Here is a 72,089-nt window from a genome sequence, read left to right on the forward strand (position 1 = left end):
TGTGTGTGTCTGTGTGTCTACATGTATGTCCACGTGTGTGTGTGTGTGTGTCTGTGCATATGTGTGTCTGTGTCTGGGGGTAAGTGTGTGTGTTTGTGTGTGTCTATGTGTGTGTCTGTTTGTCTGTATGTGTATGCGTGTATCTAGGTGTCTCTGTGTGTGTCTATGTGTTTGTGTGTGTGTGTGTCTGGGTCTTTATGTCTGTGCGTGTGTGTCTATATGCACGTGTCTATGTGTCTGAATGTGTCTGAGTGTGTAAGTGTGTGTGTGTTGAAAGGGAAGAGAACAAAAACCTGGATGAGGGAGACACCTGGCTGCCTTCTCACACTCAGTCAGGGCAAAGGTGTGACTGATTTCTCACCTCACCCATGATGAAGTCCTTTAATCAAAGTCAGGTTAGTGAGAGGCATGGTGCCTGCAGGTAGCGTAGGACATAGGAACCTCAGAAATGGAAACCTGAAGAGTCAGAGAAATTTGAGGCTTGGATTTGTTGAAGAATGAACAGGTCAAAGTGATTAACAAAGACACTAGTGTCCTGGCCACAGACTGGGTGGGTACCAGCGGGACCTGTCTGCCTAGATTCTGTTTAGCATTCTTTCCTCCCAGGCCTGGGGCAGGACCCCTCTGGAATGAGCGTCTTCAGGGACAAAGGGGAAGGGGAGAGTGTGGACCAGGTGGTTCTGGTTTCTACGACTCACTCCAGGGGAAAAGATATTCTGTTTTCTATGTGGGGGGAGGGGGGAAGAAACAAGAAACAAAGATCTTAAACCACTATAATGAAAAAGGAAAAAAATTTCAGAAAGCTAAAAGCCATACAAATGTTGTTTGATCCAATCTAATGTTTAATGAATTTAAGCCAATAATAACAACAGAATTAAACACATGAAAGGGAGAAGTAATTTGAAGATAGTATCTAAAATTCAAAGACAATTAAACATTTAATCATTTTGCTGGCTTTCTGTAAACAGTTTTGCCCTTATATAATACGCTTCAACTTTCTAGGGTTCTCTTCTCAACTCACACACTTAGGCATGCTATATGGACAGAGGATGGCCCACAAAAATCCTGAAGCCTGAGACAGGAGTCAGCTCTATTAGGCTGTAAGAGTAGGGTCCGTAGTTGATCACTAGTCACGTGGCACACACGTGATGACTACTCTGGCTGGATGAGTAACACAAGAGTCTTGTCCTGTTGGGCTGAGGGAACTTGTATAGAGTACATGGGCTCCCTATTGGCTGGGTCTATTATACACTCAAAAATAATGAATTCCAACAGATACTACCTCAGTCTCCATCAGAGCCCTGCCATAAAACCCATAAAAGGCCATTGGGCAGGCGGCATGTTGGTATTTCTCCCTTTGGTTGGTGTTCCCACTCTTGGAAGTTCTTTCTCACTTTTCCTTAATAAATCTATATTTTCGTTTCTTGTTCTTCTTGGCTGTGAGACAACAAACTCAAAGTCACTGGCTGAAGTTGGCTTTGGTGACTGCTCTAGTTTCTGATCAAAATGTTCTGATCAAAAGCAACTTAGGGGAGGAAAGGGTTTGTCTCACACTTCCAGATCATAATCTGCTTCAAGCAAGAACTTGAACAGAAATGGTAGAGGAAGGCTGCACGGGGCAGACTTAGGCTTAGCTAGCTTTCATATAGCGGCCAAGAGCTACATGCCAATGGAATCATGTTGCCCACAGTGGGCTGGATTCTCCTGTATCAATTAACAACCAAAGCAATTTGCTATAGATGTGCCACATCCAATCTTGGCAATTCCTCAATTGAGACTTCTCAAATGACTCTAGATCAGCGGTCCTCAACCTTCCTAATTCTGCAGCCCTTTAATACAGTTCCTCACGTTGTGGTGACCCCCAAGCATAGAATTACTTTTGTTGCTACTTCATAACTGTAATTTTGCTACTGTTATGATCATAATGTAAATATGTGATGCACAGGATATTTGGTATGTGACCCCTGTGAAAGGTTTGTTTGACACTCCCCCCCAAAGGGGGCTGTGACACAGGCTGAGACCACGGCTGTAGGCTGTGTCAGGTTGACATTTAACACTAACTAGTGACTGCTGGCCACTGGGCACCCTAGCTCCAAAGTTAGCTTATCAAGAGCTGCGAAAAGTCAGAAAAAAAATACTAAAAATTAAACCCAGGCCTCAGCCCTGCTATTGACAAGTGCTCTGGCCCTGAACAGCATCTAGCCCAGAAAACCCTAATGGTGACTAAGTGTCAACTTACTTCTAGTCCTTCTGAAATGCCATAGAAGTCCACTGTGTTGTTACAAAAAAAAAAAAAATCACCCTTAGGAGCAAAGAGCAAGAGGAGGCAGAGGACTGCCTTGGAACAGGATTTCTCAGAGAGAAAAGCTGAGAGGAAGCTGTCCAGAAAGGAAGGGGTGAGAGGTTGGAAAGCAGGAGCAGCTCAGACCAGGGCTCTCCAGGCTGCTGCAACATTCCTAATGAACTGAACTGACTTTGCAAAGCCCCATTCACGGTAATGAGTCAAGGAGAGTGAGGAGTGTTTTCTTGAGTTAAATAAATCTAGAGATCAAAGCTCAGATAGAAGAACAGAGAGGCGGCTGGGGTGCTGGCTGACCTTGAGAAGGGAACAAGGCCAGAATCCCAGAGGGGGTGCAGTGTAGTGCCCCCAGAGAGGCACCAAGTTCTCCGTACTGGGTACAAGGGTCCTGGCATAGAAGCAAAGCCGATGAACCTCTGGGCCACATTCTAGCCAGAGGTCTTCCATGTGGCTGTCGCTGCCCTGTATGCCCACGGTCAGGCAGGATCAGAACCCGATTTTATCATAGGGAAGGAAAACAAACTCTAGGGCCCACAGTTTGCATTTTTGTTTCGGTTTTTCGAGACAGGGTTTCTCTGCTGTCCTGGAACTTGCTCTGTAGACCAGGCTGACCTTGAACTCAGAGAGATCCACCTGCCTCTACCTCCTGAGTGTTGGGATTAAAGGCATGTGGCGCTACAAACAGCAAGAGTTTGGACGTTAAGAGAGGGTACTGCAGCTGCAAAGTACTTGGGTAATAGTAATTTTGATCATTCTACTAAACCCGTAGGAGAGGTTTTCTATTTACTCATTTGCTTTTGTCAAAGGGATCTTTTGAGGGGTAAAGTGAAAGGAACTGGGCCCTGCTAGCATGACTCCCAGGGACCTTCCCTCATCCTGAGGCTGCCGGGTATAGAGCCATCTCCAGACTCTCGGATTCTCCCTGCCATCAACCTAACAGTCTGTCAACCCTTGGCATTTAAACAGAGACTCTCCCAGCCTATCCTCAAAGCCGCAGGATCGTGGGGAGGGAAGGGCTAGGTGGACAGGGTTTCCCTCCCTCCAACCCAAAACAGTTAGCTTTGATCTGTTTTATATTTGAGATTTTCACCCAGACAAAGACATCATAAGGCAGGAAAGGGGATTTGAAAATGTGTTGGGTTAGATGACCTATGACCTATGAGGTCCCTTGAAACTCACATTTTATACCCCAAACAAGTCTTTTACAGTGCATAACTGGGCAGAACCCAATAACAAAATGAAAGTGCATGGTAGCATGCACTATAATTATGGCTTGGAGGCAGAGGAAGGAGGATTACATCAAATTCAAGGCCAGTTTGCTCTAATAGGTCAGCTAGGGCTACACAGTGTGACTCTTTCTCAAGAAAAGGAGGAGGAAGAGGAGGAGGAGGAGGAGGAGGAGGAGGAGGAAGGAGGAAGGAGGAAGGAGGAAGGAGGAAGGAGGAAGGAGAAGAAGAAGAAGAAGAAGAAGAAGAAGAAGAAGAAGAAGAAGAAGAAGAAGAAGAAGAAGAAGAAGAAGAAGAAAGAAGTCCTAAAACATAGACCCATACTTCTTCTTGGTGGTGTATAACTGTAATCCAATTCTTGGAAGGCAGAGGCAGGAAGAGCTCCATAAGTTCAGGACCAACCTGGACTATATAAGACTCTGTCTTTTAAAAAGGAGGGAGGGGACACATCATCAAGAATGCTCAGGAGTAAAGGCGAATGCTGTTAAGACTGACAACCTGAGTTTGATCTCAGAACTCAGATGGCAGAAGGAAAGAGAGGACTGAATTTTGGCAAACTGTCTTCTCACCTTCACATGTGGTACACACACGTACACATACACAAATCAGTGAAACAGAAAGCAAAACTCCACATGTGGTGCACACACGTGCACATACACAAATTAATGAAACAGAAAGCAGAATGAACTAAAAAGTCACTCAAGAGTGACTCTTCCATCTCCTGTCTTTGAACTTGTCACAGTGTTCCCATTTGCTATTTAATGGCATTTGAAGTAAAGGGGAAGCAAAATTTCAAGCCTTCATCTTTCTGTTGTGCAATATCAGCTTCAGATGCAAACACTAACTCATGCAGAATCACTAAGGTAATGTAGTTCATATTCCATAGCGTGTATAGGCATGTGTATTTCACTATTAATCAGACAGTGGAAATTGCAGAAGAAGAAGAAGGAGAAGGAGAAGGAGAAGGAGAAGGAGAAGGAGAAGGAGAAGGAGAAGAAGAAGAAGAAGAAGAAGAAGAAGAAGAAGAAGAAGAAGAAGAAGAAGAAGAAGAAGAAGAAGAAGAAAACCCCAAACCTCCAGTGCTTTTATCTCAGATCTTTCTTGACTTATAGAGTCAGGCTCCACATAAGAAAGGACTCACAGAAAAGGGAAGGTGGCTACCTTTAGTCTCTTTCCAGCATACCTGGCTAACATAGGAAAGAGCTGGCTTACTGGGCAAAGGCTGCTGCAAGCCAGATGTCCTGAATTTGATTCCTGGGACTCACCTGGTAGAAGGTAAACATTCAACTGTTGCAAGTTGTCCTCTGATCTCCACACATGCCCCATAACACAGACTCCCCCACTCCACCCCAAACCGCCCGCCCCCCCACCACAAACAAACAAATATGTACATAAAGGTTTTTATTTAATTTAGAAAGAAAAGACTCCATTGTATCCCTTGGTCATAGTATCCCTTGATGTTTTGGAGACAGTCATTATCTTTTTTCTGGGTTGACGGCAGGAAGTTTCCACTGTGGGTCCAGCAGTAGAAATACCACATTTACCCTGTACTTGCTTTCTTGCTGAGTGCCCAGATACTGCAGATGCACTTGGGTTTTGTGTATGCCAACGGGGCAGGTGAGAGGAGAGGGCAAGCCTGTGGGCAGTTTCTCCTCGGCCCATGGACAGCTCCATTGTCTCACCGGCCTTCCTTCACAGAGTATAAGTCAAGGATATGATTGTTGAAAGTTCAAAGCACTGAGCCCTAGTGGTGGGGCCCTGCGCACAGGCTATGTACGCTGAAGCAGGACCTGTGGGTGGATAGAGCAATGACTTCCCTAGGATGTGCCAATGCTTCAAAACGGTGAAAGGCCTAATGGAAAACAGAGGATGGGAAACGGCTTAGTGGGAAAAGTCCCTGCCAAACAACCATGAAGATGGGAGTTTGGATCCCCAGGTGGGTGGGTGTAATGACCTCCCTGTGAACCCAGCACTAGGAGACAGGGGATTGTTGGGGTCCAGCCCCAACATAAATTGTCTCTTGGACCAGTGTGGAGGTGTGGGAATAATTGAGACACAGTTTACAATGTAGGGCCTGTATAATATTGCCCCACAGGGGATCCTGTGCTATCCTGGATAGCTGGACTAGCAGAGTCAGTGAGCTCTGGGTTCAAGTGGGGACCCCTGCCTCAATATACAAGGTGAGGTGATTATGGAAGACACTTGACTTAGGCCTCTGTCCCCCATGGACACCCACAAACATGTGCTCTCAACCAAACAGGAACATATAGCACACGCATGTGAAAATAAATGAGTGAATGGATGAATGAATGGATGAATGAACGAATCATCATATTAGGTATTACTGCTGCTCCTTGGTGTTTAGACTTCTTCTGTTTTCAGGTTCAGACCATCCTGAAGAATGGAAAATGTGTCTGGCTAATCAAACGTGGGTGAAGTATATATTTCTTTTTGGCAGAAGCATTTAGAACTGGTGTGTGCTGGTTATCTCCCACAGAAACCAACACCAGCCAGATGGTGCAACATGATTTGGCTATGAATGTGACCCATGAGCTCGTGGATCAAATGCTTGATTCCCAGCTCATGGCACTGTTCTGGGAGATGGAAATTTTAGAAGTTGGAGCTTAACTGAACAGAGCTGTTGAAGTTATACGTGGCCCTAAACCCCTTCCCATCTGTTCTGAAGTGAGCAGCTCCTGTGTGCGCTCCTGTTGCCACGGAGTGCAGCCTCACCCCAACTCAGAGTCAAGAGAGCCAGGACCACAGACTGAAATGCCAGAAAGAGTGAGCCTACCTTACATCATCCGTATCGGGTATTTTGTTGCAGTAATGAAAAATCTAGCATACAGGGCTTCATCAGAGTGAAAATCAGAAAGAGACACCCAGCATGTAGCATCCACTTTGACATTGTGGACCTGTAATAGGCAAAACACAGACCTCTGCCTTGACCCTTTGGGTCCTAAGTCAGTACAGTAACTGCTTTTATGTCTAAGATTGCAGCATACCTAATACCACTACAGATAAAAACTATATTACACACACACACACATGCACACGCATACACATACACCTAATACCACCATAGCTGAAAACTATAATATATAAACACACATACACAAGCATGCACATGCACACACACAGAGACACACACCTAATACCACTACAACTGAAAACTATAGCACACACACATGCACATGCATGCATACACACACACACCTAATACCACCTCCCCCCAAAACTTTAACACACACACACACACACACCTAATACCATCACAGCTGAAAACTATAGCATATGCACACATGCATGCACACATACCCCTAATGCTACCATAGATGAAAACTATAACATACACACACACACACACACACACACACACCTAATACCACCACAGAAAAAGCTATAACACACACACAGACACAACCTAATCTGTAGCTTTGTTTAAAAGGTAACTCAAAATTTCTTGAACCAGTAAAAATACCTTTGGTGAATTTTGTGGGCGTTTATTAAAGTTGAATCATCATGAGTTTCCAGGTGTGTTATCTGAAGGTAAAAGGAAGAAGTTATAAAGGTTGAACCTATCTTCAGTTGTTCCCAGCCGAGGTACCATCATGACAGGGCTGCAAGTCATGTCACTAGACAAGCCTTTCCTTTCTGCTGACTTGGTTGACAGAGCAGGCTACAATTCAGCTCAGCCTTTGCCCTTACCTCTACAGAGAAGAAGTCAGAGAGAACACTTGTCTCAAAGGAGACAAAGAAAATCAAGGAACCTAGATGCACAGCACCTAAATAACCATTTAACTCCTAAAATTTTTCCAACAGTGGCTCACTTGTGGTCCTTTTACAACCTGTATGGAACTCTGTCACTTCTCTGGTCTCTGGGAGGAAACGAAACTCCACCAATGAGAAGAGGAGACAGTCAGAGAGGGGACCAATGATAAGAGGAGACAGTCAGAAAAGGAACTAGGGTGGGGCCTCAGTTGGTGTTGTAGTTAGGGTTTTATTGCTGTGAAGAGACACCATGACCACTACAGCTCTTATAAAAAGAGAGCATCTAATTGGGCTGGCTTCCAGTTTCAGAGATTTAAGCCATTATTGTCATGGTGAGAAGAATGATGGCACACAGGCAGACATGGCACTGCAGAGGTGACTGAGAGTTCTACATCTTGATTCACAACAGTGGAAGTGAATGTCACACTAGACCTAGCTGGAGCATATGAGACCTCAAAGTCTGCTCCCACAGGGACACACTTTCTCAAACAAGACCACACCTACTCCAAAGAGGACACACTTCCTAATAGTGCCACCCCCTATGGCCAAGCATCCAAACACATGAGTCTATGGGGCCATTCCTATTCAAACCACCACACATGGCAAAGTGCTTGTCTAGGCTGTAGAAATCCAAGGGTTCCACCCCCAGCACTGCATAAACCATATAAAGGGACATACCTGAGATCCCAGCACAAGGCAGGTAGAAGCAGGAGAACTGGGATGTTAAGGCCATCCTATACTACATAGTGAGTTCAAGGCTAGCCTGGGCTACATGAGACCCTGCCTCAAAAAAGAAAAAGAAGAGAAAGAAAAGCAGAAGTAGGGAGGAAAGGAAATGAAAACCATGTTTTTAAGACAGCCATACAATCTAGCCCTGGAACTCTTTGGTAGATCCCTTTTTATGTAGAATTGTTCCCCTGAGAAAAGCCGATGTGTGCAAAGTTCTGTGCAGTAAATTAGCATTTCTCATGGTTGGTCTTGATATTTGATGTCAGTAACTTTCAGCGAACTAAGTCTCTGATTTCTTTTTGAGAGCAAATAGAAAATCTGTTCCCTATAGACTTTAATGGAAGCAAAAGAAACTGGCAGCATTCTACCAGTGCTCCACAATCCAGATGGAATTAGAAGTGAACGCCCCAGGATTTGCAATGCCTGGTCCTGAGGTTTCTTGGTTTGACTCTCTGCAGATGATCTTCAAGTTTCATTCCAGGAAGAACCTTCTTGGCTTGGGAGAGCATGGATTTGAATAGACGGACCCTGCTTTGGGGGATCCAAGTCACTGCAATGATTCAGTAGGTGGAGGTGTGCCTACTGCCTTGCGTTCCATCCAGGTAGCCTTGCTTTCTCCAACAACTGGACCTGAAGACCGTCCCAAGAAATCTAGAAGTCCTCCTCTGTTTCTTGAAGAGTCTCATAGAAGGATGGCACCTAGAGGTGGGGGATCCTAGTCGGTGCTTTTGTGGTGTGCAGGAAGGCCTGGGTTCAATCCCCTATAGGCTATAAAGCAGGTATGGTTAATGAGCACCTACAGTCCTCGTCCTTAGGAAATGGAAACAAGAAGATCAGAATTCTGTGTCACTTGACATTTGTCTTTATTCAGATCACTTCTGAACAAATGCATCAACTGATGCCTAGATTATATGTCACAGTTCACGTGAATAGATGATGTCACTCCAGGAATTATATAACAAAGGGCAGGCTGACAGCTTGTTTAGCTTCTCTGGATCTTTAGAAATCAAGAAATACTTGAGATTTTGGTGTTCCGTTTTATTGAGACAGGGTCACACGTAACCCAAAGTAACCTCAAATTTCTGATCCCCCGTCTCCACCTCCTGAGTGATGCAATTACAGGCATGTGTACCATTTAGTTATTAACAAATTCGTGACTTTAGGGATCCATATGTGTGGGGTGGGGCTCAATGTTTTCTGCTTATGCAATTAACTCTCTATATGGCTTCATTCAGAGTAATTGAAAATTCCTTATTCCCTAGTTTTAATAATAGTATGCAGTGTTCAGTTAGCCAAAATATTTTCAAATAAGTGAGCTGAAACAGCAAAACTGAGACAAATCTCCTGCAGCTTATCACTGCTTTGTGTGCCCAACACAGACTCTGGGAAACTGGAAACTCTTCAAGAGTTTATCCTGAAGAAAAACAATCTAGGAGATTATTATTATTGTTGTTGTTGTTATATTTATTATTATTATTATTATTATTATTATTATTATTATTATCGGGACAAAAATACTGTGAATGGAAAGAGACATAAATTATAGGCCTAAGGAAATTAGTCCTGGCAAGACATGGCATGGCACACCTGTAATCCCAGCCCTTAGGAGGCAGAGGCAGGAGGATTACAGATTTGAGAGCAGCCTGGTTTACATGGTAAATACCAGTTCAATCTCAGCTACAGAGTTTTTCCTGCCAGGAAAAACAAACAAACAAAAAGGGATTAGCCCTATGACTGAATGGGGGATGCCTCCTTTCCTGCCATAGTTAGGGCCTGGTCTCTCTCACCATCATGAGGGAAGACCCTCCACCCATCACAAGGATAGGTTGGCAAAAAAAAAATTATTTTCCTGTGCTACTTATGAAGCCTCTCCCTAAAACCTTACTACTGAGTGGAAAGGAATACAAGCTTTCACCTGATAATTTGTAAGCCGGCATGTACACTTACACAAAGTGTGCAAGCATTTGGAGATTCGAGCTACAAGTACACAGAGCTAAGTACACTGTTCTTACGGGAGGGTAGAAGGTAATGTTGCAGCAGTGCCGATGACGGAGGCCGGGTTTATGAGGTTTCAGAGAGAAATCTGAGGCTCCCTCAAAGTCTCTATAGGAACCGACTATGAGCTATTTTGGATTTAAAATCCATGTAAGCGAAACTGTTGCTTTCCTGGGACAACTGGTGCTGCCCAGCCGGGGCTGAAGATTCATCTGTAATTAATATGAGCCCAGCATCACTGGTGAAGTCTTCTGGGAAGTGTTTCCTTAGCTCAGGACTCAGATGAGCAAGCGAGACAGCAACGCTCCTCCATGGGCTCTCTTCCCTTCCTGGCCCCAGGCTCCTGCTGGAAACTTGGCCCTGTCCTCCCTTGATCATGAACTCTAACCTTTGAGGTCTTAAACCCTTCCTTCCCCAAGTTGCTTCTGTCATGCATTTTTCCAGCAACAGAAAAGAAAATTAGGACACAGAGCCTGAATTTCGTCAGTCTTGTGCAAGCTTTTGACATCTTGACATGGTGTCTACTACAGAGTTCATAGATGAGAACCGTACAATAAACTGCAAAACAAATATCTTTAAAAAAAAAACCACCCTGTTATGTCTTAAGTATGTTTACAATCTTGTGTTGGCCTGTGTCTCAGTTAGGCTACTCTTGCTGTGAAGAGACACCATGACCACAGCAACTCTTACGAAAGAGAACATTTCATTGGGGCTTACAGTTTCAGAGGTTCAGTCCATTATTGTCATGGCAGGGAGCATGGTGGTGTGCAGGCAGATGCAATGCTGGAGCTGAGACTGCTATATCTTGTAGGCAACAGGAAGTCGACTAAGAGTCACACTGAGGGAAACTTGAGCAAAAGAGACCTTAAAGCCTGCCCTCACAGTGACTCACTTCCTCCAACAAGACCACATCTCCTTATAGTGCCACTCCCCTTGGGGAGCATTTCCTTTCAAACTACCACAAGCTGAATTTATAGATGACTTAAAGGGCATGTGTCTCCACTTCCCCTCTCACCACAGAAACACTGGGATCACACACACTAAATCAGATATCACATACACATACATGTTAAAGAGACCCTGCCTCAAAACAAGGCCCCTAAAAAAAATTTTAAAAGCCTCCAAAAAAAAAAACCAAAAACAAAAAAAAACAAGGCCTCTGCACTCAAGGCTGTTCTGGGACCTTCACAGGCATGTGCATGCAAGTGCCCTTGTAGACATGTACACACACACACACACACACACACACACACACACAGAGAGAGAGAGAGAGAGAGAGAGAGAGAGAGAGAGAGAGGCACACACACACATACAAATTAAACCATTCAATAAACAATAACATGAAAATATTTATGTAAGAAAATAGTATTAACTGGATGATGGTGGCAGAGACTGATGCCTTTAATCTCAGCACTTAGGAGGCAGAGGAAGGCAGATCTCTGTGAGTTCAAAGCCAGCCTGGTCTATAGAGCTTGTTCTAGGACAGCCAGGACTACACAAAGAAACCCTGTCTTGAAAACAAACAAACAAACAAACAAAGAAGAGAGAGAGAAAGTAGGCTTAAATTAGTAAGGTAAAGCATTAGTGACAAAAATTATCTAGGATCTTATGTAAAGAAGCAAAGATACGAGAAATGTGTAAGAGAAGGCGTGAAGTGAGACAAAGTAGGCTCTAAGTGTACTCAGCGTTCCCCGGTGCAATGGGAAATTTTCTCTCTTCTGTAGGGTATCAAATCCAGGGCTTCATGCATGCCAGGCAAGTGATGTACTATTGAGCCACACTCCTGTTCACTGCAATGAAAAATTAAAATCAGAACTCGGTCAGACCCTGATATTTGGTCAGACACTGCTCTAGTGAAGATACTTCTTAGATGAGATCAACACTTAAATCAGCAGGTCTTTTAGTAAAGTAGATTACATTCCATAACTCGGATCGGCCTTATCCAAACAGCTGGGGGCCTGAAAAAGTGAACACTTTCCCTCAAAAGCAAGACGGCATTGTGCTAAGCGACATCTTTGGCAGTGGGACTGAAACCCTTCCTCAGGTCTCCAGGCTGCCGGACTGCTCCATGGGTTTTTCTTGATAAGCTGCAGCAGGTGCATAGGGAAACTCCATAAAGCGTGCATCTACATCTGCGTATCCTGTAGGGAGGACAGTCTAGGAAGAGTGGGAAAGGATGTCTGAGGGTTTTTCAGAAGTAGTGAAAGGTACCACTGCATACTTCAAGAATAGTAATGAGCTGTACTCATGACTGAAGTAAAGACATCTGTGAGCAGGCACAGCATGTGAAATGGAATAAGACCCAAAACAGGGGTGGAGCAGGAGGGTGACGGTACACATGCCTGGATTCCCAGCTCTTGGAGGATGGAGGCAGGAGGATCGGGAGTTCAAGTCCAGCCTCAGCTATGTTTCATGGAGCAGTGGCGGGACAAAGGGGTAAATGACTCTCGTATGTTTGTAAGCTGGGGACCAACCCCAAGGCTCTGTGCTTGCTGAGCAAGGCACCTCTTGGCTGGCTCAGCACCTACACAATGACTCCTCAGAAGCTTGTTCTGCTGTACAACTCAGGCTCGCCCGGACCAGATCAAACAGTCCCCGCACAGTGAGTGCCTTATCCCGTCTGGCTGCTTTGAGAAAATACTGAGTTTGGTTAACAAAAAGATGTTTGTTTGACTGATCGTTCTGGAGAACAAGAACGTGACACCAACCTCTGCTTGGGTCTGGTGAAGATCGCCCAGTGGAAGGCAGCACAATGATGGAAATGTGTGGGAGAGATCTGTTGAGATTGGCCACAAGGGATCAAGTCACGACAAGCAATCCCACTCGCTGGTGTTCTTTGTATGAATGAACCCAGTCCCCTGAGACAGCATGAATTCCTTTGTGAACACGAAGGGTCACACCTAATTAGCTTCCACCAGACCAGCCTACTTCTAAGCTCCATCACCTCCACCTGCCATAGTGGGGACCAAGCTTGGATCCAGTCCGGTGCATGAAACATTTGGTGACAAATGCCAGGATGGAGGCACCACAGACTATGTGGCTGTTTTCATAGCAAGAGCTGATAGCTGGTGAAGTGAACCTCACAGGGTCAAGCAGGGTTGTGTGGATCTCTGTCTTTCTCTGTCTGCTTGATTTCTGCAAGCATCATTTGGGATCTTACTTTCGTCTAGTTTTAAAAAAACAAGCAAACAAAAGAGTTGACAACTTGGACGTACTGATGGGTGAACTCTCCTGTTTGGACCAGCTTTACTTTCATCAGAGGACTCCTTTTTCTGGGTAGAACACTTCGAATCGTGTCTTTATTCCTGCTTTACTCTTTTTGAATCTTTTGCAAATGATTCTTTAATTTTTTATCAGTGCTTTTGTGGCTTTCTTAATTTTTAACTTACAGCTTAGATCCTTTGCATTTGATTTTCTTCCATGGTTTAGCCTTCTATTTTATGAAACAGTAAACCATTCATCCCAGCATTACTTACTGAAGAGCACACCCTCTCCCCTGGATATGGAATGATATCTTTCTCATTCATTAAGTTCCCATGTTGTTTGTCTTGCTAAATTTCGTGTATGTTGTACATCTATCAACTGTACTTAGGACTATCTTTCCAAAATCCATTTATTTGTTTAACTTAATTTTAATATATTTGCCTAGATCTTTTTTTTTAGTGTGATTTTTAAAATTTGTTGTTTGGTTCCCATTTTTTTGAAACAGGGTCTGGTGAAATTTAGTTGTCTTTGAACTTGCTGTGTAGCTGAAGTTGGATTTCAACTCCTGATTCTCCTGCTTTTACCTCCCAAGTTCTTGGGTTACAGATAAGGGCCATTGTACTCAGTTTGTATGCAGTTTGGAGTTTGGGAAAGCTTTCTGATAATTTCATAGATAGTTAAGACACAGTGATAATGATTACGGTTAATTCTCTATTTGAAGGGTGAATATTTTTATTATCTCAAAACTAAGCAGTATATTTGTTGGGAGAATTTTCTTATTGTTTGTCACTATGGCAGGTAGCAATTTCTGAACATGATTGCAACATATGTGAATTCTTATATATATTTAAAAATTAGGGCTGCAGAGATAGCTCACTGATTAAGAGCACTTTCTACTCTTCCAGAGGATTCAGGTTCAGTTCCCTACACCCACATGGTGACTCTCAACCATCGTAACTCTAGTTCCAGAGGCTCTGACCCCTCTTCTGACCTCCACAAGTACTAGGCATGAAAGTGGTACATAGACATACATGCAGGCAAAACACCTTTACCCATAAAATAAAATGTAAACATTTAAAAAAGAAAGATAGTATGTTTTACACATAAATGTTTGTATAATGAAAATGACATATACACACATGTATATGTCACATACATGCACACGCACATACATGCATGAACATAGAACCTGTACATGTGGCCCAAACTGTCCTCAATCTCATAATCTTCCTGCCTCAGCTTCTTGTACCAAGATTGTGAAACTTGATCATTAACTTCTGTTTTTACTTTGCTAAGAGCACTTTTAAAATTTGTAAGTACAGCCAGGCAGTGGTGGTGATGCACACCTTTAATCCAAGCACTTGGGAGGCAGAGGCAGGCGGATCTCTGTGAGTTCGAGGCCAACCTGACCTACAGAATGAGTTCCAGGACAGCCAGAGATGTTACACAGAGAAATCCTATCTCAAAAAAATAAAACAAACAAACAAAAACAAGCAACCAAAAAGATTGTAAGTGGGTATTTAACTTTATCAAGTTACCGCTTTCATCTCAACATCGTCCCATCCGTTTGCTCTTGAGTTTGCTACGGTGGCAAAACGCTGCTAATGGAGTTTCCACTGCCTGAGCCAGTATTGCCTTGGCTGGAGCAAACCCAGCTCGCTCATGACCTGCTGCCTTCCGCAAACACCATTTCACAGGCACTTAATCCTGATTAGAACTATGCAAGGCTTTTATAGCAGCATAACACACACCAAGAACCATAAAACCAACTTAAAACACTAGCATTTAACAAGGCTTAAGAAAGCCGTGAAAATTTATGTAAACTATGCTTCAGTATACACAGCTTCCTTTCAAAGAAAGTCAAGTATTTGTTACTTTGTAAAAATAAAATACACACACCTTCTATTATTTGCTGTGTTTGGGGTTTGTTTGTTTTGTTATTTTTTGTTTTTGAAACAAGGTCTCACTATATATTCCAAGCTGGCCTTGAATTCAAAATCCTCCTTGCTTCAACCTCCCCAGTGATGGGGGTTTGTCACCTGGCCTAACTCTCCCCTTTCCAGTGTCTTAAGCCACATGCCCCAGTATGCTCCAGATAAAGCAAGGATGGTCAGGAGTTCATCATCATCCTGAGATGCACACTGAGTTATCACCCAAGAGCCAGTTCTTAAGATTATGTGGCTCTCTGAAGCTGAGATAACTTTTCCCTGCACACTCTGGGGAGAACTCAGGCTTTGTACTCTACCCCTCCCTTCAACAACTGTAACATCTAATTAAGCTAACGGCCAATGCACGTCCCTAAGTTTTGAGTTCCTTATTTCACTTACCTATTTGATCTTCACCATCTTACAGTCCTGTTGATGTATTTAAGAATACATGTTAAGGCCTGCACAAAAGGAACCTCATGGTGTGGTCTGAGGAAACTGAAGGAGGACACCAGGATCCTACCTTCCACTGCACTTGCAACATGCGTGTTTAATTTGGAGCTACTTGACTGTCGACACATACATTTCTGTGGCGAAGTCTCGTGTGTACTTTCCGCCATGGCACAAATGCAGACACATTTCTACACCGAGATGGAGAACTATGCAGTGGATGGCGTTCCTTTCTCAATCCCCGCTTCTCTGAAATTGCCGACCTTAGTAACATCATCAATACACCGCTGAAGACCAAACATGAGCTCCACAAACATGTTGAGTCTGATTTCCTTATCAAGAGCGGTTTCTTCGAATGCCCTTGGTCAAACACATGGAACTGGAAAACCTTTCATCGGAAGAGGTTGTGGAACTAGAATATGTGAAAAAACTCGCACCCCAGCCAGAGCAACACATGTCCCATGATGACTGGATAAACTCAATTGAAGGGACAAAGAGTGGATCCTGTCTGGTTCTCATGAGAAGAGCTCTCAGTCTGGCCCTTGGAAGGGAAGTCAATAGTGACAATTGTGGGACATACAGATGGTGTGAAAGATGTGGCTTGGGTGAAAAAAGACAGTTTGTCATACTTATTACCGAGTGCCTCAGTGGATCAGACGATTCTCTTACAGGAATGGAATGTGGAGAAGAACAAAGGGAAAGAAAGCCCTATGCTGCTGCAGAGGCTGTGTGGGAGTGTGGACTCCAGCAGTCTACTGCTCAGGGTCATGTGGGAGTGTGGACTCCAGCAGTCTACTGCTCAGGGACATGTGGGAGTGTGGACTCTACAGCAGTCTATAGCTCAGGAACTGAAGTTTGCAGTGGCTCCTGGGATAGATGAAACGCTAAAGAGCTGGTCTGTAGTTCCTACAGATGAAGTGGAAGAATCCACAAATTGGCCAAGAAAGAAGCAGAAAGCAGAGCAATTGGGACTAACAAGGACTCCCTTGGTGACCCTCTCTGGCCACACTGAAACAATTTCCTCTGTGCTTTGGTCAGATGCTGAAGAAATCTGCAGTGCATCCTGGGATCACACAATTAGAATGTGGGATGCTGAGTCTGGTGGCCTTAAGTCAACTTTGACAGGAAATAAAATGTCTAATTGTATTTTCTAGTCTCCCCTTTGTAAACATTTGGCCTTGGAAGCACAGATAGGCATATTAGACTGTGGGATCCCCGAAATAAAGATGGTTCTTTGGTGTCACTGTCCCTCACCTCACATACAGGCTGGGTAACATCAATGATGTGGTCTCCTACCCACAAATAGCAGCTGTTTCAGGCTCTCTAGACAACATTATCAAGCTGTGAGGTACAAGAAGTTGTAAGGCTCCTTTCTATGATCTAGCTGCTCATGAAGATAAAGTTCTAAGTGTGGACTGGACAGACACAGGGCTGCTTCTGAGTGGAGGCGCAGACAACAAATTGTATTCCTACAGATGTTCACCTTCTTCTTCCCATGTAGGGGCTTGAACATGAGTGACTGATCAAAGATCTTGTTGGGTTTGTTTTGTTTTCTGTGTCTTACTGTTGTGTCATAAACTATGTGAATGAAATTGGAGAGGACTGGGGATGTCACTCAGTTGGGAGAGGGCTTGCCTAAAATGTGCAAAGCCCTGAGTACTATCTCTAGCACTTGAAAAGTTGACGTGGTAGTGCATTCCCAGACCTGGGAGGTTAGCAGCAAGAGAATCAGAAGTTTAAGGTCATCCACCCCCCCTGTATAGTGAACTCAGAGGCAGCCTGAGGTACATGAGAGTCTCTCAGAAAGAAAGAAGTCAGTGGCTAATCCTCCAAAACCACTGTCAGTGCAGAGCTAGGAAACACCCCTTTAATATGTGTATAATGGTCCATCTTTCATAATAGCTGCTTCTTACTACCTTTGTCTTTCCTTTTTATAAAATACAATAAGTGTGGTTTGAATTCTTTACCCTATGTAGATCCCAAAAACGTAATTGGATTTTAAAGTATACTCATAAAAATACTGGTTTGAAATTAAAATTTGCCTTCTATATGTTATAAAAGGATATATTACAAATACAGTAAAAAAAAGAATAGATTTTAAGACACATTTTATTGGATATATCAACTTTCCCTTTACCAACTGTCTTAGAGTTTCTATTGCTGTGAAGAGACACCATGACCACAGCAACTCTTATAAAGGAAACCATTTAATTGGGGTGGCTTACATTTTTAGAGGTTTAGTCCATTATCATCATGATGGGACATGACAGCAAGCAAGCAGACCTGGTGCTGACTACATCTTGAGGAAGTGGTCTCTCACCAGACAGGGCTTGAGCATGTATGAGACCTCAAAGCCCGCCTCCACAGTGACACACTTCCTCCAACAAGATCACACCTTTTAATAGTGCCACTCCCTTAGGGGGCCATGTTCTTTCAAACCACCACACCTGCCATCTCAGGACGATTCTAGAGGCACGAAAATACCTAGACAACTACAACACTGGAGATGAAAGAAGGTTCCCTTGTTTTCATTCTTTCTTTCATAAAACAATAAACAGATGCATGGCTCCACTTCTCTCTCCTTTTGTTAGCACCTAAATAAACTGTGCTTCTAATACCTTTTTGATTCAGGGAATATTTTGAAAATCATGTTTTAATTTTGAAGGAATCTTTTGTCTACTTTTGCTGTGTTTGCACATTCCAGTGTTGATTTCTAGCCTAACTGAATTGCAGGCAGAGAATGCACTTTATGAAATCTTTATGTCTTGAAATTTATGAACATTATTTTTGGGCCAAGCGCATGACCATTTTTATAAATATTCCATAAGTGACAAAAATTGCTGTGCTTTTTCTGCTTATAGAAATCCTTGGAAAGAGGGGTAACATCTATGCTTGAAATGAATGCACTTTTCTCTTTTACACCTACTTGTGTGTTAAACAACTCTTTTATCCTTTAGTAATCCATTGTTTTATGTGGAGATCTGGATAATTAAAGCAGGGATAAGAAGGTGGGATTTTTTTACCTTTAATTTGTTCTTTGTGGCTTTCACATCATGCATCTCAATCCCATTCATCTCCCCCTCCCTTTGCCCTTGCAACCTCTCCCTTCCCCCAAAAAATAAAATAAAATTTAAGAAAAGGATAAAGAAAAGAAAATTTTCATTGAGAACTCTTGGAGATGTCTACCACAAAGTATACCTCCTCTCTATCCCACGGGGAAGAACAAACATGTAACACTAAGTGTATTCCAGGGTACAGGAAGCAATGAGAGAACCAGTGTCTTCCTCCTTGCCTATCAGGGAGGGAGTCTAAGGTTCCTACATGCTGTGGGGATGCTGAACTCTAGAGTAAGGGTTGAGCTCACTATACCACAGAGGCTGGATGAAGGAAGGGTAGGCTAAAGACTGATACTGGCTTGATCTAGAGGAGTGGAGTATATACCTTAAGACTACCTTTTATAATTTGTTTGTGGTTCCCATCCTCCCTACCCATATGTTGTGATCTTGACCCCAAAGTAGCAGTAGGAGGGTGATCCTAAAGGGGATCCCTAAAGGGGATCCATGTTTCATACAGACCCAAAGGAGCTTCTCACCCCTCCTACCATCTGGATAACAGCCAAAAAGATTCCACTTGTGTGGTCAGAGGTTGGTCATTTGTTTCCTAGCCACCCAGACCCAAAATAATTACACAGAAATTATATTAATTGCAATTCTGTTTGGCCAATAGCTTAAGCGTATTTTTAGCTAGCTCTTACATCCTAAATTAACCCATTTCTATTATTTTATATTTTACCATGAGGCTCATGGTTTACTGGTACTGGCATGCAGACATATTTTTCCTCACATGGCTACATTGCATCTCTCTGACTCTGCCTACTCTCTCTCTCTCTCTCTCTCTCTCTCTCTCTCTATATATATATATATATATATATATATATATATATATATATTCCAACCTGACTTTATTCTGTCCTCCTATAAGCTCAAAGCACCTTCCTTATTAAACAACAGTATTCAGAGCATACAGAGGGGAATTCCACATCGTATCCCCTTTTCTGTCTAAATAAAAAAAAGGTTTTAGCCAGGCAGTGGGGGTGAATACCTTTAATCCCAGCACTCAGCAGACAGAGGTAGGTGGATCTCTGTGAGTTTGAGGTCAGCCTGGTCTACAAGAGCTAGTTCCAGGACAGGCACCAAAGCTACAGAGAAACCCTGTCTCAAAAAACAAAAACAAAAACAAAAACAAAAAAGGAAGGTTTTAACTTGAACATAGTAAAATTACGTATAACAAAACAGGTATCAAGCAAGAATTACAGTTACTATATATATACTACATATATATATATATATAATTTATCTTTTAATCATAACTAAGGAAAACTATAATTATCTATTCTTCAACTCCATCAAAGACTCCAGAAGGATATAATATTACTTAGGTAAACAGGAAATGCATTGTAAGCAACTTCCAAAACTCTAGAATTAACAGAGACATCTTGCTGCCTGGACAGTCACACTAAGTGCTTCTGTAACATTGGAGCATCTAATCTTCATCCTACAAGCCCATAGTATTCAGCAGACTTTTCCATAAAGCAGGAAATTTTAAATACAGTTCCACTTACATTGGCAGTTTGTCAGTAACTTTCTTGTGTATTCTGCAGAATGTCTGTCAGGCTCTTTAATGAGGCAAGAACCCCAAACTCACCTTTAGGCATGTTTAGCAGTTATTTCTCTGTGGGTTTTGAATGCCCAGTTTATACAGTATACCATCAAGCAGTTCAGGTAAGAGCAGTTTCTTGTCCAAATGGTTACCAACTCCCTAAGGAGCCTCTTCGATGCCCATCATCCTCTTGAAGTAGATTGGTACTGTCAGGAACAAATGTGTCTCATTGTCATGAAAAGTCCTAAGTTCTTAAACATTTTAAATGCCATATTTTATTATCTTTGAAAGGTTTGAAGAATAACTATCCATCCAAAATATATCTCTGGCTGGGCAGTGGTGACGCACGCCTTTAATCCCAGCACTCGGGAGGCAGAGGCAGATGGATCTCTGAGTTCGAGGCCAGCCTGGTCTACAAGAGCTAGTTCCAGGACAGGCTCTAGAAACTACAGGGAAACCCTGTCTTGAAAAACATATATATATATATATTTACATCTAGAAAACTTAACTAACATGACTACAAGCTTTACTATTATAAATGATTGTCTATTAGCCTGTATTTCATAATTACACATTACATTTTTTAATGAGCTGTACAAACACAAAAACCTAATCAAGAGCAGAAATATACATATAAGAATATTGACCTTAAATTTGCATCAATAGATCAAGATCCATACCAAAGCAAAGTATTCATCTCTATATCATATACCCAATTAAATGTCAACAAGTATTTATAAACAATCATTTCGAGAAATTGGGTATAGTTCTCTTCAAACTGCTTCCTGATTTTTGTTGGGCAGAGTAATTTTAGGGGCTTATGGAGACCTTTCAGGGGGTCTTGTTCCATTGAACCATATTAATCTGAAAGGAATCCACAGGTTCTCATCCTCTGTAGAAACAAAATAAGAACCTCTTTTCCAAAGCAACAAATCCTTAGATCCAAATTTTAAAGTCAAGATACCTTTAAAGTATATATGTTGGTTTAGCTTAGCAGCCCATACAATGAAATGTCTCTTTGTACTTAGCTCATTCACAAATTAAATTAGTCAAAAATTAAAAAAAAATACAATAATATATATAATCCAGACTCTGTGTATATTCCATCTTTACATGGCTTATTTTTCTTTACTCCTTTAATCTATGACTGTCTGTACTCTCTCTTTAAAGAGCTTATCTTTTTAAAAATCATTTACTTCCGTTTACAACTTTCTATATTCTTTTTATTCTCTCTATCCAGTCTACATACATTTATCCAACACTGTGACCTGGTCGGAAGTTTTTTTCATCTGAATCTGTCTTTATTGTATATCTGTAATCCTTTTCTGACCAGGACCACTTCTTAAAATGCTAAGCGGCATAGCTAGGACTAAGATTGCTTTGCCTTTTGGTTCTATCCAGTCCAACATGACAGAGGCATGATCACTGTCTCTGTGAGCTGTGCACACCACCCCAGTTCCAGGTATGCCGCAGGTCTATGTCACACCATTAAGCAGTTTGTAACACATTGCTCACAAACCCCATTCAAGTGCTCAGCCTTCTGAAAAAGCCAGAGTTCATGCTGGCTGAACCAGGAAGCTGGCGTTTCTTATCCTAAATTAGGTCTTTTCTCAAAGGAGCTGCTGTGCCCCTGCTCACCACCAGCAAACAGAGCCTATTGGGGATAAAAAAAAATGCGGCTTCCAAGAAGCTGCAATAAACTCTCTTCTTTTCCATCTAGAATTTCTTTTCAAGCTCTCTCAGGTTTTATGTAGATGCAGTTGGCCCACATTGGTACACCAATTTGTAGGCAGAGACTGCTCATTCATTTCCTGGCTCCCCAGAACCAAAATAATCACACTGAAACTGTATTATTTGCAATACTGTTTGGCCAACAGCTTAAGCATATTTCTAGCTAGCTTTTATATCTTAAATTAACCCATTTCTATTACACATGTGAACCATAAATTATCCCCTTACCAGACATCAAGTCTGTAGACTTCCTAACCTCCAAAAGAGTGAGAAATAAGTTTCTGCTGTTTATAAACCACTCTATATACAGTATTTTGTTATAGCAATAGAAGGACAAAAATCTGCCAGATCCTAAGCAGGACCACCAGGTTCTTCCTGAGTTAAGACAAGGGAGCACAAACCCACTAGCCAGGTGCCTACCACCTGACCAGGTGGTCACAGATGTTCCTAACCAGGGCTGTCCCAAGAGCCAAGCCCTTCTTGCAGACACTCTCTTAAGAGCAGTGAAGAATGGAAGAAGAAATCTATAATCCTGAGTATGTCCCCAAAGATGATAAGACATCCAAGGGAGATTTAGTCCTTAGCTAACCCCTCCCTCAGCACCTGGTCAAAAAGAACCTGTAAAAAAGGTAGTTAGGGGAGTTACTCTTCCCTTGTTGAGTGATTTTTTAAAATTTTTTTCTATTTTACATTTCTGAGTAGTTGAAGATTTAACTGCAAAACTTTATTTGCATCCCATCAATGTTGGTCATCTTCCTCAAGGCCTTTTTTTATCCCTTACCTACCTTTTGACAATTCAAGCTGCCAGCTTCTGAAAGAGAAATGGTCTCCCTTACCTATCTAAAGTAGTTTATCACAGACTTCTGCTTCCAAGCATTTTTGCTTCATACATCTTTCACTGTGTCACTGTTTTGTAACAAAAAACATTATGTTTTCCTTGAGTTCTTCTTTGCCCTTATAAAATGTCTTTTTTCAGACATATTTAATGTGTGTGTACTTGAAATCTCTATTATTAGATGATATCCTAGTCATTCCTGCTCACTTGTGCATTAGTGTTTGAGGTCTAACCTAACCAAGTAGGCATCATGTAGGTGCTTTAAAACAACAAGACTAGAGGCTGGAATCTGAAGGTGTTGGCGGAGACCTGTTCCTCTGCAGGCCCTGGGGAAGGATACTTCCATCTCTGGTGGGTCTGGTGTTCACCAGACTCTACTGCTCTTGGGTTTACAGATGTTTCTCTGGAAATAGAACCACACATTCCTTTTAATGTCTGCCTTTGTAGCCAAATGTCAGCATTTTATAAATGTATGAGTCATTACTGGGTTAGGATCCATTCCAATGACCTCACTTCAACTTATCATTGTAAAGACCTTATGTCCAAGAAAGGTCACATTCTGAGATACTGAGGGATAGGTCTGATGTTTTGCCTGAGTTTGTTTTATTGACAAAAGCTCACTATCTATCTCAGGTTGTCCTTGAATGCCTGCTTCAGCCTCAGAGCTCTAGTTCTACAGGTATGCCCCAGTGTGTTCCTCTTTAAATACTTTTAAATTTTGCTTATCCCTTTATTTTATTTTGAGACAAGGTCTCATGTATCCCATAGCTACTTGAACTAGCTATGTATTAGAAGATGACCTTGAACTACCGAGCCTCTTGCCTCTACTTCCCAACTTCTGGGACCCAGGTGTCCACCACCAAGCTGGATTATGGGCCTCTATGGATCAAATCCAGGACTTTGTTCATTCTGGGCAAGCATTCTACCAAGTCATGTGCCCTGTCAGCTTCTTCCATTTTTTATCTCTTATACACACATTGCTTGTCCCATCCCACTTAAAGCACCAAAAGTTGAGAGGTTGGAGAGATGGCTCAGCAGTTATGGACACATACTGCTTTAGATGATCCAGATTAGTTCCTAGCATTCAGGCTGGGTAGCTCACAACTACCTATAACTCTAACTCCAAGGGATCCAAAGCCTTTGGCTTCCCTGGGCACCAAGCACACATGTTTCTGCATGTAGAATACCTGTAGAATACCAACACCCATAAAATAAAACAAGTGTTTCCAAAATTTGAGATCCAGTCTATTTTCCCATCTTAAAAAATGAGTTTGCATTTCCAGAATGGTTTCTTAATCTTCCCAAGGCAGCCTGCAACCACACTAGCTTCTTTATTTAGATTTAACTACGCATTGTGCTTCATTTAGGGTTTACCACTGTTTCCTACATGTTTTCTGTCTTATGCTATTTTGAGATCTTTATTCTGAATTTAATTTTTATTCCACTGAAGTACCTCTCAACCAATTTCTTTGAGCATATGTGTCTATATCATTTATGTTTATTCTGTTCTGTTGTGTATCTGGAAAAATGTCTGTCTTTTGCTTTTTATATATATTCAGTGATAACTTGGCTCAGAGAGGAAGCTTGGTCTATGGTCTTTTCTTTCAAATGTCTGTCACTGTTGCACTGCCTATGGGAAATCTGAGCCCGGCCTGATTATCTTTCCATTTGGGCAACTACATCGTCTGGAAGCTTTTAACATTTCCTTGCTAGTCCCTGGGTTTAGAAATCTCACCAGAATGTGGTCAGTTCATTCTTCTTCTGAATGCTGCCTGGCACTTCATGAGCCTTTTCCATCTGGAACACTTTATCTGTTTCTCTCCTTTCTGTTTCTTTCCTCTCCTTTCTTTCTTTCAGACTCCTGTAGCCCAGGTTGGCCTCAAATTCAACCTGTAGTGGAGGATGGGTCTTGAATTTCCCATTCTTCATCTCTTCAGTGCTGGGATTATCATCCTGAGATACTATGCTTTGTTTATTCTATGCTGGGGTCAAACTATGGGCTGTGTGCTTGTTGGGCAAGCATTCTACCACCGAGCCACAACCCTAGCTCCAGAATTGTGGTTTTTTTTTTCATTCAAGTTGGGGAGAGAACAGTTATCTTGTTGTGTGACTTTGTGGAACTTTATTTTGCATGTGTTCCGGACATTGGAGTAGTACCTCACACATGCTAAGAAAGCATTCTAATTGCACCCCACACCCACACCCTGTGTCCTGGGCTTTCTAGTTAAACTTCATTTTCCCAAATGATCCCTTTGCATCTTCTCAGTAGATGATTTCCTCATCTGTACTCATGGACAGTTTCCTATCTTTCTTTCCTTACTTTTCTGCTTTTCCAACAAGGGCTTCCACAGTAGTGCTGAAGGACAGTGGTGATCATCCCAGGCTTGTCCTTTATCCTGATGAACTTGCCAAAAGATAGCAGGATGCCATCCATATTCCACATGAAGTGTGATATTTGCTCTCAGTTTTGAACTTCTTGTCATGCTTCACGACTGTATGACTTACTCACTGCTTCATTGATAGACATCTAGACTGGCTCCATATGTTGGCTTTTGTGCATAGCACAGAGATAAACATGGATGCATTCAACTTGCCATAACTGATTAGGGTTTTCCTTCCTACATCCAATGACATCGAGTTGTGGCATTTTTCTAATGTCTTATTCTCCTTAAATATTTTATGTCCTTAAATATTTTAAATAAAACCAGAATATAAGAGGATGAAGTTTCGAAGGGTGAGTAAACCTTTGAAAGTTAAGTCTAGAAAGTCAAAGCTAAAAGGCATGCTTTTCTCTCCTTTTCTCACGCTGTCACGCTGTGCCTCAGAAACCTGAAATGTTCTAGCCTGTATTTTAAGACCTTAGAGACCCAGAGCTCCACAGACATTGAGCTAAGGATGAAAAATCTTTAGTTCAGAAATGTCAAACCCTCAGATTCGCCAAGTACTTAAAAGTTTATGTATCTTATGAAGTCAGCTAGTACTAAAGGTGGTATAATATAAAATAATAATCTTTGTTCTTTGCCAGCTTTCCTTCCCACCCCTCAAGGCAAGCACTGTGTTTCTCTACTGTCCATCGGTGTATCTCAGAGTAAGTGCACTCTGTTCTCCTCTTTATCAATGTCTGTACTTTTTCTTTCTTCTTTTCTCTTTTGTTTTCAGTCATGTTCATTTATTTATTTAGTATGTATGCATGTATGGGCCACAGCACTAACATGGAGGCTGAGAACAACTTCCATCATGTGGGTCCTGGAAGTCCATTCAGGTCATAAGTCTTACCGGCAAACAGCTGTCCTCTGAACTGGCCCTCTATTTTCTCTGTCTCTGTCTCTGTGTCTCTCTCTATCTCTTCTATTGTAGAAGCTGATAATTTTAACTTTCCAATGTTTTTATTGCCTTAATTTTATCCAAAAAAGTTGTATCTTACAAAAAATAAACAAACAGAATCTCCATATCTGATATCATGTAGTCTGGCCTTGAACTCCCTGTGTAGTGGAGGATGAACTTAACTCCAGAGCCTCCTGTCTCCATTTCCACTTTCCAAATTCTGGAATCACAGGCACATACCACCATACCGAGTTTCCAGATTCTGGGATTACAGGCACGCACTACCACACTGAGTTTCCAGACTCTGGGATTGCAGGTACGCACTACCACACTGAGTTTCCAGATTCTGGGATTGTAGGCATGCATCACCACACTGAGGTCTGCATGTGAATTCTTTAAAAATCACTTTTTCAAATGTGTGTATTCATGTATGAGTGTGTGTGTGTGGTTCCTGTGCACATGTGGGGGTGTGCACACAGAGGCCAGAGATGGTTGTCAGACAATGACTCCTCCACCTCTTTGTGTATTTCAGACTGACTTTAAACTCACTGTGTATCTTAGAATGGTCTTTTGATCCTCCTGCAATGTGGCATGATTAATAAAAACCCACAGACAGAAATTGGGGTTCAACCTGAAGGTCAGAAAAGCAAACAGCCAGCCACTGGCTCTTACCTCTACCTCAGTCTGAAATGGTGATCCTGCCTCCAGGAATCCTCAGAATGAGTCTGTGTGAGAGCTGTCTCCTCCCATCTTATATTCCTCTTTAAAGGCATGCATCACTACTGCCTGGTTTCTATGACTAACTGGCTAATGGGATTAAAGGTGTGTGTCACCACTTCCTGGTCTGTAAGGCTGACCAGTGTGGCTGTTTTACTCTCTGACCTCCAGGCAGGCTTCATTTACTAAAATACAAATGAAATATCACTATATTGTCTCTACTTCCATAGATGACTGATGTCTGTGCCCCTATGCTGGTTTGACACATACAACCAACTAAGCTACTTCCCCGGCCCATGAAGCCCTTCAGTGCTCTCTCTGCGGAATGCACTGTTTCCACAGCTGCTTTCTCTCTTGTTTAGTTCCTGGTTTTGACGTAGGACAGATATTAGCAGCTTTCTGAAAAAAGACACTTGGAACGGGAAAGCTTTGAGACTTCCTATGCTTACAAATACCTTTTATTAATGTTTCCACATTTGATTTGCTAGGGCACACCATGCTAAATGGAAGTCAATGTTGACGACTTGTTTGTTTTTCTTCTAATTTCCAATGATTTGCTGCTGTCATTATCTTTTGCAGGGACAGAGGCTGTGGTGAAACACAGTCTTATTGCACAGACCTGGCTGGCATAGAACTCACTCCATAGACCAGGATGGCCTCAGACTCACAGAGATCCTCTATTGCAAGTAGAGCCCACTTGTTCATCCCAGCTGCCCAGCTAGTTTAGCCCCAAAATAACCACACAGAAATTGTATTAGTTAAATCACTGCTTGGCCCATTAGTTCTAGCCTCTTATTGGTTAACCTTCACATCTTGATTTAACCCATTTCTATTAATCTGTATATTGCCATATGGCAGTGGCTTACCAGGAAAGATTCAGCATGTCTGTCTCTGGGGGCTCCATGGAGTTTCTCTCTCTGCTTTCTTCCTCCCATCATTCAGTTCTGTCTTATCCACCTGCCTAAGTTCTGCCCTATCAACTAGGCCAAGGCAGTTTCTTTATTCATTAACCAATGAAAGCAAGACACAAGCAGAAGGACCTCCTACACCATTTCTCCTTTTCTGTTTCAACAAAAAAAAGGCTTTAAATTAAACATAGAAAAACTGCATATAACAAAACAGGTATCAAGCAAGAATTACAGTTATAATATTTCTATTTACTTTATCTTTTATCATAACTAAAGAAAACTATAACTATAAATTCTTCAACTCCATCAAAGACTCCAGAAGGATATAATATTACCTATGTAAACTGGAAGTTCACTGTAAGCAACTTCAAACCTCTAGAAATAACAGAGACATCTTGCTGCCTGGGCAGTCACTCAAAGTTTCTCTATACCATTGGGCATCTATCTTCAGCCTTCAGACCCATAATATCCAGCAGACTTTTCCACGAGGCAGGAAATTTCAAAGACAGGGCTGCCTATATTGGCATTTTGCCAGTCACTTTCTTCTGTATCCTGCAGAATGTCTTGCAGACTCTTTTATGAAGCAGGAACCCCAAAGGACTGTCTTACCTTTAGGCAAGTTCAGCAGTCATTTCTCTGTGGGGCCTGCATGTCCGGGCAAGAGTAATTTTTTGCCCAAATGGCTAACCAACTCCATAAGGAGTCTCTTTGATGCCCATCTTCCTCTTGAAGTAGTTTGGTGCTGCCAGGAACAGATGTGTCTCACTGTCATGAAAAGTCCTAAATTTTTATTTTTATTTTTTTGATTTATTTATTTATTATGTATACAACATTCCTTCCATGTCAGTCTGCATATCAGAAGAGGGCACCAGATCTCATTATAGATGGTTGTGAGCCACCATGTGGTTGCTGGGAATTGAACTCAGGACCTCTGGAAGAGCAGTCAGTGCTCTTAACCTCTGAGCCATCTCTCCAGCCCTTTTAAATTTAGTCCTAAATTTTTAAAACATTTAAATGCCATATTCTGAAGGTCTCTGAAAGATTTGGAGAATACCTAACTGAAATATATCTCTATGTATCTAGAAAACCTAACTAATATGACTACAATCTTGAGTATTATAGATTATTATCTACTAACTTATATTTCTTAATTATACATTACATTTTTAAATGAGCTACACAATCACAATACCTTAATCAAGATCAGAAATACATATACATATAACAAAATTGACCTTAAATTTGTAATAATAAACCAAGATCCATAATAATGCAAATTATTCATTTCTATAGCATATTCCCCTTTAAATGTAAAGAAATATTTATAGACAATATTTGGGAACACGAGGACAACTGCACCTACATAAAGCCTGAGAGAGCTTGGGAAATAATTCTAGACAAGAAAGAATAGAGTTAAGCACAGCTTATTGATAGCAGCATTTTCTCAAGTGGGCTCTGTTTGCTAGAGGCAAATGTGTCTCATTTCAGAGAGGCTTCCTGACTCAGCTTTAGCTATAAAACCTTGCAGCTCTTTTAAGAGGCCTTGCCACAAAACACTTACATGACGTTGATGAAAAGCTTACTGCATGCTTTTTGGTTTTCAGCCATAGCAGGAAAAAAGCCATGCCATTTTAAAATGCCGGCTTTCTAAGCCATCCTGCCATCACAAACTCTGACTCTTTCAGGCAGGAGGTCTGGCTACAGAGCATTTTGGTGTGGTTTGTGAGCATACTGCTTTAGCTTGCTTGCTGGCATGGACCTTAAAACGCCATAGAGTTGTGACAATAAACATGGCTCCTGCCAGCACCTCCACCACAAAACTGGAGTCTCAGAAAGCTAAAATTGAGCTGGATCCAGTCATCAAAGCCACGGCTTTATTTTTTTTTTTTTTTCAAGACAGGGTTTCCCTGTAGTTTCTAGAGCCTGTCCTGGACCTAGCTCTTGTAGACCAGGCTGGTCTCGAACTCACAGAGATCCGCCTGCCTCTGCCTCCCGAGTGCTGGGATTAAAGGCGTGCGCCACCACCGCCCGGCAAAGCCACAGCTTTAATCCTACCCATGTTGCTTAGCAAATTAAAGATTCATGTGGTCAGAAAAAGAAAGATATACAGTAAAGAGGCAGCCAAAGATGAAGAAAACCTCTAAATGGTTTACAGTGTGTTAAAACATATGCAGGCTAAAGGTTAAAGTCCTTAAAATAAAAAAGAAAGAGAGTAATTGGGTTTGGTGGCACACACCTTTAATCACAATACCTGGAAGGCAGAGGCAGACAGATTTCTGTGAATTCTAGGTGTGATAGCACACACCTTTAATCTCAGCTCTTGGGAAGCAGAGGCAGGCAGATCACTGTGAGTTCAAGGACAGCCTGTTCTACAAAGGGAATTCCAGGACAACCAAATATATATAGAGAAACCCTGTCTCAAAAAGCCAAAATTTAAAAATGAAAGAAATAGAGGTTAAAATAAAGACACATAAAGATGGAAAATACACAGAGTCTGAATACTGTATGTTATTATGTTCTCCTTGAATTGTTTGAATGCTGAGGAAGGAGCAACAGCTGCTAAAAGATATTTGTTTATAAATGCTGCTGAACTAATCCAAGATAGATATTTTGAATATATCTTGACTTCAAAATTGAAGTCAAATGTATGTTATGTTGGGGAAGAGAATTTGTTTTGGTTTCTACAAAAAATGAGAGGCTATGGATTTATTCTGAGTTAAGAAAAATCAGGTTTGATCAAGGAAGACCACCTAAGAAATCTCTGGTAGGAACAGATGGCTCTGATGTCTGAGTTATATATCCAAAACAGATTCAAGATGCTGCCTGAGATGATCAAGCCTCACAGGATACTCCAGTCAGGACTTGATCAGAATTCTAAATTTTCTTTAGGTTCCTTTAAGATTATCAACACCCCCAACATACAGGAAGTAGCCTGGAAAACTTTGCCCACATTCCCAAAAATGGACTATGGATAGTTTCCTTTGTTTAGAATATTGGTTACAAGTTGTTATGGATAATGGTCAGGAGAAAAGCTAAACAAAGGATATTAAATTTAGAGTTCTTGTTTTTTTTTTTAAAGGAGAAAGTGTTGTGGGACAATGGTCTGTATCCTCTCAATTATATTTTAAATAAACACTAATTGGCCAGTGGCCAGGCAGGAGGCATAGGTGGGATAACCAGACAGGAAGTAGAGGTGTGTCAATGAGAACAGGAGAATTCTGGGAAGAAGGAAGTCCTAGTCCCCAGTCCTGATCCAGCCACAGAGCAAGCAAGATGTGACTGCTTCACCAAAAAAGGTACCAAGTCATGTGGTTAACATAGATAAGAAACAATGGGCTAATATAAGTTATAAGAGTTAAAAAGAAGCCTGAGTTCATGGGATGATCAGTTTATAACTTATGTAGACCTCTGTGTAATTTCTTTAGGACTTAATAATTGTGGGAACCTGGCAGGACAGAAACTCATACAACAATCCTCTTGCCTCTGCCTTCCAAACACTGGGACAAAAGGTGTAAACCACTGTTGGGGCAGCTGGCCCAATCCCTGCATTCAGAGGCGTGGCTGCTCCAGCGGGGTAGCATTCCCCTTAAATAGGATTGGGGAGCCGGAAGGTGGGCCCGTTCGTTTGCGCTGCCCCGCGCGCGCTCACCTTCGGCTTCGCTGGACCCTTGGTTCTGTAAGTTCCCTTGTCTCCCCTTGTATTAAAATTGAGTAATTATAAAAGGACTATTTTTGGTTATTTCCAATCTTCGCCGCTTCAAACCACCACACCCATTGTCATTGTCTTCTTATTTCATTTGCTTTGTGTATTTGTTATTGCTCTTTGGAAACCAAGGATCTTCTTGTCTTCAATAAAACGTAGGTAATATAGGGACTGAGAGAATGGGGGCTCGGTGGATAAAGGCACTTGTCACTAAGTCTGAGGATATAAGTTTGATCCCAGGAACACACATGGTAAAAGGAGAGAACCAACTCCTGTAACTTGTCCTCTGACTTCCAGATACAATTTCCTGGCATGTATATACAGGTGCGTGTGCATGTGCGTACACACACACACACACACACACACACACACAAACACACATGTCACTTTAAAACAGGCAATATTATAAATGATTATTATTTGCACAGAAGACTTCTTTGAATTCATAGGTTACCCAGGAAAGACTGGCTGAGGCCTTGTTGTAATTTTCAGGTCACTGGGCTCTACTCTGATGGGCAGAAAGCTGTTTCTCTGTATAAATCCTGTGCCAGATGCTGGCAGATGCTCACCACAGTCCTAGGATCTTACCTTATCTCTAGTGATACTACCATAAGGGCCAGCCACAGACACGTAAGACATCCTGTATGTCTTCTTAACGCTTCATGCATTTACATCTTAGCAAGACTGTGGGCAGACTGGCATTTACCTTCCAACTCTTCTAGTGAAAAGTGTGTGCATGTGGGTAAAACCTATCTATCATAAAGTCGATCAAAAGTAATTTTTCATGGGGGCTGGAGAGATGGCTCAGCAGTTAAGAGCACTTGGCTGGTCCTGCAAAGGACTCAGATTAGATTTCTAGCGACCACTTGGCAGCTCACAACTATCCATAAATCCAGTTCCAAGGGACTGTAGCTTTCTTCTGACCTCCTCAGACATCAGGCATGCACAGGTACAGGGTACACAAACATACAGGCAGGCAGAACACTCATACATAAAAAATAAATAAATCTAAAATTTTAAATGTAACTTTCATGTAAAAATGCAATATAATGCAAAACTATTTTTAAAAATATTTAAGTTATAACTTCATAATTCTTCTGAATCTTCCAATCGATTTATTATATGTGTGAATGTGCATGCGTGTGTGTGTGAGTGTATGCATTTGTACGCAGGTATGTGTGTGTGAGAAAGACTGTATGAGCGTGGCTGAGTGTGTGAATGTGTTAATGTGTGAGTGGATGAGTGTGCAAGTGTGAGTGTATATAAATGTGTGTAGGCCATTCACCGTTTTTTCACCTGGGTTCTGGGAGCCAAATTCCAGGCCCCACGGTTGTACAGCCAGCATTTGAATCCATTCGTTTTATTTCCTGCTACCTGTGTATTCCCAGGTTACAGAGCATCAGTGGTGATTTATGAGGCTTTACAGAAATGCAACATGACTTTAGTAGCATAAAAAGACATGTTTTAGTGTTGGGCCAAAATTATCTCAGGGTCTGTACCTCGAGGCCTATAGGACAGAGAAAAGCCTGACTCGAATTTGAAGGATAGTCTCAAAGCTACCAAGTGGGGATGAGACAGCAAAATCTAGGTAGATGCCCCTCCAGCCAGAGGGAGGGCTTAGCTGTCTCTCATTGGCTGGGGGGTACCTCAGCATCACATGATGTCACTTAACCTATTTAAGCTGATGCTCACAGTAATAAACTGAGTTCCTGCTTTGACTTGACTCTCTATCACGTCTGGTTGTCCTGTCTTGGGGCTGCGAATCTGATTGTCCTGTGTCATGGGGCTGTAGAATGGGCAGATAGCATACTCACCTTTCCCTGGAGAACAAGACTACGGAGGCCTGGAATTTTAGTACAGACTGTTATGCACACAGTTCTGAAAGTTAATAATTTTAATTTTCATATTCTTTACATCTTTCTATATCTTCAAATTCCTCTTATAGATTTTATATAATTCTATAAATGATTGAATCAATTTTATTAGCTAACCTACTAATGAGTATGTTTTGACTGTTTTTTTGTTAATTTATTTACCATTACAGTCAATTTGCAATGGATATCCTGTAAAAAACTTCTTTAATTACTTAAATGAAAATATGAATAAATTAATTCATTGAAATAAAGCTGTTGAATTAATGAGTATATGCAGGTAAAACCTTGACAAGTACAGCCACATTACTTCCATGAAAGTTAATTCTCAGCCAGCAAGATGGCTGATGGGGAACGAGGACTTGCAGTACAAGCCCGTGGCCTGAGTCGAGCCTTCGGAACTTACACAAGGTAGAAGGGGAAACGAGTCCACAAAGTTCTTCTCTGACCACCACACATGCCACATGACAATAATAATAACTTTTAAAAGAAAAGATGCTTTGAGATGTGGTCTTACTCCTGTAGGTGTGGCTGGTCTTGAATTTACAGAGATCTGCCTATTTCTGCCTTCCCACACTGGTATTAAAGGCATTCACTAGTAAAAGTGAGCATCTTTTAGGTATTTATTGATTCATTATTCTTACTTTTGCAACAAACTTCACACACTGTCTGATGATTATCTTTTTCTGAAGATGCATTTTTAATATCTTTATGCATGGTGTATGGGGACACCAAGTATGTGTGGGTGCCCTTGGAAGCCAGAAGGGCACATCTGATCCCTTGGGGTTAGAGCCACTGACCATTTGTTATGAGCCACTATCTGTGGGTGCTGGGAACTGAACTCATGTCCTCTGGAAGAGCAGTGTACACTCTCAACTGTGGAGCCATTTTTCCAGCACCCTGTGCCCATTTTCTCATGCTTTCCCATTAGTTCAGGTGTATGGTTTGAGTTTTTATTTTATTGGCCTTTAACAATTGTGTGTGCACGTGTGAATGGCAATGTGCTGTATATAAATTAAAGCAAATGAAAAAGAATGCATGGAGGCCCTGAACCCTGGACTACAGACCAGGCAAACGCAAAGCAACCAAAGGTATTTCTAGGCTCTGTGCTCATGCTCCATGACAGCAATTAGCCAGGAGCAGCCACAAAGAAACCAGTACCTAAACCTGAGGCGTCCATCCACATAGTGCTGGTGAAAGATAAAGTCACATTAAAAATACAGTATTCAATAAAAGAGTGTTGCCCTCTTTAAAAACAAAACTACGGGACACCCATAATTAGATGACAAATTAATATGTGCCTTGTCCTTGCCAATTTTCCGAGCCAGCATAATTCTCATCAGTCACCATAATTTATTAACAATGAGGGAAGAAAAGACATGAATCAGCTTAATGTGATATAAGTAGGGCGTTGCCATAACAACCAGATGCAGTCTGTTTTCTACTATTTATATATGGCTTATTTTCTCTGGAGCCTTGGAGTTTTTGCTTGAAACAAATGGAATACGAAAACATCTTGTTCTGAACAGCCTACCCTATCTGTGTGTGTGTGTGTGTGTGTGTGTGCACGTGTGTGTAAAACCACATTTTCTTTCCAAGAAAGAAAAAAAAACAAAGCACTTGATTTAAGAAAAAAACAAATGTGTTTGTACCAAAGGGCCCAAGCTTTGATTCCACTGTGATTTTGCCAAATTCATTTTCATTTTGTTTTGTATTGTTTTTCCACCACTGAGACAAGCGATTCCTCACTGAAACCTCTGGGAAAACACCCAAAACACAAGACACATGCTGAAAGCAATCTGAAGCTAACAGTGCTTCTCAAAGGAATCATGTTCTGGCTCCAGACTCCATGACTGGCCAAAGGAGTGGCTGGCTCAGTCAGGGGACAATTTTTCATTTTACTCTCAAATATTCTGAGAGAAAGCCACATCTAGGAACAAAACCAGGACCCGATCTGTGACACTGTCTGTTTGCCAAGGGAGCTTCTGATATTTTAGGGCCTGGAACCTAGGCTCTTACATGCCAGGCACGCTCTCTAGGCTATGTTCCCAACTTATACTAGAGATGCTTAAGCAAGCTTACCTTCTGTGAGCAACCCCATCCATTGTCTGAAGTATGCTGCACAAGGCAGGCAGTCCACAAAGGACCCCGGTGTGACTTTGTTAGTTCTCTACTTTCCTTTAAGGGTAAACAATCCTTGCCCTTAGAACAAAGATGGATTGGGTGATTTTCCAGCCATAGAAGGCATCGTTAGGGCAATAGAGAAAACCACTGCAGGGCCCTTCTAACCAGCTCACACCCAACTCGTAATTCCTACCATCATGGGTCTAATGCTTTAAAAGAGGGGCTGGGAACTGTAGCAGGCTGGAGCATGGCAAACAGGGCTCTGGTAGGACTCGCCCCTCCCCAATTCCCTCTGCCTTACTAGACTCTTAGATTTCAGTCCTAAAGCTAGCCTCCAAGGTCTATTTCCTTATTTGGCCACTTCCTCCTCCTGAGGCTGCTGACCAAAGTCCAGCAATCAAAAGGCCCCTTTGGCTCACCTAATTAACATGCCCAATTAAAACTGAGCACTTCATCCTTACATAGGGTTTCCCCTTTTCCTTTTATAAACTGCCATTTGCCTGCGGACCACATCTGTCTCCTCTCTATCCAGAGGCAGTCCATTGTCCCTCTGGAGCAAATAAATCTCCTTTGTGCTGAGAACTTGGTTGTGGTAGTGTGATGATATTTTGTTTGTGTTTTAACAAATAAAACTTGCCTGAAGATCAGAGTGCAGAACTAAGCCACTAGAGGCCAGGCAGTGGTGGCACACACCTTTCATCCCAGGACTCAGGAGACAGAGGCAGACTGACCTCTGTTATTTCAAGGCCACCCTAGGCTACACAAAATTAATTCAGTCTAAAAAAGAAACAGAGCTCACACAAAGGTGATCACAGCACTTGGGATCCCAAGCCTTTAATCCCAGCACTAGGAAGGTGGGGAGACAGGAAGGGATGTGGCTGGGCCAAGAGGAATATAAAACAGGAGGAGACAGAAACTCATTATAGTCTGATACTACAGTCTGAAGCTGCCTTCTGGAGGTGCTTTCTGAGGATTCGTAGAGACAGGATCGCCTCTTCAGTCTGAGCATTGGTAGAGGTAAGAACTCTCTAGTGACTGGCTGCTCTGCTTCTCTGATCTTCAGCATTAACCCCTATACCTGACTCTGGGTTTCTATTATTAACCGATTAGAATTCGTGCTACATTGGTATGTCCTGTGCTGATTTCAGTCCCATTAGTGTTTACCCAGCATGCACCAGGTTCTAGTTCCACCTCCACCACTACATAAACTGAGCATAGCATCACTGCTTGGAAGCTCAGCAACTCAGCAAGGGAGGGCTGGAGGGTCAGACATTCAGGGTCACCAGAGCTAAGGTTTAAAGCCAGGTTGGCCTTCATGAGACCCTTTACGAAAAACAAAAACAAAGTTGGCAGCAATCAGCACGAAACACGGGAACTTAAGCATGAACAGACGGGTTTGTGCACGTGGCTATTTGATTTGGATCTTTGGTTTGGGAGAAGTAGAGGATTGAAATGGAGGCTCATGTAGCTCAGGCTGGCCTCAAACCCTTATGTATCAAAGACAGGCCTTGAATTCTTGATTCCTCTGTTTCTACCTTCCCAGTGTCAGGAATACCAGTATTATCGGATGTGCCACCTTCCAGTTCTTACTTAAATCTTTAGCTCACCCTGACCAGATTTTCATTTAGCACAGTTTATGAGGCTGGAGCCAACATGCCTGGAATAACAAACTCTGCTCACCTCTGTGAGCATGGCCCCAGACCTCAGAATTCAGCCTGCTCACACTCCGCAGGCTCTCTTCCACAGCCTCGGCTACCCACTGAGAGGCAAGCTCATTCTCCTCATAGGTGTGTTCATATCTCATTGCGGGCATGCCTTGCCTTGATTCACAGGACTACAGTGGAACTGGAAGATGGCCATCTATAGCTCTGAGGTAAGGCTTTTCTGTTAAAAGATTCACCCAAGAGGGAGCAGGAGACAAGAGGGGGCTGGAAAGAAGTAGAGAGAAGACAAGAGGGGAGGAAATGGGGTAAGAAGAGGTGGAGGGAGATCCCTAGATTAGGTTCAGGGGATCACCCCTATATGGCCTGAAAGAAGGATTTCAAGTATAATCTGGTCTACTGGGGGTGCACCCTGATTAGGAAAGGGGGAAGCTCCCATGAAGGGAATATTACCGTAAAGCTTCTTTTATTTAAATTAAAGTAAAAATATTTATTTTTGTTATATCCAGATCACGGAGCTTCCCTCCCCCAAAACCAACTAAGAGACCAAGTTCTGTATGTAAACGCAGAGTCTTTATTCTTACACAAGTTTGCAAATGTTTTGGTCTCTCTGCGTGTCCAACGTATTGGAGTGATCGGAGAGCCCCAAGCTCAGTTGGGGTTGGGTTGTTGTAGTACCAAAGGTAGGGGTGAGTCTTAGTTTGTGGGCATTCTTGGAACCAGTGTAAACTACTGAGACTCAGGCCTCTACTGAGCTTGTCATGGCTGGGTCCTATATTTTCCCCTTTATAAGTCCTAATGACAGAACCTAGTCATGGGTCCTGCTTGCCCATGGGTTTAAGGAGATATTGTTGGAACCTAAGAACCATTAGCTAACAGATTTTTCCAGGGCAGTGGTCATCCTACCAGGCCCCTGTAGCTCTTTGAGTACAACCAAATTGTAATTACAATTCTGAATATCTTCTTTGGTTCTGTGGTTCTGCATAAAGAACCAAGGTATCTTTTTATTGTAGAACCGTTTTAGTTAATAAATCCATTAACTGACAACTCTGGGCCTAACATTTTTTTTTTTTTTTTTTTTTTTTGGTTTTTCGAGACAGGGTTTCTCTGCAGCTTTTTTAGAGCCTGTCCTGGAACTAGCTCTTGTAGACCAGGCTGGCCTCGAACTCACAGAGATCCTCCTGCCTCTGCCTCCCGAGTGCTGGGATTAAAGGCGTGCGCCACCACCACCCGGCTGGGCCTAACATTTTTATATTTTGGTGTGACAATGGACATCATAGGTAGCCATTATTGTTTTGATTTTAACCAAACCAGCATGGCTGGCACTTCCTGGGTTCCAGGGCCTTGCATGTGCGGAGAAGCCCTCGGGCAAAAATACCTACTCCTCCAGGGATCTTAAGAGGCCCTGCATGACTCACGTGCAGCATGGTTGCATCACCTATGTATGATGCAGGTACGTGAGCCCTTGCGTGCATGTGTGAGCTCTGTCTTCTGTGTATGACATAGCCACAGCATCCCCCTGTGTACATGCGCTAGGCAGCCTTTAAAAGCTGGATGTATCATCTTCAGCCCTTTCTCTCTGCACACCAACTTCACCAGGCCTGTACATATCTCCTCTAATAAACTCCTAAGCGAGTTTGTTGTGTGTTTCGTGCTTCCTTCTCACTCGTGCCCAGGTAATTTTAATTCTTGTCCCCCATGCCAGGGAGTTTCCCTTTGTCTCAGCATTTAAATCTATTCTGGGCAGGGAGCATGGGACAATGGGTTCCTTTATGCAACTACTTCAAGCTGACATCAGGTTGTTGTCATCAGGACCCAAGAAGGCTTAAAGGCTAGCCAAAGGTAAGGAGGGAGCTCAGGCAATGGGGCACTCCTCAGAAGCATCTGGTTCACAGACTCTGTAAAAGAGTCAGGGAGCATTCACATCAGCTGGACTGGTCCACATCAGCTTTCAGCAAGTCCAGGGCTCACACCAGAGCAGGTTGTAGTCAGCAACTGATGCATAGCTGTAACTGTCAGCCAAGTGGAAATCTATTGAGATAAGTTTAAACTAGGAACAAAAGTTAAAATTTATGTACTTAAAGGAAAATAATACATTTGAAACTTTTAGGCCCATATTGAAATCTATAAACAGCAGGAATAGAATCATACCTTTTGATTGATTGATTGATTGATTGATTGATTGATTGATTGATTGTGTATACAGTGCTCTGCCTGCATGTATGCCTGTGTGCCAGAAGAGGGCACCAGATCTCATTACAGATGGTTGTAAGCCACTATGTGGTTACTGGGAGTTGAACTGAGGATCTCTGGAAGAGCAGCCAGTGTTCTTAACCACTGGCTCTTTTCTCCAGTCCTAGACTCATACCTTTGAGTCCTAGCAAAAACTACAAACTTTGGTTAGAAGCATGTATATTTTTCTGCTGTCCAGAGAGCCATATATAGATTGGACAGTGTAGAAGGAGCAGCGGGCTGTGTCCCGCCACCCGGCTAGCTTTGCCCAAAATAATTACACGGAAACTGTATTCTTTTAAATACCGCCTGGCCCATTGTTTCAGCCTCTTATTGGCTAATTCTCACATCTTCCTTTAACCCATATTTAGTAATCTGTGTAGCACCACGAGGTGTGGCTTACCAGGAGAGATCTTAACCTGCATCCATCTTGGAGAGGAGAAGCATGGCGACTCACTATGGCGACTGTCTGAAGCGTCTCCCCAACTCTGCTTCCTTTTTCCCACAATTCTGTTCTCTCTACTCCGCCTACCTAATTTTCTGTCTCTTAAAGGGCCAAGGCAGTTTTCTTTATTAATTAACCAATGAAAGTAACATAGACAGATAACTCTCCTCCATCAGGACAGAGATGTCTTTGTCCTGATGAGAAACACCTTTAAGTTCATATTTAGATGGCAGCCAGGATAAATCTAAAATCTTGAGCTTGTGACCCAAACAGTAAGTAGTCATTGCTCTGTCAGCTTATCAGAACTATACCATAGAAGTGAAAAGAAATCAGAAACATTTTCCATCTTAACCTGTATTTACATCATAAATCATTTTTAGACCCTCAAAGCTTATGAGATTTTATATCCTCTGACCTTTATATATATCTTAAAACATTTTTTAAATCAAGAGACCTAGTAGCTTTAGAAAAAAAGCAAGGCTTTATAGATAGATAGATAGATAGATAGATAGATAGATAGATAGATAGATAGCAAACAAGCTAGCTATAGCTTTGTGGAAGGATCTGAATACCTGTTGCTGCTACACTGATAACATTATAGCTTGCCTAGCTATCAATACTATTGGAGATTCCAGAAGGAATAAATATAAATATATTTAATAAATATGTTTAATAAATATAAATATAAATAAATTATACTTGAGTACAGACAAGTATGAGCCTTAGAAAACAATAATTTTTTCAATTGAAATTTCTCTTAGTATCAATCCAAAAAAATTTTATATGGCTCATTTTAATCCAAATAGTTTAAGCTTAGCAGAATTAATGAAGACAAGGAGGCTAGATATATTCTTATGTTTGAATAGACATGAGAAAATAGAGAATTTTTAAGCCAATTATTCTAACTTTTTAATGCTTTGATCCTTTAATAGTTTCCCATGTTGTGTTGAGCCCATTACAAAATTTTTCCTGTTATTTTACAACTGCAGTTTTGTCATTGTTATGAATCTTAGTGCAAACATATGACATGCAGGTGGTCCTAGACTACCCCTGTAAGAAGGGTTTGTTTGGTTTTTTTAACCACCAAAAGGTTGCAACTCAATGGGCTGAGAAACTGTTTCAAGCCCTTTGCCAGACTGCTTAGGTCTTGTCTTGCTGCATTACAAGAAATAAACATCCCAGTTTCTGGTTAGCATTTTTTGCTTATGGCTGTGATCCTAAATTTTAGCCTTATTTTAAGTTTAAACATTAATATATAAAACATTTTTATAAGCACAGATGTCCCACAGCCTTATAAAATTTAAGCATTTTAAAAACATTTTTAAAAAATTAAAATCTCTTAAGTGTCTTTCTGCAATATCAAAAATAAAGTACCTCTTTGGCCCCACCCTTGACAGCACATACATAGCCTGTCTTTTAGAGCTCAGCCTGCTCCATTTCATTGTAGCTGGTGCTTTAGGTGACTATCACCTGGTACTGGTGTTTAGAAAACTACTAAGGTCCATCCTTGTAAGAAGACTCTCTTTGGGACTTTAGTCCTGCCATACATTTGAAAGCTTCGGTTCTTTCCCATGATCCATTTATGTCTTTATAACCATTATCACCTGGGTGACTTTTAAATTAACAAAGTCTAGCTGGCAGAGCGAGGTACATTTTTGAGTATAACACTGAGATGCAGTTTTAATACTTTAAGTCCTATATATGTTTTTTAAACCTTGTTTTTAAATGAAACATAAGTCATCATGCAAAAATCTATCCCAATTCAAACTATCTTGGAGATCTGTCATTGCCTCCTACCTAGGCCCACTCAACATGGTCACCTTTAATCAAGATGGCAGTGAAATCATGTGGCATCCATTTTTTTTAACTCTAGCAAAATAGCAATACAAAATTTAAAATGGAATCATGCCTTATAATTTCTTTAAACTTACCCATGCATAGATTATAAGTTATTAATTCCCAGTGTTACTAATTAACTTTTAACTAGTTTTATTTTAATTTTAACAGATTTTTTGGCCATATCTAACAAAATAAACTTAAATCTGAAGCTACAGAAGGTTCACATAAATCAAGTCCAAATTTTTTGACTGTTCTGCTTTGTTTTCTTCTCCTTGTCATTGTGTCAGGAGCTCAGACTGACAGTGTGACAGAGGAAACTTTTAAATAAACCTGGGTGTAATAAAGGAAAAGCCATAATCCATCTCTACAGCCAGCTTTTCAGTAAACACAGCATAAAACAGTTTTAACATTATCTATACAAAAAAGTCATCTGAATTTCTGCTAACCTAAACCCAGTAACCAGAGCTCAGAGATAAATTCTGAGGTCAGGCCCATAAATGTGGCCACAGCAGTGATGGGTGGCAGAGACAGCAAAAATATCCAAACCATCTCTGTCTCAGCTCCATGCTTGCAAGAAAACTTACATAGACAAACTATTCAACAAGACAAGCATATTCAGTATTTGCATGTACGAGAAACCACAGCAAACAGTTCACATCCCCTTCTGACCTTCTATAACTTTTCATAAACCTTCAATCCATTTTTCCTCTCTTCATTCTTTCAGTCTCCTGCTTTCTCCCTTGCTTTCCAGACAACATACCAAAGTCTTTCTGCTTCTCAGACAACATAAAAACTCTTACCAAAGTCTTCCTTATGGTTTCCTTCAGTAGTATATAATATATTATATGGCTGCAGTATTTTAAACAAGAACAGAAGCATTCATATACTATAACAAAAATAACTTTAATTTTATATCACATAAAATCCTGTACCAGCGTGAAACATCTGAGACGAACAGTAGTTTTTCCATACCCTAACCAATAGTAACTTGTAACCAGCCCCTCTAAATGATGACAGATATTTGTAACCCATTGGATCTGAATGATCAGAGCAGTTCTGGTGTCTCTCTGCCCTGGATCAGCCACTGCTCTGGGACCTGCAACCGTCCCTGCCTGAGACTGGCTGCTCTCAGGGCCTGCTGCCTGCTGCCACATGGCCCGCTACCACCGCTTAGAGACATGAAGCATCTCTGCCACTGCAGCTACTCGGGGATTCTGCAGCATTTTTAATTTTTCCATTACACCCATGATAATGGTCCTATCTCTAAAGTTTTGTAAGTGATCCAATATCAAAGTCAAAGAAGTCGTGATTTGAGTCTGTCTCATCATACATCAGTCTCCTGATGTCAGAAAGAAGACACACAAAAGACAAAAACAAAACAACACACAAAACAATAGAGTCCTTCTAGTGCCTGGAGGGAAAACTGAACTGAAGACAACAGCCTGAAGCTCTTTTGTGTGTGCAACCCACCGGTCTATCTACAGAACTGAGACCCTGGAAGCATCTCACACTTCCATCTACAGAAACCAGAGCAATCCACTCCTATACAGAAGGGTCCTGGGATCCAAATACAGAAGGGCCCTGGGGACATCTCCCAAGGTACCACCTGTAATCTTTTCATGCAGCCGCGTACCATCTACAGGCTCTCACAGATTCTGGGCCCATTTATAGAAGGATATCCCAACAGAAAGACTTGAGAAAAGAAATGTACACACACACACACACACACACAGAGAGAGAGAGAGAGAGAGAGAGAGAGAGAGAGGAGAGAGAGAGAGGAGAGAGAGAGAGAGAGAGAGAGAGGAAAAACCCATAGAAAACTTACCTACCAGCTGATGAAGGCTCTACAGGGTGGTGGGCCTGGTGGGCTTGCGGGATCCTGGATGAGCTCCTAAATATTATACCCAGATCATGAAGTCCCCCCAAACCAACTAGGAGACTGAGTACTATATGTAAAAGCAAAGTCTTTATTCTTACACAAGTTTGCAAACTCGGTCTCTCTCTGTGTCCAACGTATTGGAGTGATCAGAGAGCCCCGAGCTCAGCTGGGGTTGGGTTGTTGTAGTAGCAAAGGTGGGAATGAGTGATTTCCAAGGTTTGGGACCCCTGATTGGCTGGCATGTGACTAGGGGTGTCCTGGTGAAAAGCAATGGGTGTGTGCTGGCAGGCGATCCTATCTACAGTGGTTGGAATGTTGGGAATTTCCTTTGGATGGTCTGTTCCTGGATGGTGCCTGGGTAGTCTCAGTTTGTGGTCTTTCTTGGAACCAGGGTACACTACTGAGACTCAAGCCTCTATTGAGCTTGTCATGGATGGGTCCTACGTGTAACTCTGTCATGTAGCTAATATCTGTGCTAGAGGAAAGGTTTACTTCGGCAGGAAGGTTTCAGAAAGCTTGGTCTGAGCATGAGCCTGCTATTCTCAGGGTTCTAGCTTTGTTCCTCCTTTTATTAAGTTTAATCCCTCCTCTGTCTCTGCCGCTGTAGCCCACAGTGATCAGATCCCAGAGCTCTAGGCCTCCCTGTCTGCTGCTTGTCTGTCCTACAGATGCCTCAGACTCAGAGTCCACCTGAGTCATAACATCTGCCTCCTCCAAAGCTCCTCCTGCTCTCTGTCTCCAGGAATGGCGGCACCAACTGTGCTACAAAATCCTGCCTACAGTCAGCTGTCTTCCTCCTTACAGCCATCCTCCCAGTGAGCCGGGCTCACGCCAGCCCATTCAGCTTCTTCATCGCCTCTGGAACTCATCTTCATCTCCACTGCTCTCTTCAGCTGACATCCCAAACAATCATTTGCATCCAGAGTTAGCTTGTTTTCCTGCCAGCTGTACCCTGCTCCCCACTAGGAAGCCAGAGGGAGTTCTCAAACACAATTAGATCTACTATTCCTGTTTGCCCTGCCCCCATCCTCCTCACACTAAAGCCTGGACTCCTCAGTGTGGGTCTAAGCCCTTATCAGCCACCCCTTCCTCTTCACCCTCAATACCTCCACTCTGCTCCAGTCATCAGAAATTGCTGAGTTCCTCTAAAATACAGGCTTCCTCTTTCCTCCACACGCTGCCCCCACTCTGCCACTCTTCTTCTCCTTTTTAATTTCGAGAAAATAAATATTTTATGTGTATGAGTCTAAGTGCATGCATATGTATACTGTATATGCACACAGAAGCCTCTGGAAGCCAGAGGAGGCTGTCGGATCTCCTGTCCCCTCTTTTCTGTTCTTTAAACTATTTACCATTATCATTATTATTACTAATTACTATCATTTGGGTGGAAGCTTCAACTCAGCCCCTGGTATCCATATACCCAGAGTCTGGAATGTTTGTGTTAAAGCCTCACCCCCAGTCCCTGGCACCCATATATTCAGAGTCTGGAATGTTCCAGTGGAAGTTCTATCCCAAGCCCCCTCCCCTGGGAGTTGCCTCAGTCCAGACTCCACCTCTGAGAAAGCCTACCAAATAATCATCTCTCCCCAGAGAAGCTGAAGACCACTCCCACAGGGTACTTAAACTGTACACCAGAGAACAAACACGTGGTTTTCTGGTCTTCCTTCCCCAGCTCCTCTCTGGGAGGCTGGAATTCCTCCTGGGAGTGTTGGTATCCATTAAACCTGGGCTTTTTCTAATTTGGTTGAATCCGGTCTGATTTGGATTATTGTGTTGGAGGAGAGGCTTATCAGGGTGCAGAAACTTTTCAGTTATCACTAAACGTATCACCATCAGCAGCAGCAGCATCCTGGGGACACTTGCGCGCCATGGTGCCCATGTGGAGGTCAGGGGACATGTTTATGGATCTGGTTCTCTCCTACCTTTGTGGGGGATTCCAAGGATTAAGCTTAGATGGTCTCAGGCTTGCACAGCGAGTGATTTCCCACTGAGCCATCTCTCCAGTCCTGTCCGTCTTATTTGGTGAATTCCTCATGCTCACTCAGGTCTCAGCTGAATGGAAGTTTCTGTTGTGGAATGTTACTTTAACTGCACAGAGATGTGTTACGTTTGTTTGTGCTGTATTTGTTTATCAATATAAGGATGTGTGTTTAATTGTGTAAAGATGTGTTGCATTTGTTTCACTCTTTATTGGTCTAATAAAGAGATGAATGATCAATAACTAGGCAGAGAAAGGATAGTTGGGGCTGGCAGGCAGAAGTGAATAAGTAGGAGGAGAAGTCTAGGCTCAAGAGAGGAAGAATGAGAGAAGAGGAGAGGAGAGAACAAGGGGGAAATAGAGGGACCTGGCCTGGGGCCAGAAAACAGGCAACTGCCAGTCAGACAAGAGAAACTGAACATATACAGAAGGAAAGAAGAGAAAAAGGCCCTGAGGCAAAAGGAAGATAAAAAGAAAGAGGTTAACTTAAGCTAAAAGAGCAAGCCAGAAACTAGCTGAAGCTAGGCCGAGCATTCATAACTAATAATAATTCTCTGTGTTGTGATTGGGAGCTGGTTGGTGGCCTAAAAGAAAAAGCCTGGTACAAGTCTCCCTTGGCATTCCTGCCCTAGTTTGCCTGGTACACTGACCCTGCTGCATTAATTGACCATCTACTCATCTGACTCCCTATTAAGTCGCTAGGTTAACTAGGGCAGGACACATACTCTTTCCTTTAAGCCTAGAGCCTTGCATACAGAGGGATTAATACCTGATGGATAAATAAATTAATGTAGAGGCCCTCAAGTTCTTTTGTATGGATGGAGACAGTTTAGGAACAGGCAGAGGAGGTGACTGGGGTGGAGAATAAACGGGGGCCTGGGAGGCGTACAAGCGTGAGAAGATGGGTTTAAATCCCCAGGCCCATGTGTCAGCAGTAGTCTCCAGACACACTGAGGGAGGTGGAGACAGAAGGATTGTTAGGACTTGCTGAACACTAACCTAGCTCCAGGTTCAATGAGAGACCCTGCCTCAGGGGAATAAGGTGGAGAGAGATAGAGTGGGCCACCCAACCTCCTCCTCTGCCGCTGTGCACTCGCCCATGCACACACGCTTGTGCATACACTACACACCTATATGCACAGACAGAAAGAACAGTCTGGGAGCAAATATTGGGGAGATCATATTTTAAACAAAGTCTTAGTTTCAGTTTTGTCAGTGAGGGGAGCCTCTGATGAATTTCCCGCTCCATATGCCAGGTGCCTGCTTTCCTGGCATCATAGTGCCTCTCAGCTCGGGCTGATGTTGAGCCTGGGAAGTCACGTTCATCCTTCCGTCACATCGCATCTGCTTGTTGCTGTTGTCCTGGCTTATCCAGGCTCTCTCTTGCTCCTTTGGAGTCTACAATGTTCTGAGTCAACTCTACGTGCAGACTGTAACTTGACAGGGTTCTGCTTGCTGTGTGCTGTCATTGATTATTGGTCATTTCCTTCTGTAAACTGGCAGATAGAGGCAGTGACAATAATAGACAAATGAGACAGGGGACCTCCTAAACGAGCATTGCATCATGTATCTGAATGAATTGTCCTTCAAAGTGATCCTCATTCGAAATAACTTTGGCAACGGCCTTCCACTCTTATTTATAACTTGTATAAGAAATAGATTTGCTCTTTATTGTAACTCTGGGCACATTAACCTCAACAGTTTTTAGTCGGCTTGTTAATCTATCTTATTTTTCAAAATTGATTTTCAAGTACTTTTAAAAAATATTGTTCTTATTTTTATTGTGTATGTATATATGTGTGTATGTATATGATGTGTGTAATAGCATGCATACCATGGTGGTGTGTGTGTGTGTGTGTGTGTGTGTGTGTGTGTGTGTGTGTAGGCCAGAGGACAATTTTGTGGAGTCAGTTCAGTCTTTCTGCCTTTCTGTGAGTTCCAGATAACAAGCTCAGGTTAGCTACCGCTCTTGCACAGTAAATATCTTTACCCACTAAGTCATTCACTGACCCCAACCCCTGGTCCCCAAATACTTTTTCACATAATTATGACAGCATTCAATCAGAAAAAAAGCTCATTATGGATGACATATTGTAGGCAGACTTTTCTTTCCCACCAGCCAGTTCCCAAATAACCACACAGAGACTTGTTATTAATTATAAATGCTCAGTCAATAGCTTAGACCTGTTTTTTAAACTAGCTCTTACACTTAAATTAACCCATATTTCTTATGGATCCTCTGCCATGTGGAGGTACCTTTTTTCAACACAACAAATTCATCTTGCTTCTCTCTGTGCCTCCTCTCAAGACCCTCAGACTTTTCCCTTCTTCCCAGTGTCCACTTTGTTTGGCTCTCCTGCCTAAACTTATCCTGCCTAGGTATAGGCCAGTCAGCTTCTTTAGTAAACCAATCATAGTGGCATATACTCACACAGTGTAAAGGAATATTCCATAACAGATCACAGAGGATTTGTTTGTTTCTGTGACAAGGTCTGCGTATCTCAGACTGGCCTCAGTCTTTCTTCATAGCTGAAGACCACCTTCTCCTCCTGCACTTCCTGCCTTTACCTCCCAAGTGCTAGGATTTCAGATGTGAAAAATCACATGTGCTGTGTTTGCGGAAGCTGGTGAAGAGGCCTCCTGTTTATGTGTCTGTTTTGGATAGAAGGTCCCTCAAACCTGTAGGGTCAACAGTCAGGAGGAAAATATGGCCTGAAGTGGGACAAGAGGCCACAGTGGGCACCACAGGGGTCTCTCCCTGCACCCGTCTATGACCTGAAGAACCAGCATGGCACTGGACTTCCTCATGCCTGGAGCCCAGGACTGAAGTCAAAGAAACTAGTGAGGGCCATACAGTGGCACCTTCTCATTCGGGATCATGGGGAGCCCCAGAGCATACAACAGCACCCACAAGCTGTGTCATGGCTGCACAGTGTCAATCAGAGCTCTGCTGCTATGCAGATTTGTTTTCCCTTCCAGATCTTGTGAATTTCTCACAGCCAGCTGTAACCAGCTCTTACAGGGAAGAACCCTCCCACCAGCAGCTGGGACGCCGCAGCACAGTTCCGGCACGTTCCTAAAGCTCGGCTAACCATTGACAGAAAAGGCTTGCCTGCCTTGAAAGAAGCCAAGTAGGGCATGGTTCATCCTACAATCCTCGCACTTGGAAGGCAGAGGCGAGAAGGTCGCTGTGAGTTGGAGGCCATCCCGATCTATTTATTCATCATAGTAAGTTCCAGGGCAGCCACGGTACAGAGTGAGATCTTATCTAAAAGAAGGAAAAGGACGTCCAAAGCTGTGGCACAGCATTCAAAGGAACCTTCACATACGTGTGTGTACACGTGCACGCGTGTACCCACACACAAACACACATAATGCACACACAGAGATAAAAAATAATGAAATAGACAATACTAATTTGGATATTTAATATTCTGTTTACTTTTGGAAGGAACAAATTGAGTTTTATTTTTTTGTAGTTATTTGTTGTATTAGTATTTTTCATCGTTTTTGTTTCTCTGGTTCTCACGTTTACACACTTGTTACATTGTGTTGTGGCTATCACTGTTTTTTTATTTTGAGACAAGGTTGCACTATGTAGCCTAGGCTAACATTGTTTTGACTATGTATGTGTAACCCAAGCTGGTTTCAAACTTGAGGTAATCCTCCTACCTCAGCATCCTGGGTCCTGAGTTTACAAGAGTGTGGTGTCATACCCAGCCTTCAAGCCTTTCATGGAAGCTAAGCCAGCCCAAGTCCTCTGGCACTACAAGTCCCATCAGCTTCCTCAGATCATATATTCGTAAAGACTTTGTTACAAAGTCTGCTCAGGCTGCTGCAACAGAGGCCCCAGGCTGGACAGTTTTTAAACAACCGAGTTTCTCTCCCAGAGTCTGGCAGTACTAGGCTGAGGCTCCCAAGTGTCAACGTGTACTGAGAGCCACTTCTCTCATGGTGGACTGCAGTCCTTTAGCGGTGGTCCTTTTCCATCAGGGTGCTTACGTCACTCGACCTAAGGACCTCCCAGTTCCATGTCATAGATGATCAGACTGTCAACATGGAAATTGTGGAGGGTGGGCAGGGGAGCACTTAACAATCTGTGATGGATGCTTCCCAGATTCTGGAAGCTTCCGAATCCAAGGACTGGCAAAATACTGATGGAGGAATGTCTGTGTGTTGATTTCATTGGTTAATAAAGAAACTGCCTCGGCTCTTTAATAGGACAGAAAATTAGGTAGGCGGAGTAGACAGAACAGAATGCTGGGTAGAAGGAAGTGAGGCAGATGGCTCGGGCAGTCGCCATGCTTCTCTTCTCCAAGACAGACACAGGTTAAGATCTCTCCTGGTAAGCGACCACCTCGTGGTGCTACACAGATTACTAAATATGGGTTAAAGAAAGATGTGAGAATTAGCCAACAAGAGGCTGAAACTAATGGGCCAGGCAGTGTTTAAATGAATACAGTTTCCGTGTAATTATTTCGGGTGTAAAGCTAGCCAGGTGGCGGGACACAGCCCTGCTGCTCCATCAACAAAATACCCTGTAGGCACAGAATCTCCAACTTTGCACCTCCAGTCCAAACTCAGCTTCTGGGACTTTGCTGCTTGAACAAAGCCTAGAGGCTTTGAGTCTCTCTGAGGACCCAGGCACATCTGCCTTGTCAATGTCTTTAACTCTGTCAAAACCTATGTCATGTAAAACTGAGTGTCCTAACATTAAAATCTGAGTAATGTTCCATTTATACAAACATAAAATTCCATTTATACATTCATAACCACAAATACTTGTTTCCTTCCACTTTTGTTGTTATGATACTTACATGAACATGGGCACAAAACTATCCCTTCAGAACCTTGTTTTTAATTCCAGATCTTTAGGATATTCCCCAAAGTAGAATTGCCAGATTATGTGGTGATTCTGTTTTTTTAAGTGTCCTCATATGGTTTCCATAGAAACTGCATCATTTTTACAGTTCCTCAGATGCTGGCTCTGTGGTCATTCACTCCAGTATCATCTTCATTGTGCTGCCTACCAGTGAGCTCAGCATTTGGAGTCAGGCTACTTTGCATTATTTGTTTCCTGTATATTCACCGGCTTAGCTACCGCTCTTGTTGCTAATGACAAAATACCCTTAACCGAAAAACAAAAAAAAGTTAAGGAAAAAATATCCATCTGACTCAGTTCTAGCAGACAGTTCAACATAACAAGAAAATGGTGACCCTGAGGCAGCAAGCCACACTGCAGGTACTGTCACAAAAAAAGAGTATGGTATTATGACCAAGCCTAGGCTTCTTCTTTTTATGAAATGAGGGACCCAGGGGATGGTGTTACCTTCCTTGCATCTTTTCAGCTCAATTAATCTAATGGATAGAAACCTTCACAGGCATGCCCAGAGGCTAACCTAACCTAAACAATCCTTCACAACTGTGCCTGGAGACCTGTCTCCTAGGTGATGCCAGATTCTGCCAATCAAACCATCACATTCACTTTTTTTTTTTTTGTCTTGAAAAAATACCCCCAGGAAAAATTTTTTTCCTTAGATCTCCCAATTCTCTTGGAACAATTCTGAACACAAGTTGAAAGTTAGAAGTTTTTTTTTACGTCCTGCTAACTCTGTATGGCTCTGGCCATGGTAGACTCAACATGGTTCCTCAAACACAGCTTGACTTTTGCTCATGAGTAATTTCAATAAGCAGGTTCCTTTGCCTGAAAAATCACTATGGTTTCTCCTCTAGCTTTGAGGCAGAGGGGCAAACTCTATGTTGGAGAAAGACTGAAGGGAAGTCAGGTGGTTCCTCGTTTGCATGCAGGGTCAACCTAGTCTGGAACAAAAACCCTGGGTTGAAAGTCCAGAGACCTGTTGCCCTGTTGAGGCAGTCCTCATTTGACAAATGGCTGTTGTCATTCCTGGGGGCTATTTGAAGGGTGCAGAGAGAGAGAGAGAGAGAGAGAGAGAGAGAGAGAGGAATAGAAATGCAGTCTTAATCATCCAACTGTTTGCATTACACTGGGGCCAGCAAGTCTTCCTCCTGCAGGGAGGGGACCCCACGGTGCCCTTACTCCACCCAGTCTACAAACATCAGCAAACACTGTAGAACACAGTCTAACCAAAGGCTCAGCATGCACCCAGAGGAAGCCAGGGTAGAAGCACTGTGGAGTCCCACCCAGACTGCCTCCAGAAACACAGATGCCCTCTAGAGCTTGGTGCCTTTTACTCCCCTATACCATACCTTCCAACCTTGTCAGCAGCCAGTGGTCTTTTTTTTTTTTTTTTTTTTATCTCTAACTCATCTTTCCAAAAGTCCACAGAAAACATCCTCATTGTGCCCTGAATCCAGCCACCTGATCTCTGGTGCCTGACAGACACAATGCCCAGATTGCTCCCAAGAGGATCCAGGCACATTCTAAAGATAGAGCTTTTGTAAGCTGGATGTTAGCCAATGCAGAGAGCCAAGAAGCTCTCTCCCTTCACTGGACATTTGGGCCATTTTGTTCATTTATTTTACAACAAATACACATTATTTTAGTAAGCAGAGAAGCTAATTGTTCTTATTTTTTTGGACAGGGTTTCTCTGTGAAACAGTCCTGGCTGTCCTGGAACTCACTCTGTAGACTAGGCTGGCCTCAAACTCACAGAGATCTACCTGCCTCTGCTTCCAGAGTGCTGGGATTGAAGGTATGCACCACCACTGCCTGGCTAATTGTCTTTTCTAAGCAAAAAAAAAAAAAAATAAGATGCATGTTAGAGTCTGGAAAGACTAGCACTAGGAGAGTGTGCTGCTCTTGCAGTAGGCCTGAGTTCTATCTCAGCATCAACCTGGAGTTGTTTTTGTTTGCTTGTTTGGTTTTTTGTTTGTTTGGTTTTTTACTCTTTGTTCTTTGGGGGCCCACCACGTAGCACCCAAATAAAAAACACAGAGACTTACACTTTCTTATGAATGTCTGGCCTTGGTTTATTTCTAGCCAATTTTTCTTAAGTTGTCCCAGCTACTTTTTGCCTCTGGGCTTTTTAGCTCTATTCTATTTACCTTTACTTCTTTTATTATTTCCCTCACCCAGCGCTTTGGCAAAATGTCAGACACCCCAAGCACTGGCACTTCTGGGTTCCAGGGTTGCGCATGTGCCAATAAGCATTCAGGCAACTTACATAGCCACCCCAGGCCCTCAAGCCAAATGCAATCTACATGCAGCATGGTCACATGATCTACCCATGATGCAGCTACGTAAGCCCCTGTGCACATGCACTAGGCAGCCTTTAACAGTTGGACATGCCCGCACCAAACTCTCTCCCTGCACCAACTTTCTCAGGCCTGCCCATGTGTCTCTTTCTCAATAAACTCTTAAAGTGGGTCCCGTCTTGTGTCTTGTGATCTATTCTCATGATTGGTAATTTTACTTCTTACTCTGTGACTGGCTGTGTGGCTGTGTGGCTGTGCAGCTGTGGCTGGCTGTGTGGCTGTGCAGCTGTGTGGCTGTGAGACTGTGTGGCTGTGTGGCTGTGTGGCTGTGTGACTGTACAGCTGTGACTGGCTGTGCGGCTGGCTCCTGGCATCCTTCTCTCCTCTTCTCTCTCCTCTTTTATTCTCTCTGCCTGTCAGCCCTGCCTATCCCTTCGCCTGCCTTGCTATTGGCCATTCAGCTCTTTATTAGACCATTCAGATGTTTTAAACAGGCAAAGTAACAGCTTTACAGAGGCAAACAAATACAACATAAAAAAATTGCAACACATTTTTGCGTTGTTAAACAAATATTCCACTGTATAAGGAAAAGTAACACATCTTTAACTAATATTCCACAACACCAACCTCAGGTGGCTCACAGGCAGCTGTGGGAACCAAAGCCTCTGGCCTCCACCAGCATCTTCTCTCATGCACAAACCCACACAGAGACACAGATGACACAAAAAAGTAATTTAATTTAAAATAAAACTAAATCTTTAAAAAGAATAATGCATGTGATTGGGAGAGAAATCTGTTAGCAGAACACTTGCCTGCCATGTAGAAGATCCTTGTTCAAAGTCCAACACCATGACTGACTGAATGGATGGATGGTTGGATGAAAGTGGAGGCTCAAAAATGTGAGTCTATTTCCACTTTGTCTGAAGGTCAGAGAGTTTGAGGTTGCTCAAAACAACCAGGGCTACACGTCCTGACCTAGGGTGTGGTTACTGGTCCTTTTGACATTAAGATGGCCCATACAGGTAGATCCACTCCACCCTGACCAAAGGTCAGGAAATTCAAGCATACTTCTGATCCTTCTTTTGAAATAGGAGCTTTGACCTTGGGAGTGGCTGCCTTCAGGATACTTGGTCTAGGTGGGTTCACTGCCTAAACAACGTAATGCTTTTCGTATGGATTAATGGCTCAAAGTATTGAAGCAAGTAACTGTTCTAGTTGTCCTTTGTATAACATTAAAGCAGTCTTTTGTTTCCTTCCCCTTTTTGTATTGGGGTATAAAAGTGTATGGAAAATAAATGCAGGTAGATCCATTCAGCATTCAGTATTCGCTGAGTTGCCCTCCAATTATTATCCTATGTCTTAGTGATTCTTTCTTATTCTGTTCCTCTTACTTAACATTTTTCGTCATGCCCCTACTTTGGTACAACAGGTGAGTGAAATAATAAACAGCTTTGATTTAAGATAAAAAAAAATCTTGATTTTTATTTCAGTTGATCTGTCTCTCTCTCTCTCTTTCCATACAATAATCTGAGAGTTCTAAAACAGTTTCTTCCACAGTGTGAGTATACTCATAAAATTGTTGGGCTTTCTGCACCCAGGAAGAAGGCAGCAGTGACAAGAATTTCTCTTTCTTAAGTTAATGGCATAGGGAAGTGTATTAGTTATTTTCCTATTGCTGTGATAAAACCTCCTAACCAAGGCCACTTAGAGAAGGGCTTGAGTTTACAGTTCCAGAGGGTTTGAGTCCCATGATGGCAGAATCAGGAAGTTGAGAGCTCACATCTTGAACTGAAAATGTAAAACAGAAAGAGTGGACTTAAAATGATACAACTCATTAATCTCTCAAGCCTCCCCCACCCATGCCACACCTCGAATGCGTCCTCAAGCAGCCTTGGCTATTCTAGAACTAGCTCTGTAGACCAAGCTGGCCTTAAACCACCTGCGTCTGACTCCTGAGTCCTGGGATTAAAGGCTAGCACCATCACCACCCAGCTTGAGGGTGTAGTCTTTAAACTTGTAAATCACCAGAATTATCATTTCTGCCATCGCAAGGACCTATTCTTGAATGACCCAGACTTCACATAAACCCTTGGTCCATCCCCTTTCTCTATTCCTTTCCTAGATCATCTTTGGGGAGTGGGGACCCTCTGTTGCATGTCCTCTGCCCCTGGGCCTGCTCATTCAGACTTTTTGGCTTTTCCTGTCTTGGGTAACTAGAGTCTGAGATCCCAAGCATGTACCTCTGATTCAAATAAAACATGTGTGCATGCGTCCTTCATTCTAAACTGGGTGTTCTGTCTATTTTACCCAATCTTGGCCAGTTGGGCTCTTGTCAGCATCTTCTGTCTGTGCCCAGAAGCAGTTACAAAATCCAGGTAGCTTGGGTTCCCCACTGCCTAACTGAATATCTTCACTGTCTCCTCCCTTAAGATTTGGTGTAAGATAAAAGGCTGGAAGTTGACGCTGACATCTGGTCAACCCCACCTTTCACAGGATTTGTCTCTATGCTAGTTTGGGTGGAGGTTTGACTGAGATGTTCCCTATTGTCCCAGGCATTTGAATACTTGGTTGCTAGCTGGTGGCACTTCTTTGGGAGACTTAAGAGGTTTGGCCTTGTAAAGAAGTATGCCACTGAATGTGGGCTTTAAAGTTTAAAAACATTCAACGCTTTGCCTCCGCTCTCTCTGTTTCCTCCTTGTGGTTTGAGATGTGAGCTCTCAGCTTTTTCTGAAGCCATGCCTGCCTGCTTGCATGCTGCTGAGGTCCCTGCCGTAATAGTGATAGACTCTTAACCCTCTGGAACCCTAAACCCAAACCAGTCCTTCCTTCTATGAGTTGCCTTGGTCATGGTGTAGAAATAAGTTTGGGATTGAAAAGAAAGAGACCATCATTCCAACTGAAGAGCCCAGATAAGACAAGCTTGATTCTTAATCAAGAGGGTGTGCTCAGAAAAGAGAACACACTCACACAGCAAGTGCAATTGGTTTTCATTTTAACTCAGGTGGTGGCTGTGTCTTTACTGCCTTGGCTGGGGTTCAACCTCACAATCTTATTTAATTGGCTAGTCTGAAGAGAATTGGCACACATGAAATGAAGGAGGAGGGGAAAGGACCACTGCTTCATGAAGAAAAAGATCACTTTGCCAGGTCATCAAACTCCTAAAACAGAGCAGTAGGGCTTTGGGTAAACAGAGGTTTTACTGGGTGAAAAGAATTAAAATATTTACATAAAAGACTTACAGGGTGGGAGAGATAAAAATTAATTCCTGTTCTAAACTCTGAAGAGTTTTTGCACCCTAATAAGCCTCTCCATGGATGCAGCAATCCAAATCAGAGCAAATCAAACCAAATTAGAAAAAGCCCAGGTTTAATGGATAAAACACTCCTGGATGATTTTCTGACTCCCCAGAGAGGAGACTGGGAAGAAAGACCAAAAAAACATGTGTCTGTTTTCTGCGGGGCAGTTTAAATATCCTGTAGAAGTAGCCTTGAGTATCTCTGGGGGAGGAGCCATATTTGATAGGCTTTCTGAGACGAGACAGGGTTTGGGGAGAGAGAGATGGGGGGAGAGAAGTTGAGGTGGAGCTTTTACCAGAACATCCCAAACGCTTTGATTATATGGATGCCAGGGGCTGGGGTGGAGCTTCCACTAGAACAAATTCAAGTTTTATAGTATTTGATAGAAAATATTCATATTTAGTATTTCTCATGTTAGTCCTACTGGGCAAGAATAAGACCACTACCACAATTTTGAGCCAAATTTGAAACAAACTTTAATTAATACTGGCTAGGATGATGGACTCTGATCAGATTCCTTCTGATCAGAATGGCCACTTTTATTTTGAGCTATATTGGCCAGGTGTTTATAAAGGCAAGCCCACAAAACTACATACTTCCTGCCTTCATCCAGTGGGAGGCAAGCATACATCCTGAGGTACTTTCTGCCTAGTGTGAGTAAGCTCACCCTGTGAAGTTGGTGAAATGGTCTGTCCTATCCCTTTAAGAGACAAGCCCTACCCACTCTCTCTGCTGTCTGCTGGGGCAAGCAGATCTTCCTTCTTGAAGCCCAAGCCCCTTCCTTTTCATCTCTCTCCTGAAGAGGTAGCTGCTGCCATGGCTCATCTCCTCTCCCCCCTCCTCTCTCTCTCTCTCTCTCTCTCTCTCTCTCTCTCTCTCTCTCTCTCTCTCTCTCTCTCTCTCTCTCTCTGCCTCTTTTTCCTCATTCCCTTTCTCTCTCCATCTCCCATTTCCCCTTCTCTTCCATAACCCACTAAATAAATATCCAACCTCACTCTGCATGGCGTGCCTATCCATTTTGGTCTCTCACCCACCACACAGCTCTTTGCCTAGGACGGTTGCCTTTGCGGATCACCGTGGCCTCGTGTCCGCTGTCCGCTGCCCACTGCCTCCACTCGGGGACCTGCAGCTTTTTATTTTTACTGTAGCATTAGTGTTATGAGTCTAATCAATCAAACTTGTTTAGAGAAGTAAAAACCTGTGGCATATTGTCTTATATGAACAATCTGAGAGCCTTCAGTGCTCAGGAGTCTGTTTTTTTGGTCAGGGGCTGGCTTGCCGATAAGAAGCATTTTTGTTTCATTGACCTCTTAAGCACAGTAATCAAAACTTAAAACATAACTTTAGCTCTCACATTTACAATGATGTTTTATTACAGCAATTGAAAAGTAACTATTATGTGGGTAAATGCTATTTTATTTCTTTTGTACATCTTCAAAATGGAATATGGAAAACTTCAAACTGCCCCAAGCCCTTATGAGACACATGGCTTACTCCTAGGGTCCTGGGCTTTTGTGATGTGTATAATATCACCCCCCTAAATGTTTAAGGAACAAGATTTTTAGACAGAGTGGGATATCACAGTGAGTCACTGGTGTGACTGCCTTTGCCATGCTGAGTCACAGTTTCCTGCTCTAGGTCACCTCTGTGAGTCATCTTCAAAATGCCCGGCCCACTTTCATCACTCCAGCCTGCCTTCCATCTGGAATGTCCAGGAATTGTGTCACAGGTCGAGATTTTGAAGTAACTTTCAGTGTGTTTTGTTCATATGGTGTCCTAGAGTTCCAATAACTGTCAGAAGAAAAAAAAAAAGACTATTGGAAGCTTCGGTGTTATTTATTCAAACCCTGGTGGTGAAAACCAAACTAAAAAAAAAAAAAAAGAAAAGAAAACCTAGAAAGCAAACTAGTTTATCAGGCAATGGGGTGGGTGGGGGATGGGCAGTTATTTGTGTCCAGATCTGCTAAGACCTGCCTGTAAGTTTGAAAAGCACGGCAAGACATGTGTAGGAAATGATTTCTATTGCAGAAACCAGCATACATTGCAAACTAAGTTTCTGTTTCGTTCGTTTTTTTAAAGGACATTTAAAGCAGCACCACACGGGTAACTGGAAGGCTGTGGGGAGGCACGGACTCCAAAGACAATGGCTAGAGAGAACTGTTACCCTACCAGGAGGCAGGAACACAGACTGGGAAGGTACGCTGGTGCTGCAGAAAAGTGGATGGCTGCCCTGCTTCCGATTAGTCACAGATGAGCCGGCACAATGACAAAGGCTGGGAGTGCTGGAAAAAAAAAAAAAATCTGGTCGGAAACAACCACCCCGCTGCGGGGAAACCAACAGTGATCTCCAATAGAAAGCAGAGCGTTGCTCTTCCTCCTGCTGCCTCGAGACTCCCTCTAGTGCCCTGATTGGCAGAACTTTTCAGGGTTCTGTAGCAGAGGCCCAGCGGCAGCATGCAGAGGGTGGTGAGCGGTGAGAGTCAATAGCTTAATAATTCGCTCCACAAGCCCTCGCGCGATCACACATTAATATGGTCTGTGTTATTCCCTGGGATGCCTCCGTGCTTAGAAAGGTTCCTGGCATAAAATGCAAACAATAAACTTTTGCTGCTGGAGGTGGGGAAAGAGCAAGCGGCACTAGCTCTTCTCCGGCCTGTATTCAAAGGCAAGAAGAGTCCAAAATAACCTTGGCTGTCCTGCCAGTGTCTAAGCTCATTTCGAGCTCTATTTATACTTTTCGCAGTTGCCTCTCAGCGTGCCTGTCGGAGATGGCATAGCCTATGGCTTCGGAGAAAAGCAGGTCCAGAGTAAAAGCCCAGCCCCACTTCAAATTGAGGGGACTTAGGCAAATTACTCGGTATCTAAGGCTTCTTTCCCACCTCAATAGAATGCGGGTAGTAATCCTGTGGGCTTAAATAAGGCAATCCCATCTGGCTTGTGTTTCTCACATGCTGTTCAACACTCTTCTCTCCCACCCCACACCCCAGCGCAATGACCAGGTGAGTGACCAGCGGGTGCGCGTGCGCGCGTGTGTGTTCTATGTTTTCCTTCCCAGCTCCCTAGAGCTAAGCGAGGTCCTAGCTAGAGAGACACGGATTCGCCTATGGCTGCCAGGCAGGCCAATGGTTGCTTGGAGCACTGCAGCCACGCAGGCCGGGGCCCAGGTTCTGCGGCCCAGAACGATCCTTGCAGTGGAGTTTCCTAACAGCCCTATTGCCAGTTTCCTAATAGCGGAGTTTCAAAGCCAGCTCCCTCCCTCCTGAAACAAACGAGGGTGTGGTGGTTCCTCACATTCACAACTAAACAAAACAAGGAGAACACCCACCCCCAGCCTCGCCCAGCTCCAGACATTTTCCCAGGCACCGGGTGCAGCCGAGCTACAGGCACACCCTACAGTTGCTGCGAGTCCTAGAACTGGGGTTCAGCCCCTTCCAAGGTCCGGCCTCGGGGTGAGCTCGCCGGACCGCCCTGGCCGGCCGGGTCGACCCGCAGTGGCAGCCCGATCCTGGCTCGAGGAGTGTGTCCTCTCCCGAGTCGGAATCCTGAGAATGCGGAGAAGCATCTGGCTGGCCTCCGGGAGGCAGGAGGGGATCAAACACGGACCTTTTCGGATGATTTTTGCACAAAATCTCCCCACACCAACGATTGCAGCCCTGGGAAGTGGAAGCCCAGGGAATGCGAAGGGAGCTTCTGGCTCCTTCCCCAGGCTGCCTTCATCACGTCCGCTCCTGAAGTACTGCTGGCAACGAAGGCTTTTAAAAGCCTGTTCCCTGTTCCAAAGATCCTGTCTTTGTGTCTGGAAGTTCCTTTCTCGGTTGCAAACCATCAACCACCACCCTCAAGCGGGTCTTCCCAGCTGGATTGTCGCCACCTCGTGGCAAGATCCGGTGGTCACATAAGCCCTTGCCCCCCCTCCCCCCAAGCCTTTTGCTCTCTTGGGTCCCAAGCCTACTTTTCTTTGTTTCTCCAACCAGCTACTAACTGGATTTTTATAATCCTGCTCTCTGGGTTTAGGAGGTAGGCTGGGATACCACTGCCCCACTCCCCCCCTCGGTTACACCGCTCTCCCTCTTAAAGAGAAACAAGTGTTATTCCGAGAGCCAGGAGTGACGGGATTGGCAAACCTGTGGGGGCTTGGTGTGAGGCATCAATCCCCCACCAATTTCCCATGAGACAAACTAATGATTAAGAAGACAGACGCAACTCTGTCTTGTTCCTACTGGTTAGCGATGCTATTATACTTGATGAGTATCATTAAAGGACCCCGTCATTAAAGACTCCCTGTTATTATTGTTATTATTATTATTTAGCATTTATAATGTATTCCTTATTTTCAAAGCAGGCAGACTATTATCTCCCCGGACTTTCCAAACACAACAGAACGGCAAGGCAGGTGACAACTTCATTTCACAAAATAGGGAAACTGAGGCACTGTAATTAGTGCAGAGTTCTTGGATTAATGAGTCAACAGTAGTCATTCCTTACCTGCTGATTATTGCCTTGCTCTGAAGTGTATGGATTCCAGTAAATGGTAATCCTGACTTGGAAAACTCGTTTCATTCATACACTTTTACGACCCACTTGTAATGATATTAGAACCCCAGTCAGGGAAGTTTTCAAACTTATGAGTCATTACTTCAAGCTCATTACTGAGCATCTGGGCTCTGTTAATTGTATTTTATTTTACAAGTCAAATTATCGTTAATATTGTTACTTAGTATTTATAATGTATTCTGTTAAAATGTATCTAAGAAATTCCAGTTTTTAAAAAGTAGGAGATTCTCATATCAGTAACAAGAATGTATCGTGATCTGAAAAATAAATGACATTGAAGATAAATACTCCAATTGTTTGTTACCACAAACATTAAGGGGGAAAATTAACTATCATGTTTTAAAGCTAGGCCCCTTCAGCCGCAGAGACAAGACAGCTGTCTCCTGCTCCCAAGCTTTGTTTCTGTTTTTCAAGGTCTCCAGTCTTAATATAGAGTCACTCAGCACTCCAGGTATTTAGTAGCTGGATCCCTTTGATAACTGAGTTTTCATCCCAAAAGTAGTAATGAAATACTGTCATTTGCTATCTTCATAGATGACAGCTGTGTCATGCACTCTGCCTCCTTCCTTCTGAAAGACATACACACCATAAACAAACAAACAACAAACAAACAAATAAATAATTTCCAGCCATTCTGGAAGTCTCCAGTGCAAAGCTTTTGGGTTTAAGTTCAGGGCTGAGTCAGGGTTGGAGAACTGAAAAGTTTGTCCATCCATCCAGCTGTTTCGATGAACTTGATCCCAAGCCACACTGGTGTCTTCTCATACAACCTTTTGAGTTTTTCTGTTTACCCAGTTCTCACCCTGTCACTCCCCCTGCAGGGTCTCTCACGTAGGCTGTGGCACGAGCTTCAAGGACGAGTGCCCACGAAGAAGGTATGTGCTGTGCTTCCTGCATTGGAGCCCTTGCACTTTTGGCATTACCTGCTTATGTTCTAAGGGACAGAGTTTGGTTTCTTCTGGAAGGGAAGACAGTGTGTGTTAGTTTCCAGAGTCTACTGATGAGCCATGGCCATATACAGGAGGATATGATGCCAATGGAGGAAGATGGGCTAACATTCAAGGAAAAAGGTTTCCAGGTTTATCCTGGTGCTTAGTAAATAAAGAACAAAAGGCAAACTTAATTAAGCAGTTAAGACGGATTCAGCAAAGATGGGATAAGGATAGAAGAGAGAGATAAATGCCTGTAACGCCTTGAGATTGGATTTGGGGAGGGTTTGAGAAGGAGTTAGAAAATTGGAGAAGAAGGAAAAAAGTTCTGCATAGATTGCAGAACTATAAAAAGACGGTAGACTGTGACTGTTAACCACAACGCTTGCCCGCAGCTCAAAATGGCATAAATTCATAACCTAAATAAAGATTTATATCAAAACTAATGCCAAGCCGTGTCTAGCATGACCAACCGCAGACTCACACCGGGGACGTCTGTCTGATGAAATTCTATCCTCACATATCTGATATAATGATTCTAAGAATAATCTGTATCACATGAAAAAATAATACATGCTGTTAAGCAATTTTTTCTGTATAAAGGATGAGCCTCATGCCTAGTAAAGATACATTTAGATGCAATTCTTTTGAGTCTTGTGTCTGTCATTTGCCGACTCCTTACCCACCTATTCCTGAGAGCCTGTCCCGTTGGTCCCAGGCTGAGCTGGTCAGTCGCATCATCCCCAATAGCAAATTGCTAAAAGTGCAATTTCAAAGAAGATGTTCATTGGCTTAGAGGATTCGAGTCAACCTTCCCAATCTTCTGTTATGCTGTCTACTCACTCACTCACAGAAACGCAGTGCCGTGTACTCATACGTTGTTGTATCCTGGTAAATCGCTGCTTTCAGAGGGTCAACTCGGTAAGCTCATTCCTACACAGCAAAGCTTTGCAGTAAGTCCTCATTATCACTCTGTGGCGAGGAAACAGAGACTCCCGTAAGGTGTCTATCATGGTGCATTTAGAAGGGAATCTGGAAAGGGGTAGGCACAACACCAGAGTACTCATGAAGACAAAGACACCATCACCCTCCTGCGCCCTTCACGTGGAAGCATAAGACTCGAGGGTATGGCGGGTAAATATGAGCTGAGGAGTTCTTTGTGATACAGAGAACAAAGCACCCCACGAGTGGAAAAAGAGCCTATGTGCACACCTAACGTGGATTATAGCTGTGGATGCCACACTACTGAGAGCCTCCTATAGGATGCCATGCTCAGCTGAACACTCACCCTTTGAGCATCCTCTGTCTTCAGCAGATGCGAAACAGTGACAGACCAATGAGCAGCTCAGGATTCCCTAAGCGCTTCAGCTTCTAACCAATGAGGAAGTCCAAGGAAAGGAAGCTTTTTTATCAAACACAGGAAGAGCCCCACCACCACCTCAACCCAAGCCTGAGATTGCTCCAGTCAGTTACAGAAATGGGATGCATGGTAGCAAACACTTTCTGGGTTGGTATAGTGTTCCCTAACCAAGACAAGGATGATAAAATAAATGGTAAGAGAAGAAGTTCCACTTGACTACGAGATGTTGGTAGAGGACTGATAGGCAACAGAAATAGGTGCTATGATTGACAGCTGAACCCCATCCCCTATTAGCTGATCACCTGGCCTTTATGATGATCACCTGTAAGCTGCTTTGATTTAGGTCCTACAACATAAGGTTGCTGTGAAGGTTATTATGTTGCTGACAGCAGTGACTGGACCACTTAGCAGAGACTCAATAAGTTTTCATTTCCTCCAGTTATAAATTTAGCGTTAGTAAAGATCCTTTTGGTATGTTCAGTGGTTTAAAATATAAACCACACAAATGAAAATGTACATCACTTATAAATATACCTTCTAACTAATTTGTACAAATTGTTTTTTAAAGATTTGTTTTATATATATGTGTGTGTGTGTGTGTGTATGTGTGTGTGTGTGTGTGTGTGTTTGCTATCTGAGTATATCTCACCACGTGTGTGCAAGAGCCCCTAGAAGCTGGAAGGCTTGGATGCTCTGGAAGTAAAGTTACTGGTTGTTGTGGGCTGCCATATGGGTCCTGGGAACCCGACCTTGGGCACTCTGCAAGAGCAGTGTCTTCGTTTATTTTCCGTTGCTGTGATAAACACGACGGTCAAAAGCAATTTGGGGAAGTAAGCGTTTATTTGGCCAGGCACACTTCACAGTCCATCACTGAAAGAAATCAGGGCAGGAACTCCAGGCAGGAATTTGGAAGCAGGAATGGAAGCAAAGACCATGGAGAAATGCCGCTTACTGACTTGCTCCCCATGGCTTGTTAAGCATGCACTTACTCAACCCAGGACCTCCCACGGTTAGGCTGGGCCACCCAACATCAATCATTAATTAAGAAAATGCCCCAACGGATGTGCCACACGCCAGTCTGATGGGGGCAATTTTTTCAGCTGAAGTTTCTCAAGTGACCCTAGTTTGTGCAAGTTGACATAAACTAGCCAACAAGTACAACAAGCCAACAAGTTAAGTATTCTCAACTGGTCCACATCCGTACTCTTCAAAGCGCGGTTAGCGAGTTTAGAAAGCAACATCCAGGCGCTGCTTAGAAAATGTAAACTCTTAGGCTCCCCACCCCCACCCCACCGCTGTTCCGCCCTCAACCTGCTGGATCAAAGTAGGTGCTTCAGCCACGTTTTCTGTAGATTTGGAGGCACATGTAAGTCGGAGAGACCCTGAAGCAGAGGATGCACACTACCGCTCGCTGATTGAGTCGGAAAAGACGGTGGCCCCTGTCAGGGGAGTGCCGCTGTAATGATCAGAAATCCTGACAGGTACGGAAGTGTGGGGAGTGGTCCGATCACGACTAGAAAGTCACTTCGGTGGCGCGGAAGCTATCTGTGGAAGACCTACCGTGTGCCCGACCCCACTGTCTGATACGCGTAGAAACAGCTTGGTGCCACTGAAAGCCCTGGACCGGAACGTTCGGGAGATCTGGGCTCTGATCCAAATCCTACTTTAAGCGGCTGGGCAATTCCCTTGGCCCTTGGCGTCTGTGTTTCCCCATCTGAAAAATAAGCGGGGCAGATTGAAGGCCCACCTGGAAACCTTGGTCTCATTGGGTAAAGCGGTTTTAAGTGATTACACATGCACCCCAGGTCAGGGTGTGATTAAGGGTTGAGTTTGGCGGATTCGGCACCCAGGGCACCGACTCTGCAAGCCGAGTGCAAAGAGCCTGAGTTTGCAAGGAAAGAAAAAGTCTCCTCTGGGCATTACCGAAGCCCCCTGGTGAGGGGGAGCAGACTGGAGTTTCTCCTTTGGCCATTAGGTGTCGCTGCCATGATGTGAAATATAAGGTTGATAGGGATGCTTCCGGAGAAAACCTTGGAAGCCCTGTGGGTAAATGGATGCTGCTGGTGTCCAGATCTAGACCCCCCAGCCTTCTAAGTGCTGGAAAGCTTGGGAAGGGTTGCCTTGGATCTAAGCAGGAACCAGTAGTTACACTCCCGCAGCTCAGGCTGGCTCAGATGACGTAAGGAGCCAACAAGAACGTAAACCGAGAGCCCACAAGGCAGCACTCCAACACACGCGCACGCGCACGCGCGCACTCTCTCTCTCTCTCTCTCTCTCTCTCTCTCTCTCTCTCTCTCTCTCTCTCTCTCTCTCTCTCTCTCTCTCTCTCTCTCTCTCTCTCTCTCTCTCTCTCACACACACACACACACACAATCGGTCTCTAGCTTACGTTTTTATCTCTGCTCCTCTGTTCCTCGCTTACTTTAAGAATGGTCAGCAAGGAATTCGAACCCAAACCAGAACCTGCCTTACAGGTTTCTCATACAATCCCAAAGGGTTTGCTCCAGTGGTGAAAGCAGGCTTCAGCTGTCGCCTCGTCACCCTGACTAGGGCTGGGCAGCACATGAGGCTGACCCACCAGTACACCCCTCCCAATAACCCCTGTTATTTCCCTGTAAAAGAGGAAAGGAGCATTATTTAGGCTCTGGCGCGTGTAGGGCGCTGGACCACTCAGTCTCCAAGCAGCCATGCATTGCAGCTCTGCGCATGAGCAGTGGTTCTCAACCTTTGGCTCCCAAACGACCTTGTCACAGGGGTCTCATATCACATATCCTGAATAACAGCTATTTACATATGATTCATAACAGTAACAAGATTACAGTTATTAAGTAGCAACGGAATAACTTTATGGTTGGGAGTCACCACAACATGAAGAACTGTAGCGAAGGACTGAGGCTAAATTAGGAAGGTTGAGCACCACTACTCTTGAGAGACACACAGACAAATGGAAAACCTTGTGAATCTGCCTAGCAAAAGAGCCAGTCAGCGGCAAGAGATTTGAAGCTCACACACCTTGAACGCTCTCAGTTCTGTTTCTTGACAGCCATGAGACGATTTGCTATTTAACTGGGGGGTCAGCTCCATTTTCATATCTGTAGAACAGAGAGATTAAGCTTAAATATTTACAAACTCACCTGAGCATGCTTGTGACTCACAGACAGCTAGACAAGAACAAGTTAACACATAAATCAGATCTCATTTTAAAGTATCTCACAGTTTTAAATTTGTATTGAAACATTGTTAACTGCAGTACGTTGAATTTTCACACTAAACAAAGTAGCAGGCAGGCAGAGGTGACGTCCCTTGTCCCTTCCAGGCATTCACTGTACCCCAGGCTTCACACCGTCTTAACTGTAAAAGCACAGATTAATTTAAAGATTTACACATGCTATAAATGCAATCCTGTAAGTCCTCCTCCTTTGTCCTTAGCTTCTGTCACAGAGCAACCATGTTTTACATATGGCACACAGCATTCCATCAAGTCCGGTCATGACAATCTATAAACTCTACAGCCGGTGGACTCTTGGGACCATGCCTGTTGCGAGACTACAACAAATGGTGCCTCTCTTGTCACTCTGGTATTCGTCCTTAGTCACCATCTCCTTTTCCTGCCACTTTCTAGTAAATCCGGATTTGTGCACATGCTTGTGTTCGGATGGGGCAATCACATCCCCTTCCTGGTAGACTGGGTGTGTTTGACAGTTTATGTCAACTTGACACAAGCTAGAGTCATCAGAGAGGAGGGAGCCTCGTTTGAAAAATGCCTCCATAAGATCAGGCTGTAGGCAAGCTTGTAAGGCATTTTCTTAATTAGTGATTGATGGGAGAGAACCCAGCCCGTTGTGGGTGGTGCCACCCCTGGGCTGGTGGTCAAGGGTTCTATAAGAAAGCAGGCTGAGCAAGCCATGGGAAACAAGCCAGTAAGCAGCACCCTCCATGGCCTCTGCATGAGCTCCTGCCTCCAGGTTCCTGCCCTGTTTGAGTTCCTGTCTTGTCTTCCTGTTAACTGAATAAACCCTTTCCTCCTCAAGTCGCTTGGTTATGGTGTATCATCCCAGCAGTAATAACCCCAACTAAGATAATGGGTAGGAAGAGACTTGAGAAAGTTGGGGTTTTCAGAATTTTACTAGGCTCTGAACAGGCTTCCTTTAGGAGGTGTGTACCTGTCTTTAATTCCCACCCACCAGGGCCTTGTTCCTGTGGATCAGTTCTACTTCCAAATCAAGTTGGCAGATCACTGAATTAAAATAGCCACATCTTTTCTTTTTCTTGTTAGTGCCACATCTTATAACAAAATATTTGAGAAAAACAACTTGGTTTATTTTGGCAATATGTTATGGTGGAAAGGCTTGGTGAAGCAAGGCTCCTCACCACATCGCTACATGATGCCTTACAGAAGAGGCTGGGGCTGAGAGAGGAAAGGCATCCATCTGAGAACAGCTTTGGAGTCACCAGGGTAGTTTAGAGACAAGCATCGTGGTACAACTCCTCTACATGTAAGAATGAAAATAGGCAGGAAACAGCTTCCCAGAGATGCAGGTAATAGACAAACATTCAAGTTCACTACTGGAAGGAGACCCAGAAACTCTGGTTATCAGGCCTGAGGGGGCTCAACTCAAAGCAGCACAGTAGTAGGGAGGTTTAGCAAAAGGGAAGAGACTCATGTGGTGGGCAAAATCAAGACGGGGAGAGATGCGGAACAAAAGACCCTCTGGACTTGGGGGCTCCATGTTTCTCAACCTGAAGGGAAAGTGTGGGCTCAGTGAGCCGGCTGAGATGGTTCAGTGGAGAAAAACATGTGTTGCCAAGCATGGTTTGTTGCTCAGCTTCCAGGTGGGCTTCCCAGAAAATATGGGAAAACGACTGAGTCAGTAAAGGAAGGCAGTTCAGGGTGTGAGGAGGATGCTCGATAAAGAAATAGGGATTATGAAAGGACTCAAAAGAGAAATCTTGGAAATGAAAAGCTCAATAAGTCAAATGAAAAACCAGCTTCACCAGAAGCTCGATGAATTTAGGGCTTGAAGACAAAGTCAACAAATTGGGACCTTCACAAACAAGTAGCAAAGGAAAATAAATAAATATAAACAGAACATCAAGACAGAGTTGAGAGACTGCAGGGATGGCTCAGCCAGTGAAAGCACTGGCTGTTCTTGCAGAGGACCTGAGTTTGATCCCCAGTGCCCACATGGTGGCTCACAGCCATCTAGTTCCAGGGGATCCAATGCTAATTTCTGACCTCCGAGGGCACCAAATACACACGTGCTACATATACATACCCTCAGACACACAGAAAAGAATAAATAGTTATTTAAAAATAATTTTAAAAGTCATACTAGGAATGCCAAATTTACATCTCTCTCTATATTTGTGCATTAACTTAGGTTTGCGTGTGCACGCACTTACCATGGTGCACGCGTGCACGCGACGGGGTCAGAGGACAACCTGTGGGGGTCAGTTTCTTCCTTCCACCGTGCAGGTCCTGGGCATTGAACTTGGGTTGCCGAGCTTGGAGGTAAGCACCTTCACCCACCCACTGAGTCATCTTCCTGACATCAAACTTACTTTTTTTTTTAATACAAGAACAAATCAAGGTATAGACTAAAGGCATAGAAAACCTGTTTAATAAAATAGTAAGCAGGAAATCACCAAATCTTGGGGAAAGTGTAGATATCTCAGTATACACTTCTAGAATCCTGAACTAACATGGTCAGAAAAGAATGTCCGCACAGTATAGCATAGTTAAAACACTAAGAGCAAGCTGGGCAGTGGTGGCACAAGCCTTTAATCCTAGCACTTAGGAGGCAGAGCAGAGGCAGGCAGATCTCTGTGAGTTTATGGCCAGCATGGTCTACAAAGTCAGTCTAGGACAGCTGAGGCTACACAAAGAAATTCTGTCTCAAAAAACAAAAAGAACAATAACTACAACAACGAAAACTCATGAGGAGTAGAACAAAGAATGTAACTGTGAAAGAAAACTGCCCATCCATTCACAAGGACAATCTCATAGGAATAATGGTTTCTTTCCCAACAGAAAGTCGAATGGTCAGGAGAATGTAGGCCTGAAAGAAAAACCTGCCAATCAACATTATTATACCCAGCAAAATTATCTTTCAAAATCAAAGAGGAAACAAAATCTTCCAAGATAAAGCATAAACTAAAATAATCCATGACAACTAAGTCAACATTGCAGAAGATCCTTACAGGGATACTCTACACAGGAGAGAAAGATAAATACAATCATGAAAGAACAGAAATATTCTTGAAGAGCAGATAAGTAAACGATAATTAAGAAAGAATCAAGTGTTAGAAAACAGCAAAATGGCAAGTGTTAGTTCACAGTTTTCAATTATAATACTTAATGTAAATGGTCTTAGTTCACCAATTAAAAGACACAAACTCACTTTATTTTTTATCTTTTTAAAATTATTTATTTATTTATTTATTTATTTATTTATTAATTCATTCGTTTATTTATTTAGAGATAGGATTTCTCTGTAGCTTTGGAGCCTATCCTGGAACTAGCTCTTGTATACCAGGCTGGCCTCAAACTCACAGAGATCCGCCTGCCTCTGCCTCCCAAATGCTGGGATTAAAGGCATGCGCCACCATTGCCGGCGACTGACTTTTTTTTTAAATTAGTGTTCCACTGTTTGCTGCCTATAAGCAACATATCTCCTCCCACCTGCCCCCCATGAAGAAATGACTCAGCAGTTTAGAGTTTGCACTGTTGCCTCTGAGTTCACATCCAACAAGGCAGACTTCAAGCCAAAATGAGTCAGAAGACACAAAGATGGTCAGGATGTATTGAAAAACAAAGTAGTTGATCAAGAATATATAATAGTTGCTTATCATTTAGAGGTGCTGGTGAATGCCTTTAAGGCAGGCAGATCTCTGTGAGTCTGAGGCCAGCCTGGTCTACAGGGTGACTTTTAGGACAACCAGGGCTGTACAGAGGAGAAGCACTATTTTGAAAAAAAAAACTATATGTATGTGCACGTGTGTGTGTACACATATATGTGTATATATGTGTGTTGTAAATATATATGCATCAGATGTCAATGCATCCAATTATAAAAATTAAAAGTTTCAAAACATTAGTGGACAAAAAGAGACAAATATGTCACATTACAATAAAGGAGAGTAACACCATTACCCCACTTCACCAATAGACAAGTCATACAGACATAAAAATTCAAGAGGAAATTTAGACTGAAATTGTAGTGTCGATCAAGATCAAGTGGACTGAATAGAAAATTCCACCCAATGATTGCTGAGTAGACTTTTTTAGGCACAAGGCAAGTCTTAACAAATATAAAAAAAGATCTAATTATAATTCCTGCTTTTATCAGATTATGATGAACTGAAACTAGAAACTAATAGCCAGAAAACCCATATAAACAGAAACTGAATGACACACATCTGAATGAGTTGTTGAAAGAATCATTAGAGAAATTTAAAACTCCCAGAATCAGGGCCTGGAGGTAAAACATGGTACAATGCTTGCCTAGTGTGCATGAAACCTTGGATTCAGTGTCTAGCATCACATAACTTGGGCATTTTGGGGGGCTTGAGTATCAGCCTCAGTACCCCCTCAGGGCTCAGAACTGGGTGTCTATGGCAGGTGAGAATTTGAGGGTAAAAGATTAATTTAAGTATATGACCTCTGCATCTTCTTTATTTTTCATGCAAGGGGAAAAATTAAGTGAAGGGGGAGTGGAGGAGAGGAAGAATAAGAAGAAGAGGAAGGGGAAGAAGAAGGAGAAGAAGGAGAGTAAGGGGAGAGTAAAAGCTGATCTTGATGAGGTTACTAGTTTTTACAGACATAGTTGGAAAATTTCATAGGCAAGGACAATGACAATCGTTATGTTCAGCCCATGAGGACCCCAAAAGACCACCAGGGAGACTGGCTCACCAAAATGCAAAAGCAAGGTTTATTATCATGCATGTAATTGCAAGCCAGCAGGAACCTCGTCAGTGCAGCAGTGAGAAGAGGTACCCACCCTTCTAGAGAGCATTATTTAAAGGCAAAACCCAGGAAAGCTACATTAGCAGGGTTCAGGCTGATGGGTTCAATCCTGATTGGCTCCTGTCTAGGGACTTTTCAGAAATTTTATTTCCAAACCTTGCCTGTAGCTTGTCAAGTTTTCTTATCGGCTGACCTTCAGGTGGGGACCTTCTGTGGTTATCTATACTTCCCAGATGGCTCCCCTGTGACTTTTGCCCCTAGCCATTTCTGAGGACTGGAATGTTTCACAGAAAATAGCTTACACAAGACATAAGATGGAGGTGAAGGACAAAATTGGAGGAACTTCGATTCTTCATTCTCCCCATTCTAATAACTATAATGAACCCAATCGTAGGTTCCTGACAGTTAACTCATAAATATTTTCAGTCCTGAGGGGACTGTAGATTTGTGATCTCTGGACCACAAGTTATATTGTACTCAACCTGTCTTTCATGAATTTCACTAGCCAGTTAAGAATGCAAGGCCCAAAAGTCAGTAACGAAAGCAGAATTAGCAGGGGTCCCTGATGTGGGATTACCCTCTGTATACTGTGAATACCATTGATTAATAAAGAAACTGCTTTGGACCTATAGCAAGGCAGAACAGAGGTAGGCAGGAAAAACTAAACTGAATGCTTGGAGAAAGAAGGAGAAGTAAGAAAGATGCCATGTAGCCACTGTCAGGAACAAACATACCAGAACCTTGCTGGTAAGCCACAACCACTTGGTGATTCGTGGATTAATAGAAATGGGTTAAATTAATATGTAAGAGTTAACCAGAAATATGCTTAAGCTATTGACCAAACAGTATTGCAAAAATATAGTTTCTGTGTGGTTATTTAAGGGCTGAGCAGCCAGGAACAAACAAGTGGCTTCCTACAACAAACTGGCACTCCAATGTGTGCTAGCTAAATTCATATAAAACCAGAGAGGGCTTAAAAAGAAATTCTAGACACTAAAAAAACAAAGTTTAGCCATACTTTGTTTTTCAGATGGGCTCTGTTTGCTGGCTGCATGCTGCAGTTCCTTTAAGAGAGGTCTTCCTGATTCAGCAGTAGCAGAAAAAAAAACCATGCAGTTTCAAAATGGCAGCTTCCTGATTTGTGCTGCCAGCACTAACTCTAGCTCTTTCAGGAGGCTAAGCACTTGAATGGGACTTGTGGGCAGCATGCTACAGGTTACTTGGTGGCAGCATAGGCCAACTGGTTACCAGAGTTGGGATGATAAGCATGGCTCCCACCAGGCAGTCTCAGAGGCAGTGA

The 72,089-nt window shown here is 43.0% G+C and overlaps 1 pseudogene; it reads left to right on the top strand.

The window, feature by feature from the left end:
* The first annotated feature begins 15,767 nt into the window (after nucleotides 1-15,767).
* On the top strand, nucleotides 15,768-17,108 carry LOC119808278 (annotated as a pseudogene).
* Nucleotides 17,109-72,089: the final 54,981 nt, after the last annotated feature.

This window comes from Arvicola amphibius, chromosome 2 (genome assembly GCF_903992535.2).
Source record: "Arvicola amphibius chromosome 2, mArvAmp1.2, whole genome shotgun sequence".
Classification (NCBI taxonomy): Eukaryota; Metazoa; Chordata; class Mammalia; order Rodentia; family Cricetidae; genus Arvicola; species Arvicola amphibius.